Here is a 72,089-nt window from a genome sequence, read left to right on the forward strand (position 1 = left end):
ACTTGATACACTTGTTTATTTAGAACAAGATATCAATTATGACTTAGTATTTGAGTTTTATAACAATTTTCATCAAACTAGTGATGTAAGTTATAAAACAAAAGTTGCTAAGCAGACTCTTGATTTCAGTTTCTCAGCCTTCTTTGACTATCTAGGTTACCGGAGATGTTTCGGAAATGTCTTTTCGATATATCCTGACTTACCAGACCCCTTACCTTCACCTTTTGATGTCACATCTGACTCTATTTATGAGTACTTCTTCAGACATCCGAGACCATGTGGGCTAGATCAATTAGATGTTGATTTTCCTACTTTTGCAGCTTTGAGATTATCTGCCCAAGATTACATCCTCTTTAAGATTGTTACAAACTGCCTTCTACCTATCACATCTAAACTTTTGTCTGAAATCCGACCATATCATTGTCTGATGCTTTATGGACTGCGTCGGCGTCTCGACTTTGACATCATGTCTAGCATCTATTCTTCGATCATCTCCTATAGCGAGCCAAATAGCTTCACTGTTTATATGCCTTATGGGCATATAATTACAGATTGGCTCGAGACCCTTTAGATTGATGTCTCCAAGGGTAGAATAGTCAAGATGGTCAGGCAGGACTGCAGACTTGGGAAGCGGGCATTTTCCAAGTCTGGCATCATAGGACAAAATGGGGATGTTCGGTGGAAGGATGGGAGAGCTCTAGGTGAGTTACCACGGGGACCTCCATGACAGGTTGCGGCTGCTCCTGTTGCTGCTCCTCCTGCTGCTGCTGCTGACGATAGAGAGGCAGATCCTGATCTGCGCTGGCAGATCGCTGTTGAGCTCCACGGGCTGCGCGCCCGGATTGACCAGCGCTACGATGATTTACGCAGTCAGCAGCTGGCGACACATCAGGCGATAATGGATTGGATGGCCAGATACCCACCTCCGCAGTACTTCCCGGGCTATCCATCGAGCAGCGGCATGCCACCTCAGGGACCCACTCCTCCCGTTGACGATGCTGATGCTCCTCATGATGAGGAGGCTGATTGATACACATTGTTCTATGATGTCATTTTGATTACCTGTGTTTTGGATGTTGTTTGTTGGGTACTTATGTCTGATCTGGATACTTGCTGATATTTATGCTGCTCATTTTCTTATTTTTCTTTACGTTTCATTTCTTATTTTCTATTAATTTGCTGTTCATATGCCATGTCTTGTATGTCTCTTATTTCTTTATTACTGTCTTATAATACACTTAGAGGGCATTCTAGGAGATTGGGGAAAAGACAGTATGGGTTCAGGGGGAGTCCTTTAACATGTTCTTACCTAATTTGCACCTTTTCGGTGTTTGACAAAGGGGGAGAAGATAACTAAGTTTAGAGATAAATGAAAGTTTGAGATAAATGAAAGTTTGGCTTTAGGGGGAGGATCATGATTCCCCTATCCTTACATGGTGTTGTATCTGTCGTAGGGGGAGGATCTTGATTCCCCTAAAATTAGGAAAATATGAACATTTCTTATCTAAACTTAAATCGTGTTGTCAAACAACAAAAAGGGGGAGATTGTTAATACAGTCTGACCTGGCTATTGTTTTGATGTTGACACTGATTTAAGTTTGTATCAAATGTTAATTAAACTCAGACTGATTAATGATCAAGGTTGATCATGTGGAGAAGAAAAGTCCAAGTGCGGATACTTGGCACGCAAAGTCGGAGAGGTCTTGGTAGCTCGTTCTCTGGACCGGACGAAGTCGGAGAGGGCTCGACAGCTCGTTCTCCGGACTAGGTCAGAGAGGGCTTGGTAGCTCGTTCTCTGGACCGGACAAAGTCGGAGAGGGCTCGGCAGCTCGTTCTCCAGACTAGGTCAGAGAGGGCTTGGTAGCTCGGTCTCTGGACCGGACGTGGAAGTCGGAGAGGGCTCGGCAGCTCGTTCTCCGGACTAGGTCAGAGAGGGCTCGGTAGCTCGTTCTCTGGACCAGGAAGACGTTAGGGTTTAGGGTTGGGAAGGTCTAAATCTAACACAGAGACATTGGATCAGTCTATTGACCGATCCAGTGATACTTTGGTTGACTGGATCGGTCGACAGACCGATCCAGTGATACTCAAGTGATCTGATCGGTCTCGTGACCGATCAGTAACCACACAGAAGCATTCTGTGGGTTATCTAATCGGTCTACAGACCGATCAGAAGGAAGCGATGATTTCTGGAAAACTATAGGGGATCGGTCTGTGGACCGATCCACCTATAGGCTGATCGGTCCACAGACCGATCAGAATCATCCCAGACCGATCAGGATGTGTCCTGATCGGTCCGGAAGGCTATGGATCGGTCTGATGACCGATCCACAACGATGTCCTTTGTCTTCTGCTGTTTCTATGCGATTTCTGATTCACTGATCAAATCATCTGCTATGAGATTTTTTAAGTTACAGGTTGCAGGTGTCGTGCCAATGGTTAATTTCAAATTAAGCTTCATCAGAAGAATAAGACCAAGTGATCTTTCCACTGTGTTTCGCTGCAAATGGTGCATTTGGAGCATCAACGTTCACTGGTTGCGATCAGTGGCTACAGCTTGACTCTTGCTTATTGGTTCGAGCTCAGAGACACCAGAGAAGACCATGGATGGTATTGGTGTGAGTTCAGAGAACCAGATGAGGAGGAAGAGTGATTGGCGACGCCTGAGTTGGTCACAGTGATTCGATATAGGTGACAGTGATTCGGCTCTAGCTGAAGACAGTGAGAAAGAAGCAGAATAAGAAGAAGAAGGCAGAAGAGAGTTTGGAAGATTTTTGAAACTCTCTGTCGACCAAAGCAAGTGTGTTGTGTTACTAATCACTTGGCTGTGGAATCCTTCTGTCTTTGCATTTTGCTTCGTGGCTGTAAGTTTCATTTGTTCATTCTTTTAGCCACAAAACTCTGTAAGTCTTGTGCTTCGTTTCAAATCATTTCTGTGACTTTGTGGAGAGGTTACTCCACTGAGAAGGAGATATACTTAGTCGGATTTTGTCCGGGGTGTGATCTACCGAAAGATCAAGGGATCGTCCACCTTACGGACACGCCGAGGAGTAGGGGCAAGTTATCCCCGAACCTCGTACATCGTTTTGTTAGTGGTGGTTTGTTTCTTTTCCTTGCATCAGTTTTCATTTTACTTATTTCCGCTGTGCTAACAAACTCTTGCAAGAAAATTCTTTAAGTTTTAAAGAAGGCTATTCACACCCCCCTCTCTAGCCATCCGAAGGTCCTAACATGACTGTCGTATCTGTGCAGAGGACTCCTTGAGACGAGCAAGTCGATCCTCGATGGATAGTGAGGTCAAGGACTAAGTCGAAGTCGAAGGTTGTACTGGAGTGGGAGGATATCCAAGAAGCTCCTCGCTCATAAACTCTAGCCACTCCTCTCCCTCGGCTGGAACAAAAAACTCATCCTCAGCCTCGACTGGAGCAACAGGCTGCTGCCCACCTCTCCAAGCTAGGATCCCTGAGCGGTAATGTCTATATGTACTAACGCTAGGTGACGCTGACCGATCTCATCATATGCGCTAAGGGAAGAAGTGATCCTCCCCTGGGTCATGTCTATCTCTAAGGTCGAAAAAATATATGTCAAAATATGACAATAAGGCATGTGGACCTCAAGTCTAGTGATAAGACCGGATGCATGAATGACATTATGGAACATATATAATGCAATGTCTATATCTAGATGCTGACATAGGGCATACAAAAAGAAAGAGTGTGAAGGATGCATCGTCGCAACATTGCAAGATATGATCGACAAAATGCAAGTAGTCATGACTCGATACAAGATATAGTCCTGGACCCTAAGAGAGAATGACCTGAAGTCAGTCATTACAGTGTTCTCTCCTCTCCAAAAAAAATACATATAGATAATATCTAATGTAATGTGGGAGTAGGGCTTACCAAATGGTAGATCCTTACCAGGGTAACACAAAAATGGACATGCAGATGGCATGAGTCCTAGGGCAGTACGTAATAGGGTAGGAGAAAACTGAAAATCCTTTTCACCAACTCTAGTAGAGTAAGTCAGGTAATCTATTTTTTCTAAATTATTATAAAATTGAGCACAAAAATTATGATTTACTGCATGACTATAGTAAACTAGCTTGTTTAACTAGTAATGCTCAATCACTTGTATAATGGGGGGGGGGGGGTACAATACTGAGTATAGAAGGGTCTACTCAAATATCTACATTTTAATGGAACATATGAATGCCTAGTAAAATCTTTCCTATGTCGCTCAGTAAGAAATCTAGCATTAGTGGATGGGGCATTACTAGGAGTAGGGGCAACATGTCATCTTTTCTTAATTTTATACACGCATATAGGCATAAATATATTTAAAAAACATAGAAATTAAATATTGAAGCAATATAATGAGATAGGGTATATCGAGGCGGCATCTTGAGGTTTTAACGAGAATGAATATGAGAAATCCAGGCTGGAAGGCGCCTCAGTGCGGCTGGATTCGTGAACAAACGCGAACAAAGAAAGCCTCTGTTCGTTGGGTAAAAACGAGTCGAAGGCGCCTTCTATCTTGATAGAGAGCGCCTTCCATGGGTTATGGAGGGCGCCTTCTATCGGCTGAAGGCACCTTCCACGGTTTAGGCACGATTTTTCCCACTGCTCCTGAGGGCACCTTCTATCAATGTTGGAGGCGCCTTCTAAGGGCGCTTACTGGAGGCGCCCTCTAAGGGTGCCTTTAGCCGTTTTTTTTTTTTAGTTAGGTTAATTTTTAATTTTGAGATAAAGATTTTGTTAAGTTAAAAATTTTAAGTTAAGTTTTTAAATTAATTTTATTAATTTTTTAAGTTAATTTTTCTAAGTCAAGTTTTTAAGTTAATTTTTTTAAGTCAAGTTTTTAAGTTAATTTTCTTAATTCAAGTTTTAAAGTTAATTTTGTTAAGTCAAATTTTTAAGTTAATTTTTTAAGTCAAGTTTTTTTTTTAGTTAATTTTTTAAGTCAAATTTTCAAGTTAATTTTGTTAAATCAAAAAAAATTTAGTTCAATTTTTAATTTAATTTAAGTTTAATTTTTAGTTTGATTTAAATTTAAATTTTTAATTTAATTTTTAATTTTAAGTTTAATTAAATTTTAAGTTTTTAATTTAATTTTTAATTTTAAGTTAAATTAAATTTTAATTTTTGATTTAATTTTTTTTAAATAGTTTTTAAAATCTATTTTTTGAAAAATAATTTTTAAAATAGTTTTAAAAATAATTTTTAAAATAGTTTTCCAAAGTAATTTTAAAATAGTTTTTAAAATACTTTTTAAAATATTTTTAAAATAATTTTTAAAATATTTTTTAAAATAATTTTTAAAATAGTTTTAAAAATAATTTTTAAAATAGTTTTAAAAATAATTTTTAAAATATTTTAATTTTATTTAATTTTCTTTAATTTTAATTTAATTTAATTTAATTTAATTATATTTAATTATATTTAATTTAATTTAATTTAATTTAACTTATTTTTATTTTATTTTTATTTTTATTTTTAATTTAATTTTAATTTAATTTTAATTTAATTTAGTTTAATTTAATTTAATTTAATTTAACTTAATTTTAATTTATTTTATTTAAATTTAATTTTGATTTAGTTTTAGTTTTAATTTAATTTACTTTAATTTTAATTTTAATTTATTTTTAATTTTAATTCTAATTTAATTTTAATTTTTTAGTCATCTCACCCAATTTATGTTTTCAATTAGGGAATCCTATAATTTTTGTGAGATGAGTTAAGTTCAATTTCAGGGTTTGGTTTAACTTTGTGTTAGATTTAGATTTAGTTTTGAGTTTAACAAACAGACATTCTTTGGATAAACTTCTAGGCTATGGTGAGTCCCCTGGACATCATTAGAGTAACCACTACAACAAAAACCCTCATAAACATCGATTTTCCACCAGTGTCTATTACATTTTCGACCGATGTCTATGAAGGCAATGTAAAAGGTCTGTCATTTTAGACATCGGGTTAAAACCGGTGTAGTATCACTTAACGACACCGGTGTTCGAATCGGTTATTAACCGGTGTAGTATCACTTAACGACGTTGTTTCATCAACGGTGTAAAACCAATGTAATATTACATGTTAATAACACCAGTTTTAGCAGCGGTATACGACCGATGTAATATTAGTTAATGACACCGGTTTTGCAACGGTGGAAAACCGATGTAATATCAGTATTTTTTAACAACACAAATTTGATTTCTGAAATAGTGATAAACTGACAGTAACCAAAAAAATACACAAATATTTACAAATTACACAAATATTCTTCATTCAACAGTATCCATAAAATATATAAATATTCACAAATTACATAAATATTCTTCTTACAACAGTATCCATAAAATACACAAACATTCTTTTTACATCAAAAGCTAATAGATATCATAATCAAGGTAGAACATTCTTTTAACAACACATCAAGGTAGAACATCGTGAGTTAAAAATCAAGCTGAGGCTACATTAAATTATGAGAATCAAAATATGTTCAACTTGCTATACTGCTCCATTCTTCTTGCGCCTTTCATTTCCCTAATCTCACCACTTTTCACTTTCAAATGCCTAGTTTTCTGAGTTAAAACATCCACTGTTCTAATCTATCAAACAAAAGTATCATTTGGTCTACTTAACTACAGCAAAGAACAAAAACAGAAGAATTATACGTGCTGCAAAAGTCCTAGAATATCACCATCAGAAAGAAATTGACATGGGACAATATACGCAATTTACATTCCATGCAAATGCATGCATCATCCAAAGTTTTTAAAAATCAAATACCTTTCCTACTGAAATGTAATCTAGCATGCATTCAGCCCACTCGAACCGCACTTCATCAATTTTAACTCTGGAGTACTTGAGATTTGTAAACTGTAAAAACACATAAATAATATATTAGTAAACCAAGACAAAATATCATAGTTGAAAAAGTAGTAAGAGCACCAGGTAACAAGATGACTAATTTGAATGCTTAAAAAGAGACACATTCATCATTTATCTCAACCACATCATATAGTGATAGATCTATCATTCCTAGGAATTTTAAGAATGCAACAATAAAGCTCTATGTTTGTCATTGAAAGCAAAATAAAATTCTCCCTACACTAATAGGATACCTCAACAAACGTGAGCAACTACATAAATATAGAGTCAGATAAAACATAACAGCATTACCATATAAAGCTATTCATCAATTCACAAGATTTCTTTACATAAAGAACTATTGAATATCCAAATCTAAGAAGTGATCTGCCTCAAAATAGTTAACTAGATCGAAATGATATTACAAGTATTACACTAAATTTGTATATAATAAGAAAATCATAAAATCTTAATGCAGGTATATACACGGTTGCTCACTATGTAAAGAAAGAGAGAGAGAAATCTAAGAGAAGCATAGTGTAGTAATAATCATATTAAAATTTAAATCCAGAATCAATCCATTACAATCTTGGATGAAATTTTTATTCTGATTTCTTGAAGGTTGAGATGAGATCAAATAAACAAGGATGCATTTTGTTTAAATTGCATGCAAGCCTATATATAAGAGCTGATAAATAAAGCAGATAGCCAAACACTCAGACAACTTCAGGTTATAGTTGCACTCTTGTTCCAAAGGCATCTTTACTAGAACTTAGGCACCAATTGCTTGAAGAGAATACTGATGTCAAAAAAAGGGATGTTGAATGTCAAATCACATAATCAGTAAGTGACTAGAGGTTGCAGTTGCTTGCAAATGATTTTCCCATGGAGGGTTGCTCCCAGGTGTCACTAATTATTGTTATTATAGAATGATTGAATGGTTTTTTATGTTTTGATGATTTGGATGTCTTTTATTAAGTTTGAGTTGGACAAATATTTCTTATTATGTAGTTCAGCTTGGCTCAAATTTTGGGTTTTTTTATTAAATTTGATTGGATTTATATGTATTGTACTGATTGGATTTATATATATTGTACTAGATGGCGACAAGGAAAACAACATAATGATCCTCTATTGATGTATCATTCTAGAAGCATCAAATTTCAATCTAGAAAGAAGAGGACTATAAGAATGCTTAGAAAAAAAAGTAAAAAAAACTGTTACGTTGAAAACCAATGAGATCAAAAGACCACATTCAATATCAGTGAAAAAAGAATTTTAAGGGGATCTTGGCCAAATTACTTACTCAATCTTTCCATCTTCTCAATTTGCTCTCGAATAGTCTCAGGATCCTTTTTCAAGATGCCAACCTCACGGACCTTCTTCCTTTCTTTCTTATTCTATCATAGAAAATATAAAATATGTTAAGGTTAGAATAATAAATACAATCATAGGATTTAAAAGATGATTGTTTATCACAGTCCACACTATAAAGTCAAATGAAATAAAATGACAAAGTCGAGAGAGGACTCAACCATAGAAAAATTACATATATAGATATGTACATATAAATCTACATGCATACTAAGTAGGAATAACCATGTACGACAAGATATTAAACTCATTTGATAAATTTATAATATTAATTAATAGAAATTTGAGTCTTAGAACAAAACACGATGAGAAATAACCAACATGATTATTTGTGGTGGTTTAATGTCAAGGCAAAAAACTAGTACTTAAAATAATAAATAAAAACATATCATCAAATAATTTTTAGTTTTTCTTTCTAAAATCTTTTATGATATTTCTCTTATAATTAATATTTATCTCATGCACTTAAATGACTATGAAATTTCAAACAGCAGACCTCCATCACTTTTTCCTATTTTATCTATTAGTTAACATGCACGAATTGTAACGCCCCGACCCGGGCGGGCCCCACCCGGACTGAACCAGGAACACCACCAGAATTGCCCATCGGGTTGACGACTAGCTCCACAGACCACCGGAGGTCCTTTCAGCGTGCTTTGTCCTCACTCGCACGCACCCTGGAAAACTTCCCAGGAGGTCACCCATCCTCAGATTTCTCCAAGCCAAGCACGCTTAACTTTGGAGTTCTTAAGTTTGGGCTTCCGAAAAGGAAGGTGCACCTTGGTGATATGGATAGTACCATCTAACCTTTTAAGTCATACTTAACCAGAATCTCAAAACCGGGGTATTACAATCACCCCCACTTAAAGACACAACGTCCTCGTTGTGTAACAACAAATCACACCACAAACAAATCCCAGAATCTCCCTCGCTAGGTGGTGCCCTGGGTGCTCCTGCCACAGGCGCACTCACGGTCGCAAGGTCGCTCTGATACCACTAAATTGTCACGCCCCCAAAGGAGTCCCTGCCAGACAAAAATCCGACAATATCTCCCCTGTACCGGTGACAATATGAAGCATCACTACAAACAAAATATACATCAGCCACATGCGGCTGGAATATTTATATACACAACCACGCAGTTATAATAACAGCCCACTCGGCTGGAATGAAACAATCACAACCACGCAGTTATATATAAAACAGCCCACACGGCTGTACCAAAAACCAACACAGCGGAAAAACGATAACGGAAAGCCCACACAAGACAAATAGATACAATGCATGCCGGCACGGCTTAAATACAACACCAAAAGAATAAGATAGCCACATGGCTAAACACAAATACAATGCCACGAATAAGAAAAGAATATACAACAGAAAACGAACACAGTCTTCGGATGTGACGTAGGACCCGGCAGACAGGATACTCCGAGCGACACTCCAACCATCTACCTGAAAACATAAAGATATACATGCGGTGGTGAGTATAGGTAACTCAGCGGGTAATAGAAAGGATAGTGCATGGACTATACATAAACATGGAGATCACAAGTATACAGTCTCAATAGGGAATAAGAACATGATCATACCATCATAATCAATGCATCTGAACATACCTGACATAATAACCTGACATAAACTGTACAAACCACAACTAACATAATGACAGATACATACCCAATCTGGAATCGACACATGGTACAATGATCAGTAAACTCACCGGATCTGCAACAGATATACCCGTGACACCTGTGCAATATAAATACGACTGCAAATACATGTAAAATAAATGACATGTATGCAGCATGACAACCATATGCAACAATCATATCGCAAACAAATGCAACATACCACAAACACATGCAACTAGTATCTAGTAGGCATGTATGCAAATATAACCCCCAGATGCACCGTGCATCATATGCAAAAGTGCATGCATGCTCCATGGTCACCCCTGCCACCTCTCCGAACACCACGACCCCTGTATGGCCGAGAGGCTTGGGTCTGTGACGACTGTACTACCCTCCAGCCCACTATATAGTGGTCGAGGCGGACAGTCCGCTAGTAGCTATCTAACTACATAGCATCAGGGTCCCTGACTGCTCACAACGCCGGATCTCACTAAACCTCGTGACCGGGTGGCACGACAGGACTAGCAGCAACTGCTCCAACTACCACTACCCATGAGTGGCTGAGTGTGCGGTGCTAAACCAAACCAACTGATGACTCTCTCACCACAAGGGAGACAATGGTCATCAGATGCAATGAATGATGAACATGATATATATATATATAATCATCATCCATGCAATAACTCCAAACCTCATAAATACCTCCAACATGAGTATAATCGTCATGATAAATCCACACATTCCACCAAACACATGTACACAACTACACACATATAGTCAACCAAATATCTCCAATAACCCCACCAGACACACAAACACAACCCCATGTGTACAATCAACATGTATCCTCCAGTAAAAACACATCAGACACGTGTATAAACCACATACATACAATCAACACAACTCCTCCAAAAGTACAAAACAAACACGTGCGTACATACAACATGTAAATATAGGGTCAACATGATGACTCCTAAAACACATACCAAGCTACATACAATCCACATTATATGAATAAATCAGCATGATAAATCCAACCACTCGACAATCCCTACAATACATACTCTACACGCGTAATCACAGCAGAGTAGAAATCAAGAGTAGAGACTGTATATGATATAACTATGACATCTCAAAGATCAAGCATAAGTATCAAGCAGAAAGGCAACCAACAAATACGATATAAGGAAGAGCAACCTAATCCATCACATAAAAGCCATGCACTAAGATCAAGAAAAACTACGTAGAGTCAAGGAAGAAATACCCGCCTTTATCTGTCGATCGTGCCAAATAATCCCGCGTCGAGGCACTCATCCCGAATCCAAGTCCTGTGATCACATAATATATATTTAGCTAATTACATAGGTAGCAATTAGCTAAATAAACTCCCCAATCTAATTAGGGAAAACCCTAATCGAAGTAACTTATCTAATTCCCTAATTCAACTCCTTCTAGATCCAAACATAATCCACAATCTATTAACCAATCCAAAACTCACTAATTCAAACTCATCATAAATCCACAACAACCTAACATCATCATCTACAACTAACCAAACCACCACATCTGATAATCCAACCAACAACCAATCCAATGATCCTAAGAATGATCACATAACAATCTACATCAATCGATCATCATATCCACAATTTTCCCCCCAATACAAACCTCAATCAATCCAATACAAAAAATAAATCCATTCTTAATCCAACTCCTTCAAAACCAAACATGATCCACCACCATTAATTTCTACAATTCATCTCCACTAATCCAACCATTAAACCCTTACATAAATCTAACCTACAACAAATCCAACGATTCTAAGAGTAATCATGCAAGAACCCATTAAAACACCTAACCTAGCACATACTAATGAAAACAATGGAAATACATCACTGGAAATCACCTACCATGAGGTTTTAACAGAAATTCAGTAGCTCCCAATCCAACCTGTAGATCTACAATAGCTCGGTGAAGAGATCTGAATGCCCCAGCTGATGGTCTTTATTCATGATCTTAAGAACAAATCAAACAAGAACCGTTCAATAAACCATAGATCATTGCCACAATAGAATTTCAAATTGTTTCCAACTTGCAATTAACACATCTTACCTCAAAGCAATACCCCCAACAATTGATTTGCTGTGGAGAAAATTGCTGCAGGAAGCAACACTAGTGCTACTACTGGAACCAATACTGTCCTCCAAACAAAACCTCTTGTCGACAACTACCCAAAGAAACCTTACACCAATTCCTTCCAAAATCAATTCCAAGAAGAAATCGTACAACACTGTATATGCTGGAACCCCATAAACAAAACCACATTTACCTCAATTGAACCCTAATTTCTTCAGCCGAGACTCAATCAGCCGCAAGAAATGGAGAAGATCAAGATCTGCTCAGAGAAATCTGTCACTAGGTTGATCTGCGATCTTCCCCTAGCCCCAAAACAGAAGGATATCAAAATTTGGAATTCATAGAAACCGAAACCTTGAATCCATAAGATTTGTCCGACAAAACCTTACCTAAATCGATCGCCTCCAATGGTGTCGCGCGATCCTTTCCAACTGGTGATGATCCAGTTCACCCTCCAGTGAGTAGATCGAAGAGGAGAAGCGAAAAGGGACTCAATTGGGCGGGACCTCACCGTGCCCTAGCTCCGCCGAATCGCTACCGCGCGCGCAAGCACCGCCTAAGAGAGGATCGCTCCGTCGTAGATGGTCGGAGTCGTTGAGATCTGGCGCCGTTTCCCCTCGGTGACGCGACAAAGACAAGATCGCCGGAGAACAGCACTGCTCCGTCGGTGTCGAGTCCTCCGCGCGCGAGAGAGGCAGAGAGGGAGGAAGCATCGGGTCGGGTGAGCGCGAGAGAGGGAAAACAAATCGAGAGAAGGAAACGGGTTAACGGGTCCGAGTGAGGAGGAAAACTTTATAATTATAACCTTTCCTCACTTAAACGGGATATCCCAAATAGGCTTTATCCGAACCCGTCTATTCATCCCCTCAAAACTCGTCATACGAGCTCCGATAAATTCTCAGAAAATTTCTAAAAATTCCAGAAAAATCCAATATGATTTTTCGTCCAATAACATTTATTATTTAATTTTACGATATCTTACATTCTCCCTCACTAATAAAAATTTGGTCCCCAAATTTACTGGTCAACTCAGGGATCCTCATCCAAGGTAACCACCAATCAATATACTCATATACCACTCATCCAAGTAATATGAATAACTCTCCAACCGTAAAGAATGACTCTGTGGGTTATGAGCTCACCCTACTTTTGCTACACCCACTCTGCAATCTACCCAACTATGGAAAAATCAACTACCTCTGAAATCCAAAATCCACTCTCGTCAAATCCTCCAACATCTGTATAGGATACTCAAACTATCCATCAGTCTGAGATGAAAATCTATTCTAAAGTGAAACTCCTAATCCAAAGTCTGCTGTAACTACAATCAAAACCATGACATGAAATCACTGATCTCCATCCAAAACAATACTCAGAGATACATCAACAGTCTGGAAATCCCTCTAGAGTATAATCCTGCTACTCAATCCAAAAGAATCTGTCCTACAAATCGATAGCTAGGGAGCAAGTCATCGCCCAACAATGATTACCCAAACCATTATATCCTCTCCGAGTCTTGGGTAATCCCACAACAAACTCCGTCATAACATACTCCCAACTCCACTCCAAAATACAAGTCTACTGAAACAATCCTACTGATATCCGATGTTCAGCCTCCACTTGCTGACACACTAGACATCAAACTACAAAATCCGCGATATGTCTTTCTTCATGTCGTTCCACCAAAGAGAATGCTCCAAGTCTCCATACATCAGGTATCAACCGAATGTATCACAAATCTCGATCAATGTGTTTCCTGCAGTAACTCCTCCCGGATAAGAAGTGACTCGGAAACACACATAATCTCCGCTAATATCTAGACAGATCAAGGAACTGCGAGTCTCCTGTATAGACTACGACTACTTCCAACTGATAACAGCCTCTATCTCCTATGGATCCACCGATATCCTTCTACTAAAGACAACATGTCCTAGAAATCTCGCAGAAGACAATCACAATACGTACTACTAACTTCACATATAGATGTTCCCGTCGAAACATCTCTAGAACTATGCGAAGCTAGTGTACATGATCCACCTCGGATCGGGAGTAGATCACAACCTCGCCAATAAAGATAATGAAAACTGATCCAAACCCTAAAAATACCAAGTACACTGAGTCCATGTAAACATCTAGGCACGGTATGCCTAAATGGTAACACCAAGGACTCATAATGTACGTACCACGAGCTTACTCCACCATAAGATCATCGGCAACAAGTCTGTAATCTAATCACCAACTACAAATCACTAAATCCATAAATATCACACAAGTACTACTCCTCATGTCTCTATCAACCTCACACACCAAATAGTAGACCATCAAACCAAATATCCACCAATAGATCATCAAAAGGCAACCTATCACCACACCTAATCTCCCAATATCCACCAATCTCCAATCATCCTCAACATCAATCAATCATACCAGATAGTCTCCTAAGCAAAGATAGAGAAAAATGAAAGCATCCAACCCTCAACACCTACTGTCAACCAACTAACTGTATCCATAAAGTCTGTCAAATCTCATCATCTCATCCTTTCTGATAATCAAATATATACAGTAAAGGAATGTCAATCCAAAGTCAAAGGGTCACACAATCTCCTAACTAAAAGTCTACCCATCAAGAGAGTATCTCCACCACCCTCATAATCATCCTATATATGTCCCTTGACAAATGCTGATAAAAGGTCAACCCTCTAATATGAGATATAGACCACAAGATCTAGTAAAATGATCACGTGGTTGAGGTCTTGAACCACCTGATAAAGACAATGTTAGCTGAGTCGTCTAACCATTGTCTTGTACCCCCATCATACTGTGATTGCTCCACCTTGAGGTTCAGCAACCTCCAGTATCGAGTAATGAACACAAAGATAGAGGAATGCTATAACCAAATAGCTGATCAAAATATCCGTCAATCGACGCTCTACCCCTTAAAGATCATCATCTGAAATCATACCTAGTTATGATCGGAACTTCTAAGTATTACTCAACTAATACCACTACCTCCGTATCATTACAGGTCGTAGATCACTAGGTACATCAAAGATATCTAACTACATCCGAAGCTCTATGAGTCAGGATCTCCCATGGAGCAACGTTAGACGAGTCTACTAGTCATCGCCTTAAAATCCATCATGCTGACGAAAGAAGTAGAGAACTACTCTCTCTCCGAACATCTCAAGGAAATCACTAAGTGATGACCAGATCTCCAAGAAGCATTCCCTGCTTCTCCCTTCACGTGGTACCGGGTCACGTAAAGGTTAAGCAGCTAACTTCCGCTCTCTCATGTCAGTACAAATCATATATCTGAATGTACTCTCCAACTCATACAAACTAGTAACGATTGTATCTCATAAGTGTTAAGCATGTAGCCTTACACTTTTCCCACATCAGTGGAGGTATCCTATCCGAATGTACCTTCTAAGTCATCCTATCAGGTACATACAGTCCATGGTCAAAGTCCCCATGAAATAGGATACGACAATCCTCTACGGGCTGACCAAGCCGACAATGGTATACGGCCAACTCAGTCTTTTCCACGGTGGTACAAGTCATGTACTCAAATGTATCTCCCAAATATCTAACCAAGCACAAGTAACCCCAAAGATCAGAATCTCTAGAAATAGAGTAAGTCAGTCCCCTACTGGTCGGACCAACAAAATAAATCGATCAACACTATCTGATCCAACAAGAGTAAATCAATCATCCACTGATGAAACTAACTAAGGTAAATCGATACCCAATCACCAAAGTCAACCTGGGTAAATCAATCCTCTACAGACAGAACTGAAAGAATCCAAATAAGTACTCTACTGATCGAACTAACAGGCGTACAAAACCAACTAAGGTAAGTCAAACCACCACAGCACAAGTCGATCAGGTAAATCAATCCTAAATCGATCTAACCAACCAGAGTAATACAAACTGAGTCAACATATGTATACAGATATCATCCACTATCCAGCTAATAATAATAGACACTGATATGTGACTCTAAATCTCTACCAACTAATAGTATCAACAACTAACACAACTGGTAGTATGATATGAAGAATCCCTTGAGACTGTAAATCCTTAATCTCCATTAGGTCAATCGTGATCAGTGATTGACCCAACACATGCAATGCATGCTACAAACAAATAGGCATGGACTAACCAAAGAATACTAACACATGTCATAACTAACATGGACAACAATACACATACCAACAGAAATATATGATAACAATATGCAAACATACCTCCTATAGCCTGGAGATGTCCTGCTGCTGCCTGGTCCCAAAACCCGAAAAGTCACATCAAGAAAATCGAATCACGAAATCCAAAAACACGAATAACAGGCATCGTACCTGCTCTGATACCCAAAAATTGATATCAGATAAATCTCAAAAATCTAAAACAAAAACATAGCAGGCTTCGTACCCGCTCTGATACCATCTGTAACGCCCCGACCCGGGCGGGCCCCACCCGGACCGAACCAGGAACGCCACCAGAATTGCCCATCGGGTTGACAACTAGCTCCACAAACCACCGGAGGTCCTTTCAACGTGCTTTGTCCTCACTCGCACGCACCCTGGAAAACTTCCCAGGAGGTCACCCATCCTCAGATTTCTCCAAGCCAAGCACGCTTAACTTTGGAGTTCTTAAGTTTGGGCTTCCGAAAAGGAAGGTGCACCTTGGTGATATGGATAGTACCATCTAACCTTTTAAGTCATACTTAACCAGAATCTCAGAACCGGGGTATTACACGAATCATATTCGATATTACAGAGGTAAACAATATAACTAGCAAGTGGTGTTAGCCATTAATGACTGACAATGCAAGTGGTGTTAGCCATCAAGCACCTTCATCATGAATTATCTCATAACCAATCAGAACTAAGTAAGCAACTAAGACACTCTTCTAGATTCTAGACTAAGTGAATTACCAGTTCATCGCCTATTTGCTTCATGTAAATCCCGTCTATTGGTTTGTCTCTTTCATGTGAATTCTGATAACCTTGTTAATCCTCTCAAAGAATAACGCAATGCCTGCAAACCAAACCTAGACCACAAAGTACAAGCAATAATAATGATCTAAAGTTTAAATGCTTATAAGTGAGACTCTGGTCGACGAAGAGATGAGACTCGCATGAAGTGTAGGTGAATTGGTGAGACTGTTATCTAAATATTGTGGTTGAGATCCACAAGATAAAGTACCTTCTGATTTAGACTCTTGGTTTGATTTCAAAGGCATAGGAACATAGTCAAGGATGTCTGATGAATTTAGCAGCACAGTTGACGCGCAGGAGGTGCTGGCGATGGACGAGCTTTTACCCAACAGTTTATGGCGATCATTTTGTTTAGGAAATTGAACCACTGAAGATGAAGCATGGAAAGAACGTAGCTGCTTTAGGAGAATCATTTGCTTTCACCGCAACCAGACTGTGGCTACTCATGCTTCCGACCAATGCCTCTTACTCAAAAAGCTGTTGAATCGAGTCTTCCTTGAAGCTATGAATATGCAAAAACAACCATGTACTGTTTATGAGCCAACCAACACCGAAAGAGAGAAGAGAGCAAAAATAGCAAATACAGTTGCAGGATGATACACAATAGAAATAGGAGGCAATTTTCCTTTCAGTTTAAGAAAGTAATCTTAAATACAACAGTAGCTTAAGCATTAATATATACATCATCGACTATGGACATGATAGTCATCTAACTTGGCTAAGTTTCTTAAGCAAAATTACAAGGAAGTGGCCTTGTAGTCGTGTGTTTTAGTCTTATTCTCCCCATAGGACAAAAAAACTACCTTTTTGAGGTTCCATTAGGATCCCATCTTCCCATTATCAGTCTTCCTTTCCTACAGAATCCCTCTCAGTCTTCCTTTCCTACACGCAACATCAAAATAAGATTTTTTTGTCTCTCGGTAAACTTGCTGGTTCTTGAATAGAGCATCATGCTCATCTATCGGAGTCGTAGCCAAATTGCTATAGCTCATGGGTTTCAAATCAAGAAAGGTTCAGTGGGAAAAAAAACTTCCTAATCCTTTTAGTCACGTAACATCCAAGCAAGATTTTCACGAACAGTTGAAACGCAATCACCTTTCTACCTGTAAACTTGCTGGTTTATCATAGTCGTAGCAGAATTGCTATGACTCGTAGTTTCAGATCGAGAAGGGTTCATAGTGGCAATAAGCTTCGAGATCTCTCAGGAACCCAAAAAAATAAAAAAACAAAAAACAAAAAAAAATAGAGAGAAAGAATAAGAAAGTCTTACAGTTCTCAGAAGTTGGATCCAAAGTTGCACGTGCTGCAAGAACTTACAGATGGTCGAAATCTCGCAGAAATAAAGACAAAAAAAATGCATCTTTTTGTTTTACTCACCTTCTTCTTGTACGAAGCAGCCTCGTTTTGATGTCGTTTAAAGGATAAGCTAGATCCGATGGCACTAAAAGGAAGGGAGACCCTGAGGTCGAGAATGAACTAGCGAAAATGGAACCAAATCGTGTTTCTTACCCGTTTGATCTCCTTCCTTATCTCCTTCCGATAGGCATCAGTGGGGTTCATCACCTTTTCCCCTTTGGTTGTCTTCATCTTGCCTCCCTCCGCCGCTACTACTCTAAGATCCGACGACAACAAAACCCTAGAAATTAAGACCAACTCATCATCTCTCCTTTCTCGAAATGCGAAGAAGGACTCCTCTTCTCACCCAAAGGGAGGAGGTGGAGGAGATGCGGTGTGGTTGGACGGAGAAGCAAGGGCGTTGTGTCTTAATCCTGATCAGGAGAGGAAGGGGCGTCGATCTAGGAAGGGGAAGAGGGAGATGAGGTTGAGAGAGATGGTCGGAGGTTTAGGTTTAGGTTTAGGTTTAGGCTGAGAGAGATGATCGGAGGAAGGGGTGCGATATAGATTTAGGTTTGGAGGAAACTTCACAGTGTTGTAAATTTTGGCTGGTGGAAAAATTAAAATATTTTATTTTGGTTCATTAACACCGGGTTTTAAAAATCGTTGTTAAAATCGATGTCTATTAACGAAAAAAAGACGCTCATAGACATCGCCTAAAAAACCGATGTCTATGAGCGAAAATCTGCGCTCATAGACACCGATTTTTGGAAAAATCGGTGTAAAATACTCAAAGACATCGGTTTTTGCTTAAAACCGTTGTTATTCCACCGATGTCTATGAGAGTTTTTGTTGTAGTGAACCATGCCTTCGAGGTTTTCTAAATAGTCCTATCCACTGAACTTAGTACAAAACCTTGGTTTAACTAGTTAGAATTTATAAGGGGTAGTTTCAGTTTGTTCCACTCAGCCAATGTACTAGGTCGAAGTCATATCTTCTTAGACATGCATAGACTAAGCTTCCCTAACCTACTATCATCCAAAACTTCACCAGTACTGTAGGTCAAGTTAAACTTTTGTCTCTTTTTACTCTAATCCTAATTATACCCTGCCGAGTAGGTTACTTTCGGAGGCGTCAATTAGTTTGGAGCATCCCTCTGAATTATTGATCAGAATTTTTAAGTTTTGATTTTGGATTTATGTCGGTTACTTTTGTAATTATAGTAGACTTGATGATAATTTGGGTTTAAGTTGGTCTTGTAATTATTTCTATGGTTTGACTTTGGTTTAGTTGATTTAATTTTATGTTTTGAATTTTGATTTGGGTTATTTGATTTTACATAATATATTTTATCTTTGGGTATATAGTATTGGTTAATTCCTACTTGTGTGGGCAAACACGTTTTTAGAACTCAAGCTTTAGTTTGTGTTTTGTTTTGAGTTATAAGTGACATAAATGATTTATTTGTTGAGCTGGACTTGTATCCAAGTCCAGATTTATTGTATACCACTTTTTGATTATTTAATATTAGATCCAAATTTTTAGATCAAGTTGTGAAATTTTCTAACCATCCTTTAAGTTTATTAATTTCAATTTTTTGTGTTGAATTTTCCTTCTCAAGTTTTACAACTTAATTTGGATTAGATTTTTCAATTTATTTCTTGAGGTGTTGGTTTTTCACAAGAAGCATCTTATTTTGATTTTCTTGTTCAGTTAATTTTCTATTTAAGCATGAAATGTCTTTAAAAAACTTTTTGCTTAAATTAAAGCATACCTCATCAGAACCTTCAGAAATGAGTACGGACTCGTGGCTTAATTCGGGTTCGAACCCATCTTCAGATTCGTCCTCCGATTCTGATTTACGGGCCATCAGCACAAGGTAGCTTCGGTGCTTCTGATCTTCGGCTTCCGATTCCTTTGAAGACGATTCGTCCCACGTTGCTTTGAGTGCCTTCTTTTTGGTTGTCTTGGTTTTGTCGTTCTTCAGCTTTGGGCACTCATTCTTATAGTAACCCTTCTTGTTGCATCTGAAACAGGTCACATTCTTTGGTTCAATAATGGAGTTGATCTTCTGTAGGTCATTTTTACTGAAGTTCTTCTTTCTCCTGGTGAATATTTTTCTTACCAGGTTCACCAGGTGTTCTTCGTCTTCCGAGTCTTGGTCAAACTCACCTTCAGATTCAGGCTTGGTTCTTGACTTTTCCTTAGAGGAACCTGTAAAAAGAGCAACACCTTTCTTGATTCTAGCGTTAGTTTGTTCGTGTAGCTCATGTTCACAAAATAGTTCATTTAACTTTAATTTTGAAAGATTCTTCAAAATTTTGTAGGCATCCACGATAAATGCCCATAATGCATTCTAAGGAAATACGTTTAAAGCATACATTATTAGGTCACGGTTCTTCATTTTGTGGTCGATGGTGTGAAGCCCGTTGAGGATGTCTTTAATCCTCGCGTGGAGTTGACTCGCCGATTTTCCTTCCTATATTTTTATATTAAATAACTTGTTTAAATAAAGATCTCTTTTAGTTACCTTAGCATCGTTGTTTCCTTCGTGCAGTTCGATGAGCTTGTCCCACATTTTCGTGTGGGCCTACTCAGTTCAGCTCCTCCTTCGTTAGCCCACATTATAGTGTGTTGAGGGCTTTGAAGTCCGTCTGGGCTTTCTTCTTCATCTCCGGATTTCGCTGTTCAGGGTCCATTGGATTTTCGAAGTTGTCGACAGGAGTCTTGTAGCCTCTGGTGATGCTGAACAACTGGTCAAAGTCTGTCTTCAGATTGACCTCCATTCACTTTTTCTAGTATGGGAAGTCATCTCCGTTGAATAGGGGAGGATGGACGGTGCTATATCCTTCGTTCTAGGCCATGAATCCTGCACACAAGGAGAGAAGAGACAAATGGGTCCCAAGAATTGGTCTTGGATTAGTAGTGTGGGAGAGAAGTGAAAAATATTAAGACTGAATTAATATTACACCAATTTAGGTTAGTTTGCAAAAAAAAAATCCAAAGGGGTAATTGTACCAATTTGGATTCTTTTAAAAAAAACTCAAAATCGAAAGAAGAAAAAGAATAAAAAAACACCCCCTTTGCTTGATTGGAGATTGCACCAATTCAGAGTGGTACCTGCTCTGATACCACTTGTTGGATCATGACACACGTGAGAGGGGGTGAATCACGTGGTTTTCAAAACACTTCTTTCTTCGGTTTTAAAAACATGAGTACGCAGCGGAAAGTAAGAAGTTCGAAGATACGAAAATACAAGAAGAACACAAGCGATTTTTACTTGGTTCGGAGCCTTAGGCGACTCCTACTCCAAGGCCCAGGTCCCGCAGATCTATCAATGGGCAATCCACTAAAAACCTCTTCTGGTATCCTCGGAAGAGAGAATCGAGTACAAGAAAAGTTAGACCAAGTGCAACACCCTGCACTTGTCCTTTTATAGTAATTAAGTACAAAAAGATATTTTACCAACACTTCAATAATATAAATGACAACATTTTGTGTTGATGTCTATCTGTCGGGCGTGATTGAAACTCCTTGGAGTAGTCATCAAGCTCAGCAGCTTCGCAGTAGAGTCGCAGTAGGAACCGGGAGCAATCGGAGGCTCAAATGTGCGCGCTAGCTAATGTGTAAGTGTCTAATCGAGACTACCTTATAAAGGGTTTGGAGGGTGCCTCCCATAAGCATGGAAGGCACCTCTAATAAGGCAAATCCTATCCCGAGTGAACCGGCACTTATCTGCAATTGATTCTAAAAATCATCCTACGGAGGGCGCCTTCCATAACTATGGAAGGCGCCCTCGGGTACTGTTCACCCAAAGGCAACTTTACTTCTTTGCTTGCTTTCTTGCCCTGCAGCAAATGTGTTAGTCCAAATACCCTACAAGACAAGTATTAGCACAAATATAATAAATGGAGCAATTAGTTCCTGTCCTCCCAGATCAGGAACTAGTCAAGGTCTCAGCCTAGTAATCCCAAATAGACCTAAACTGGATCGATGCCTACTATCCCTCAATTGGGACGCACCCTCATAGAGTCACTCTCCTCCAATGACTTACCTTTACTTATCTTTTGCCAGACATCCAGTCAACCCATCGACCAGTCTGAACTTCATGTCAGCTATCCGGTCAACCCGCTGGCCTAGCTGGACTTCGTGTCTGCTATCGGGTCGGCCTGTCAACCTAGCTAGACTTCATATTAGCTATCCAGTGGGTCCATTGATCTAGCTGGACTTCGAGCCAGCAGCCCGGTTGGTCCGTCGATCTAGTTAGATTTCTTACCAACTATCCAATCGGCCCGTTGACCTAGCTAGATTTCTCTAGTACACTCAGTCAGATTGTAAACTACCATAACAAAATAATAATAGTATAATAAGGTTTAATAAATGAATAACTTAATAGAATTTTTATAAATTTTTATGAATTTTTTGAGAATTTTTTGGAGCTCGTATGATATATTTTGAGGGGATGAATTTATAGACTTGAGAAAAGCCTGTTTAGAATAACCATTTAGTGGGAGTTGATTGAGGAATGTACCTAGGGTTTGATTAAGCAAAACACTTATAAGTATATAAGTGGAGATAAGTTCGATTCTTCCCATCTTTTCTCCTCTCACCGCTGCACATCATCTCCTCCTCTCCTCATCTTCTCCGCGAACCTGCTCCATTCGATCCCTCTTCATCGCCGACACAGCTCTATCTCGCCCTTCACCAGAGCCACCACCAGTCAGTCGCCAACGGTAATAGGGTCAGCAGCGGATATATCTAGGGCTGGTCGACCATCTCTTCATCCCCGATTCACCGTCTGCGTGCCCTAGTTCTCCACCGTCATTGATCCCTCTCTCCCTCCTCCCTTCTTTATCGCCGGTGCACACTACCATTGGCTCCTCGGAAGGATTAAACGTTACCACAAAAGGAGCGGAGGGCAGCCCTCTCCTAATCTCCTTACGCTAAGCAACACCGACCCCGTGCCCTAGCTCTTGATCCATTATCGACCGATCGCTAGGTGCCACCAGTGCCGAAAAGGGGAAACAACGCAAAGAAAGGTTAGAGCTACCTTTCCTCTGGTTTAGGACCAAATCAGAGCAATGGATGGTGCCACCCGAGGGCTTGTCGGTGGTAGATCCCTAGCATTTTTGTCCACCATCACACCATCTTCCTTTGTTGAAGTTGAATCGCAGACATCGACACTAGATCGTAGCTGTAGCTGACATTCCAAGTGGCCATCAACCGTCACTGCACTCCCTCATCCTACTGAGCTCCCTCTCCACTGATCACAAGAGGGTGCTCTGCTGCCTTGCTGCTATCTTAGAGGTAACTAGTTAACCTTAGCATAAGATTTGGGTATTGGATCTTTACATGGGGCTTATTTAGGATATTTGTTTTGGAGGACAGCAGTTTTGCTTGGTTTTAGCCACAACTGTCGGCAGTGGAGTTTCTCTGGCAAGGGTCAACAGCTGTGTGATTGGAGTTAGGTGAGTATTGAGTTGTTTCATGTATAGATTTAAATACAAATTGATGGTGAAATTGTTAGTATTGTTTAATCTATTGGGTATGGATTTGTATCATATTATGCTAGAGATTTTGTAATTTGTTGTTGCTTGGATAATTATTGATTAATTGATTTAGAAGGATTTATAAGGGGTTTGATTAATGATGGATTTGTGAGAATTAAGGAAATGATCGGTGGTTTAAGAATGAACTTATTATCTAATTGGATTTGGATTGTTAGGTGGAATTAAATGAGATTACCTAATTGAATTAGGATTGGGTTTTGGGTTTAGCTAGTTGTCGTATATGTGATTAGCTAAACTGTACATCATATGATTTGCAGGATGTTGATTCAAAACGAGCGTTTCGACGTGGGATTGTTAGCACGATAGACAGATAAAGGCGGGTACCTCTGACTTATCTTCTTTGATATTGTCATTATGATATGCATAGTATGTTATAGCTTGTAGTAATTGTTATATTTATATCTACCTTGGTATGTCACTACTTGATACCTGAGGTATGCCTTTATTTTATCTGATATGAGTTTAGGCCTATATCATCTTGATTCTTGCCTTATATACTTATGTTCATAGAAGTAGTGACATACAACGTATTACTGGGTATAGGACTAGCTACTAGTTATACCTGGCATGTGTACCTAGACATTATGATACCTAGTTTATTGTTATGGATTCATTGTTCTTTTGGGTATATATTAGATGGAGGCGCATATTGTTGGATGTTACATGCTTTAGTGTTATGCACCATCTTGCATGATTGTATGTTAAGTGATTGTTGGCTCCTTTGTAGTTGATCACATCGCCAATTACATGATCTGCACACACATCATCATAGCCCTACCCACTCGACCTCATCATCGCGATGACGGTGGCTGACTGCGTCAGGGGTGACCATGTCATTTGCACCATATGCATGTATTACATTTATTTATGTGTGATTGTTGTATTTTGGATGCTGCATTTTGGATACTGCATATGGTTGACATGCATACAGGAGACATTATGTATTTGGCCTAACGATCCTGCATCTGTTTGTATGGTTCATACCCTTATGTCAGGATAGGAGGTTTTGGTAAGTACAGTTTTCTTCTGTTGTCCAATCTTGCATTACCTATAAATGTTCAGGAGACTGTACTGTATGACTATTACTGATGGTTATATTTTACTATGCATGTCTGCTCGACACCCGCTGAGTTCATTAAACTCACTCCATTGATTTATTCCTATTTCAGGTTGAAGCCGTCAGGAGGTTCTAGCTGTCAGTCCCCTCTCCATGTCACGACGATTTCTATGTTTGATCTTTTGTTTCCTTGCCATGTGATCTACATACTCGTAATGTGTAGTTCTTGCGTTCATGGATTTTATTATCGAGTTTTGGGTATGCTACCCTCATTTTTCGTTGCAAAGGTTTTCTAAGTGGGTTGGTTTTTCCTCGTTGTAGTAGAGTAGGTATTATGTATATTTGCGATGTTTTAAAAATCATTGTGTTCCTTTTGTTTTATGTTGTCAGCCAGAGGCTATCTTTATAAAATTACGTGGTTGTGATTTGATGTATAGTCAACTAGAGGTTGTACTATTATAAACTGCGTGGTTGTGATTTGATGTATAGTGAACCAGAGGTTGTACTACTATAAACTACTTGGAATGTGTATTTTCTTTATTGTATTGTTCCGGCTATATTAGCTGAGGATTGAGAGGCCTTGAGGGCTATGTATTCGAGATTTCATATTATCATCGGTACAGGGGAGATGTTACCAGATTTTCGTCGGCATGGACTCCTCTGGAGGCGTGACAATTTATTTGGTATCAGAGCAAGGTTTTGCGAGTTCATCTGGGTATTTTTTGGATTCGTATGGATTTTCGTCGGTTTTCATGTTTCAGAATTTTAAGGTATTCTTTGACGAGGTCATATTTGGGGACTTGGCGGCGACGGAACATTTCTATATAGCAAATAGGTAAAATGATAAAGTTTTATAATTTTGGTACCCGTATTAATACTTGGGTAATAATTTAACAGATATGAAGTGATATACACGTGTTCCCGTGCCGAGACGTGGTGTAGGACGGCCACGCAAGAGAGCATTGGAATCTCTGACGACGAAGTCGCCAGAAAGGTCTGCTAGGATCGAGTCTATCGGTCAGGGACAGACTCCTCATGGTACTGCAGGCGCGTTGGCCTCTCAGATTTCGACTAGTCCTTCTCCAAAGGTACCCACCTCGATCGTACCTATCGGACCCACCCCTACAGTATTCACTATACCACCTGCGACACACTCGGCCCCTCCACCAGCAGTGCCTGTTGCTGCGTACCCGGCACCTCCTCCAGCCACGCCTACGGAGTACACAGCATCACCGCCGCCGGTACCTACTACTACATACTTGACACCCGCACCAGTAGTACCAGTTACTCCTTATCCGGTACCATCACCTACCGTACCACTAGTCACTCCTACCTATATTGACCCTACACAGCCACTAGCGGTATCTGCCCCCGACTTATGCAGCACCAAGGGTACCTTCCCCCACCTATCTAGCAATACCATCCATAGTATCAGCTCTGGTGGTTTTGCCAGTTCCTACGGCGAACCTTTCTCACCCTAGTGATATGATTGCGGCACAAGCTCGGATCCCAGCTTTGGTAGAGTCGGTTAAAAGCTGATTCATGCTATTCCACGAGGAGACTGACCCAAGTGTGGCTCAGTCTTGGATAGAGATGATGGAGCAGACTTTCTTCTATGGCTTGCTCCGAGTGGGAGAATGCAGAGCTGGCTGCTTTCCATTTATAAGACGAGGTTGATATCTGGTGGGACACACAGCGATCAATCATAGGCGAGTAGCACATCACCTGGGTAAGATTTAGGGAGGCCTTTGAGAGTCAGTATTTTCCACGGTCTTATCAGATGATGCGCCGTCAGGATTTTCTGAGTTTTCGGTGGAACAACCGTATAGTGATGGAATACAATGCTGAATTTAATTGGTTAGCCAGGTTTTGTCCAGAGTTTGTTGCTGAGGATAGGTCCCGTATGCTCCAGTTTGTCCAGGGACTGGATGGACATCTCCAAGTAAAGATTGTAGGTTTTGATAATTCATCTTACATAGAGGCATTGGATAGAGCCCTTATGATTGAGTCAGCTCAGCAGAGATCTAATGCGAACAAGAAAAGGAAGTAAACAGATCGAACTTCAGGATAGACCCAGCAGCCACAGGCTATCGAACAACAGCAGAGTGGTCGCAGTCAGCCTGGTCAGGATACTTCTAGGGCATTTGGTCGGCCTCAGAAATCAGGGCGGACTTCATCTGGATGTTTCCAATCTTCTCAGGAAAATCGGAAACAGTCTGCCAGTGACATGCACTACACCCGATGTGGGTCCAGAGATCACATCACATCAGCCTACTCCCTGGGATAGTCAGTTTGCTATTATTGCAAATTGCCTGGGCACATGAGCCGAGATTGTTCGCTGAAGGCTCAACATGTGGCTTCCGAGGTTTCTATTAAGGGAGGATAGTTCAGTCAGACAAGGACTCAGCGAGGGGGGCAGAAAGCCCAATCTTCACATCGCTAGTAGAGGATAACCCGCCCTACAGTAGCTGCATATGGCATGCGCGGACAGGAGCACTCTAGTGCTCATATGGCATCACAGAGTTCTATTTCGAGACCTCAATATCTGACGCAGGGGCAGTATCAGTCACAGCCTCAGCCACTAGTGTAGTATCAACTGCTGCCCTAACCACTGGTTCAGTACCAGTCGTAGCCTCAGCGATTAGTGCAGGCCTCAGTCACTAGTTCAGTACCAGTCGCAACTCCAGCCACCGGTTCAGTATCAGTCGCAGCCCTCAAATCCATCTCTAGCTCAGTATCCGACACTGCCTCAGTGGCAGGCTCAGGCTTAGATGCAGTAGTTTCTAGCAGTGCTACCACCTCCACCCCCGCTAGAGACTGGACGAATTCACGTGGTTACTAGAGAGGATGCGTAGCGAGCTTACGGATCCGTCTTTTGCAGTGTGATTTTACTTTATGCATGTCAGCTGATATGCTAATTGATACTGCTAGTTCGCATTCCTTTATTTCTCGTGTATTTATGAGGAAGATTGGTAGACTACCTACTCTTAGATCACAGTGACTGACTGTCTCCCTACCGTCCGATGATACATTGGGTGTCACTCAGGAGGTCAGAGGATGCCCATTAGACTTCGACAACATTATACTCACTGTAGATTTATTAGTACTGGAAATGGTCGAGTTCAACATTATCCTCAGCATAAATTGGCTGTCAGCATATCATGTCACGGTCGATTGCCAGATGAGGGTGGTCACATTCCGACCTCTGAACCAACCCTCGTGGGATTTCACTAGCATCAAGGACGATAGTATATCGACCATTTCTACGATTCAGGCTCAGAAGCTGCTATCACATGGTTGTCAAGGATTTCTATTGTCGTTGATTAATGCTGACGATAGCAGTAGTTCTCAGCTCTCAGACATTCCAGTGGTCTCAGAGTATCCGGATGTATTTCCAGATGAGCTACCAGGCTTGCCTCCTCGAAGGTAAATGGAGTTTGCTATTGAACTAATTTCGGGGACCATGCCGGCATCAAAAACTCCTTACCGTATGACACTGAAAGAGTTGGACGAGCTAAAGGTCCAACTCCATGAGTTATTGGATAGAGGATTTATTCTCCCTAGTGTATCTCCGTGGGGTTCTCCGGTATTGTTCGTCAAGAAAAGAGATGGTACTCTGTGGTTGTGCATCGATTACAGGCAGTTGAATGCAGTGTCCGTCAGAAATAAGTGCCCCTTGTCACAGATCGAGAATTTGTTTGATCAGCTCAGAGGTACATCAATGTATTCTAAGATCGATCTGCAGTTCAGATATCATCAGCTAAGAGTCAAAGATTCTAATGTTCAGAAGACAACATTCCGCACCAGATACGGACATTATGAGTTTTAGGTAATGTCATTTGGGCTTACCAATGCTCCAGCGGTATTTATGGATTTGATGAACCACATCTTCTTGGAGTATCTAGATCAGTTCGTTATCATCTTTATTGATGACATTTTGATCTGCTCACGTTCCGAGGAGGAACATGCACAACATCTTCGCATAGTCTTAAAGACTCTTTGACGACATCATCTATATGCAAAGTTCAGCAAGTGTGCTTTTTGGCTATCCTCAGTCGATTTTCTGGGACACGTGGTTTCTAGCTGAGGTATTTTGGTAGATCCTTAGAAGATCGAGGCTATCACCAGCTGGGAGCAGCCGAAATCAGTTCAGAAGATTCGTAGTTTCTTGGGATTGGTCGGATATTACAGATGGTTCATTGAGGGTTTCTCCCGCATTGCTATGCCGCTGACACACCTGACCAGGAAAGGCATGAAGTTCACGTGGTCAGAAGCCTACGATACCAGCTTCTAGGAGCTAAAGCGGAGATTAGTGTCAGCACTAGTTTTGATTTTGCCCTCTAGAGAGGATGGATTCGTACTCTACATGGACGCTTCTCTATAGGGTTTGAGCGTTGTTTTGATGTAGCATGGCAGGGTAGTCTCCTATGCTTCTCGTCAGTTGAAGGAGTATGAGAAGAACTACCCAATACATGATCTAGAGTTGGTCGCCATTATCTTTCCTTTGAAGATTTGGCGGCATCATCTGTATGGTATTACATTTGAGATTCTCACTGATCATAAGTGTCTCAAATATCTTTTCACCTAGAAGGAACTCAATCTCTGATAGAGGAGATGGATAGAGTTCCTGAAGGATTATGAATGTACCATTAGCTACCACCCGGGGAAAGCTAACGTGGTTGTCGATGCACTTAGCCGAAATTCCAGAGGGACATTAGCTTGCCATTGAGTTTTAGTCACGGACTTGATTCAAGGTTTCTCCAATTGGGCCTTGAGGAGCAGATATAGACAAAGCAGGGTATCCTTGTTACCATGGTTGCTCAGTCATCGATCAGGACGAGGATCCGAGAGGCCCAGGCCGGTGATCAGCGCTTACAGTCCATTGGCAGCCAGATAGCTTCCGGGCAACAGATGGAGTTCACCCGAGATGACGAGGGTATTATTTATTTTTGAGGCAGATTATGCATACCTCAATCTCACCCGGTTATAGAGGAATTACTTCAGGAGGCTCGTCGCTCCCGATTTGCTATCCACCCAGGCGAAAACCGTATGTATCTAGATTTAAGGTGTTCCTATTAGTGGAACAACATGAAGAAAGACATCACGGAGTTTGTAGCTAGATGTCTAGTATGTCACCAGGTGAAGGCTGAGCACTAGAGACCTGCCGAATTACTTCAGAGGATTCCTGTTCCAAAGTGGAAATGGGAGCACATCACTATGGATTTTGTGGTGGGATTGCCTAGGACACGACGAAGCCATGACGCAATTTGGATAATCGTTGATCGATTAACCAAATCCACACACTTCTTAGCGATTCGGAAGATAGATTCTCTGGATTGATTGGCAGAACTGTATTGTCGGGAGATCATCAGATTGCATGGTGTTTCTTTAAGCATTATATCGGATAGAGACCCACGGTTCACGTCCTGGTTTTGGCAGAGTCTGTAGTAGGCCTTGGGAACACATCTCCGTTTCAGTACAGCATTTCATCCACAGACAGATGGAAAGTCAGAGCAGACCATCCAGACTTTAGAGGACTTGTTGAGGTCTTGCGTTATAGATTTTGGAGGTAGCTGGGAGGACCACCTGTCATTGGTAGAGTTCACCTACAACAATAGCTATCATTTGACTATCCAAATGACACTATTTAAAGTGTTGTATGGTAAGCCTTATCAGACAATCACCCTCTGGGAGGAGGTTGGGAAGCCCCAGCTGCTAGAACCTCATAGAGCCCAGTAGGAGACAGAGTTGGTCCAGACTATCAGACGGAGGATGGTCGAGGCACAGGACCGTCAGAAGAGTTATGCTGATCAAATACGGAGACCCCTGGAGTTCTCTACTGGCAACCATGTATTTCTAAGAGTTTCACCCATGAAAGGGGTGAAGAGATTTGGTCTCCGAGGTAAGTTAGTTCCACGATACATTGGGCCTTTCCAGATTTTAGAGAGGGTTGGAGCGGTAGCTTACCGTCTAGCACTACCACAGTCTTTGGCAGGCATTCACAATGTATTCCATGTGTCCATGCTGAGGAGATATATACCCAACCCAGCACATATTCTGTCAGATATATCAGTTTCCATTCAGCCTGATGTTACCTACGAGGAAGTTCCGGTATGAATTCTGGACCACCGAGAGCGTCAGCTGCTGAACAAGACTATCCAGTTGGTTAAAGTTGGATGACAGTATCATTCTGATGAGAAGGCTAATTGGGAGCTCGAGGATATGATCCGAGCTCAATACCCCCATCTTTTTAATTGAGGTATGTGGGTTAGATTTCTGTTCAGCATTTATACTGTTTATCTATTGCTAGTACTTGTAGAAGGTAAATAACAAAAATTTGGAGACCAAATTTTATTAGTGGGGGAGAATGTAAAATACCATAACAAAATAATAATAGTATAATAAGGTTTAATAGACGAATAACCTTAATGAAATTTTTAGAAATTTTTAAGAATTTTTTGAAAAGTTTTCGGAGCTCGTATGACGTATTTTGAAGGGATGAATTTATAAACTTGGGAAAAGCCTGTTTGGAATAACTATTTAGTGGGAGTTGATTGAGGAGTGTACCTAGGGTTTGATTAAGCAAAGCCTAAGTATATATAAGTATATAAGTGGAGATAAGTTCGATTCTTCCCATCTTTTCTCCTCTCACCGCTGCACATCATCTCCTCCTCTCCTCATCTTCTCCGCGAACCTGCTCCACCCGATCCCTCTTCGTCGCTGGCACAGATCCATCCCGCCCTTCACTGGAGCCACCACCAGTCAGTCTCCAACAGTAATAGGGTCAGCAGCGGATATATCTAGGGCTAGTCGACCATCTCTTCATCCCTCTCTCCCTCCCTTCTTCATCACCGGTGCACACTACCATTGGCTCCTCGCAAGGATTAAACGCGGCCACGAAGGGAGCGGAGGACATCCCTCCCCTAATCTCCTTACGCTAAGCAACACCAACACTGTGCCCTAGCTCTTGATCCATTATCGGCCAATCGCTAGGCGCTACTGGTGCCGGAAAGGGGAAACGACGCAAAGAAAGGTTAGAGCTACCTTTCCTCTGGCTTAGGACCAAATCAGAGCAGTGGATGGTGCCAGCTGCCAGTCCTCTCTCCATGTTATGACGATTTCTATGTATGATCTTTTGTTTCCTTGCCATGTGATCTACAGACTCGTGATGTGTAGTTCTTGCATTCGTTGATTTTATTAACGAGTTTTGGGTATGCTACCCTCGTTTTTTGCTACAAAGGTTTTCTAAGTGGGTTGGTTTTTCCTCGTTGTAGTGGAGTAGGTATTATGTATATTTGCAATGTTTTAAAAATCGTTACGTTCCTTTCGTTTTATGTCGTCAGCTAGAGGCTATCTTTATAAAATAGCGTGGTTGTGGTTTGATGTATAGTCAACCGGAGGCTATACTACTATGAACTGCGTGGTTGTGATTTGATGTATAGTCAACCGGAGGTTGTACTACTATAAACTACGTGGAACGGGTATTTTCTTTATTGTATTGTTTTGACCGTATTGGCTGAGGATTAAGAGGCCCTGAGCGCTATGTATTCATGATTTCATATTGTCACTAGTACAAGGGAGATGTTGCCAGATTTTTATCGGCAGGGACTCCTCTAGGGGTGTGACAGGGCGCCTTCCATAGATATGGAAGGCACCCTCGGATACTGTTCACCCGAAAGTAGCTTTGCTTCTTTGCTTGCTTTCTTGCCCTGCAGTAAATGTGTTAGTCCAAATATCCTGCAAGACAAGTGTTAGCACAAATATAATAAATAGAGCAATGAGTTCCTGTCCTCCCAGATTAGGAACTAGTCAAGGTCTTAGTCTAGAGATCCCAAATGGACCTAAACTGGACCGATGCCTACTGTTCCTCAACTGGGACACACCCTCACAAAGTCACTCTCCTCAAGTGACTTACCTTTACTTACCTTTTGCCAGACATCCAGTCAGCCAGTCTGGACTTTATGTCGGCTATTCGGTTAGCCCATCGACCTAGCTGGACTTCGTGCCAGCTATCTGGTCGACTCGTCGACCTAGTTGGACTTACTGCCAGCTATCCGGTCAGTCCGTCGACCTAGTTGGACTTTGTGCCAGCTATCTGGTTGGCTCATCGACCTAGTTGGACTTCGTACCAGCTATCCGGTCAGCCCATTGACCTAGCTAGATTTCTCCAGCACACTCAATGAGATTGTTAGATCACAATGAACCTAATTTAACTTACTTTGTCATTCATCAAAACCTAAGTTAGACCGTTAGTGCTAACCGCACTAACATGGACTTCCTCCCTGATGGATCGAAAGCGCTAGAGGGGGGGGGGGGTGAATAGCGCTCGTGGCTATTTTAACGATTTAAACACAGAGTAGAAACGCAGCGGAAAGTAAATGCAAACACAAAAGACGCAGGTGTTTTACTTCGTTCGGAGCCTATCTCGACTCCTACTCGAAGGCCCGCGGTCCTTGACCGCTTTCGGTGGGCAACAACTATAAATCCGGAATTATTACAAACTAGAATCAATTACAGTTAAGTGCAAATAAGAAAGTTATACCAACGAACAAGAAAGTAGACGAGCTTTGGAGTTTTAGTTCGTTGTAGCAGCAGAGCGTTGTTGAAGCGTATAGAGCACACAAGAGCACAACACTTCTGTTCGGAATTCGATGATCTGAGCTGCACCCCGAGGCCTCTTTTTATAGCTCTGCAAGGTCTGATCCAGATCCCCAAGTCTCGGGATCAGATTTGACCCGAAGCGAATCGGTCAACCGATCCTCATGTTCGGTCGACCGATCAGATGATCTCCACCGCATCTGATCCGTCGCTCTGTTTCGATCTGGTCAAACTTTATCCCTGCGTTCGGTCGACCGATCCCAAGGTCCGGTCGACCGATCAGTCTCCTCTGATCCGCACACTTCGGCTTGATCCAGTCGATACCTATCCCAGGTTCGGTCGACCGATCCCGAGGTCCGGTCGACCGATCCCTGGTCGAGCCCAGTCCAACTTCTGGAGATCTGATCTGGTAGTTTGGAGGTTCGGTCGACCGATCCCAAGGTTCGGTCGACCGATCCTGGTCAGTCCTAACCCTGCACAAAAAGATTAGTTTCTTGCAAAACAGAGTTAGAACACAAAAGATAGTATATAAACAAATTTGACAGTTATCGGACTGTCCGGGTCTGACTTCGGGTTTCTGACCAGAAACCCTAGGTCGACCCGATGCCTACTGTTCCCTCTACGGGGAACGCGTCTTCACCTACTCCACTCAGGAGATTTTACCTTTTGCTAGTGTGATCCTCCAGATCGACTGGACTTTTGCTCGGTGCTCGATGCCTCCGGACTTTCTGCTGAACGCCCGCTTCCCGACCCGTCCAGTCTTTCACCTAGTTCGCGACACCAGGATTTTCCACCTAGGGTTACCACCCCTAGGACTTTTGCCTGAAGCACGCTCTTCACGCCCATCGAAGTACTCTTCCGCAGCTCTTTCGTCCTTCGGACGCACCGAGCCCGTCGGCTCCCTTCCCGTGCCGTCCTTCTCCTAAGCTCCTGCACACTCAGACACAGGGATCAAATACAACGCAGGACCTAACCAACTTGGTTGATCACATCAAAACTATCACGGGGTCCAACAGTTGGTTCATAGTTATACTAAATTGGTTCATGACTAAACCAAATAGAGTCCAACTCTTTTATAAGAGATGTGGCACATCCGCGCTTCCGTTCCGACAAATATTTCCATATTTATTTTGTGTATAGTTCAACCAAACATTTATCTCTTGATCTGAGAATCCTATTCTCTAACTTATTTTATATCTTTTAGAGACTCATAGTGTTTGTGACCTAATAGGTTTTCAGTTTATCTTGGTCATCCATAATTAACTATTTAATTATGGAATGATCATAAGTGGTGCCTAGTAGTACATCATGATCCCCAATTAATGGAAAAATTACAGTTGATCTCAAAATTAATTATAAACTCTTCAGTAGCTACAGTGAGTCATTACTTGTTCCTTTCACTCATCTTATACCCACTTGGTTCAGGACATGGTCTATGTGTTTGCCCCTACTAGGCTAACTACGTTATACCTAGCCTAAGTAATACTTGTTGGAGTAATCCCAATGGTCCGTGTGATCATGTGTTTTGGTGTTTAGGCAAAGGGTTTAAGTTAGATTTACCCTTATTATTTGATATGTGTATGTGCAGGATACACATATGACTCAGCTTGATGGCTTCGGGTCCGGTGAAGGATGGAGCATCCGAGGGACCGTGGACAAGACAACAATGACAAGGGCCGAGGGAAGCAACTTTGAGGCATACATGAAGGATGACATTGGGGATGACCAGCGGGCTTCGATGCATCCGAGGGACGAGAGCCAAAGGAAGTAGGCTTGAAGGCAAGAGGTCAAGACTACAACGAATAGTCAAGTGAGTCGTGAGGGTAAGAGTGCATGAGAGATTGTATTCAGGGAAAAATCCCAAGGACACTGTAGTAGTCAACGGGAGGTACTGTAGTAGTCAAAGGCACTGTAGCAGTCGACTAGTGCATTGTAGCAGTCGACTGGTGTACTGTAGCAGTCGACTGGTAGAGAGCTGTTGAGAGAGCCGTTGGACTGACACCAGTCGACTGGTGTAAGGACCAGTCAACTGGTAATGGTAAAATAGCATGGGTGTTTTCTTCCAAGCTCTATAAGAAGGAGTTTGGGATGGCCGACCAAGGTGACGAAATTAGACTTAATTAAAGCCTAATTAGTAGTCACTGAGCGCTCAACGTTTCCCTTGTGTCCAAGTATTTTTGGTGAGTGTTGTGGTGAGGTTTCTCCACCCACAAGGAGGTTTGAGCTAGTTGGAGTTTCCGAGAACTAATCCACAAACGGATTGAGGGATCGCCCACCTTACGGATAGCCATGGAGTAGAAGCAAGTTTTCTCTGAACTTACATCGACGTGTTAGCGGTTTGCATTTCCTTTCTCATTATCTTTAGCTTTTGTATTCGTATTTGTATTTGTTTGTATTCCGCTGTGCTAACGAATACGTAGGAAGTGAGTATTTGGGGGGCACATTTATTCAACCCCCCCTTTTAGCCGGCCGCAACACCCCCTACAATACTTCCTTGTTATATGGATTCAAATTACTCGTATATGTGTAACACCCACGAATTTCTTAAGCTAAGTATGTGGAGATTTTCTCTTAGAATAAAAGAAGATAAGATAGAACCAAAAATATATAAAAGAAAAGGAATTGGTCAAGGATTGAACCTTGAACCTTCTTAAGCTAAGGATTATGGAATTACCACTAGACCATCATAAGTTATTGTTGAATAGAGAATGAAAATTATAGATAAAGATAAAAAGTATGATTAAGAGAAGGAAGCAAGAAAACATCAAGTAGCTTTCTCCCTCATTCTCTTGATTAAGAAGCAAGACAAGTTGTCTTTTCCTTCCTCACTCTTTTTCCATTTTCGTGGAGATACAAGAGGGAATGAGAGGAGAGGAACTAAGGGGATGAATGAAGACATTTTCTTCATCATTAAGAGAATAAAGGATGAATTAAGAAGAAGGGAAAGCAAAGTTTCTTTTGCTTCTTACTCCCACCTAGCATAAGAGGAAAAACAAAGAAGAGATTTCATTTTTCTTCCCTTTCCTCACCATTGCCGTGACCTAGAGCATCCCCTCTCCCCTTTCCGAAAATCCAACTAAGGTTTTCTCCCTAAGAAAACCAAACCACAAGAAGGGATCCTCAAGATCTATCTCTCACAAGCAAGAAAAGCAAAAGGGAGCACTAGAAGGAGAAGCTTTCTTCTTCCTCTTCACAAAGGGTATCTTCTCTTAGGGAAAAGGCCAAGCAAGAGGATGTGAGTATCCCCTCACCTGTGGTACAAGTTGTTATATGATTTTGTTCGAGTTTAGATGGATAACAACCTAGGGTTTCTTTTGAACTTTCGGCCATGACACTTGTAAGGCTTATGGAAGCTAAAAACCAAAACTCACATGCTTAAGTTTTCTTTCCTCATGATATGCTGTGAATATGACCTTTATATTTCATGCTTGTATGTGACTTGGAGTTAAGTAATACCCCACCTTAGGGTTCGGCCATGAAGAGACTTAAAACCCTAGGGAAACTCAATTTAAAGACTAACATGCTTATGATCTCTTCTATGATGTGATATGAATGTTCTCTTGATGTTTTATACTTATATGTTGCTTAGAACTAGTAGGACCTTACCTTAGGGTTTCGGCCATGAAGGGATTAAATACCTTAGGAAGGCTCAATCTCAAATCTAGCTTGCTTATGTTTTACCTTATGAAAGGATATGAAGATAACATAATGCACTTGAGATTTCATGTTGCTTAGGGTTAGGTTTTCACATGGTGAACTTTCGGCCAAAATAAAATGTAGGGCTTAGGCAAGCTTAAATTCAACCCTAACATGTTTATGTTCTTCTTTATGATATGCTATGAAATTTATAGGGTACTCACATGCTTATATTTGGTTGAAAAATCCTAGAAGAAGTATCAAGTATGAAGTTTCCCATAATATGTTATGTATGTTCTCTTGATGTTTTATACTTGTATGTTGCTTAGAACTAGTAGGACCTTACTTTAGGGTTTCGGCCATGAAGGGATTAAATACCTTAAGGAGGCTCAACTTCAAATCTAGCTTGCTTATGTTTTACCTTATGAAAGGATATGAAGATAACATAATGCACTTGAGATTTCATGTTGCTTAGGGTTAGGTTTTCACATGGTGAACTTTCGGCCAAAATGAAATGTAGGGATTAGGCAAGCCTAAATTCAACCCTAACATGTTTATGTTCTTCTCTATGATATGCTATGAAATTTATAGGGTACTCACATGCTTAGAACCTATGTTTTGTGGCATTCGGCCACCTATGTTTGAGGACTTAGGAAGCTTGAAACTTTAACCTAATATGCTCATGTGGTTGCCTATGATAAATGCATGGAAATTGTTTAGGGTTCACATGTTTACATGCTATTTGTAACCAAGTTTTGGACTTTGTATGTTTCGGCCAATGTGGGTTTCTAAACCTAGGAAGCATAGAACCTAAATCAAATATGCTCATGATGTTCTTTATGATAAATGTTATAGAAATGAATTTGGGTTCATATGCTTGTATGATTTCATGCTACCTAAGTGAGCCTATGCATGTTTCGGCCACCCTTAGTTGGTTTAGGATTTAGACCAAATTATGACTGATTATGTACTTTCCTTTGCCATGATATGAATTAGGAGAAGTTAACTCGTGATCCATGCATGATTATGTTTTCTTTTCCTTCCATGATATATTATATATGCTCGTTTAAGTATGCTTATGAACCATGCATGAGAATGATACCTATATTGGCTATGTGCCCAAATGTGATGGCTACGTGCCCAAATATGATGGCTATGTGCCCAAGTATGCATGACTATGTGCTCATTTATGCATATCTTATGAATGACATGAATGACATGAACATGATATGCTATGAATGCCATGAACTTGATATGCTATGAATGACATGAACATGATATGCTATGAATGACATGGACATGATATGCTATGAATGACATGAATATGATATGCTATGAATGACACGAATAGGTTATGAAATGATAAAGATATGATATGACATGTATTTTACTTTGAATGGCTTGTACCAAAAGGGTGGGCTCCTTATGCGCCCCTAGGTCGAATTACGGGCCTAGTAAAGGGTGGGCTCCTTACGTGCCCCTAGGCCGAGCTACGGGTCTAGTTCCTAGTAGGTTCAAGACTAGCTACCTTGGGTCTACTTAGAATGCGCGCATTATGTATGTATGTGGTACTAAGCCGGGCCCCTTTCATGTTGAGATTATTTTCAAGTACTATATGATATTGTTTTAAGACATCTCACACATGACATAAATCATGTTTTGAAAGGCATATTGCACATGACATTACCCATGTTTTAAAGGACATCTTGCATCCATGCTTACGATATGATGTGAAATAATGCTTACAATTATGATATGATATGATGCCTTGATGCTATGAAAAGAAATGTCATGATGCTTTCACTTATGCTACGATGTACACTTATGCTATGATATGATTTATACCATGATATGATGATTTCTTATGCTATGATATGATCTATACCATGATATGATTTATGCTATGATATGATGTTACTTATATCATGATAAGATTTATGCCATAATATGTTGTTTACTTTATGTTACGATATTATTGAAATTTATGCCATGATACGATATGTTTTTAATTATATGATGATATGAGCGTCATTTATTCTATGATGTATGATATGATGATTTTACATGATATGTTGGTTTTGTGAGTAGGAAAGGATCTCACTAAGCCTTGAGTGCTTACAGATACTTTTCCTTGTACCACAGATAAAGGTAAAGGATGGATAAACTAGAGGAGCAGCAGGAAGGGACAAGAGATGTGTGATGGTGACTTGGCTAAAGAAATAAAATGACCTGCTTAAGTGAACTTATCAATAATATGTTATGTTATGTGATGTCTTTCATGATTCCCTATGCATGTGTTAGAAATGAATAATATGACTATTTAAGTTGGACCATGCTATTTCATGCTCATATGCTTAGTATGATTCTAGAAAAAAAAATATATGCTTCCGCTGTATGTATGTTTATGTATGCTGAGTCAAAGAAAGTAACCCCGCCCTCACTAGGCAGGAGTGGGATAAGGGGCGGGCGTTACAATATGTGTACAAGAGTCTCATACTCTTAACATGTGATGCTTTGGCCAAAGACTTTGAGTAATAATCCTAATGAGTGGCCATAGGATATACGCCTCTTCGTAAGGAGCGGTGAATCTTATGTGGGCTATCTAAACACCTTCGGGTACTTTGACTTATACCCAATCATCATCTTGGGTCTACACTGTTGGTGCAGTTAGCACTAACGGTCTAACTCAGATTTTGATGAATGACAAAGTAGGTAAGTGGATGACAACAGGGAAGTTCAAAGAACGTCGGTAGTGCTCGTGGCTGGAGAAAATGAGAGATGACTATGGCTGCTCAGTTGATTGATGACTATTCGCAGCAACCGATGGTTGCTTGATGCGGTTGAGATGCGAGATCTAGAAGGTAAGCAGTTGGTGTGAACTAGCGAGCAAAATGGGCGATGGCGACTAGCTGATGGCTAGAACAAAGCAACAGTAGCGACAACTGGTTTAGGGGAAGGCCTGATGGCAATAATCCATGCAACTGAGGGCGGATCGACGAGGGTAGGGCGTTAGATATGGGACTCATGGAATCTGGCATCTGACCACGGTGGTCGACTACGCTTGTGCTCGCAGCGATCCGAAAATGGGGCGGCTTCAAGCTAAGGCATGGGCTAGAAGGGAAGTTGTCCGTTGAGGCCCGCGAGCAGAACAACTAGTGGTGTCTTTGGGTCGACCTCACTCAGCAAGTGCGGCGACGATAGGTGGAGCAGCTAGGTCGCGAGAGGGAGGGGGATAGATGGCGGTGTTGGTGATGGGTTTGGGGAAAAGGAAATTGGGAATGAGGTGGATAAGAGATTAGGTTTTGATTGATTCAACTATAGGTTAATCAAATTAATCAGCTCCTAATTAAGTGATAATCCAAATAAATTTTTCCTAAGCCTAATATATCTATTCCATTAAAATGTGCTATCTTAACTTAGATTAAATTATAAAAAATTTATAAAAATCTTTAAGAATTCTTACAAGTATTTTCTTAATTAATGTGATTATTTTATTTAATTATTGAATCTAACACGTCCAGTTTTTCGCCTGGTGTCCATAACCTCTAGGACTTTCACCTACTGTCTTTGACTAGTAGGATTTTCTACCCGATATCCTCGACCTGCTAAGACTTTTGCCCAGTCTCTTGGATCAAGACTTCCTTGCCTAGCAACAACTAGGGCTTTCCACTTGTATAGTATTTACTAGGACTTTTACCTTGCCTAACTCACATAGGATTTCCCTGCACGCTCAATCAGATTCATTAGAACTACAATAACCCTTAACTTTGAATTCTTTGTCATTATTAAAACTTAGGTTTGATCATTTGATGTTTCCCGCACCAACAAATACTCCTTGAACAAGTAAGTGTGACTGGAGTTCTTGAAGGTGAAGTTATTCATGAGGACAAACTCATGTTTCACCATTGTTAAAGGAGTAGAGGCGAAATCATGGCCGAAATTCGAAATCAGATGGAAGTAGAGACAGATCTAATCGAGGCCTCTTGTTGGATGTCAAAATTGTAGGATGTCGGATGGGTGAAGACATGAAGAGATTGTAAATTAGGGAAGGAAGTGAGAACGAGAGGAGGAAGAGATGGAGAAAACACCATCGGTAGAGGTTCTTAAAGTGAAGGAGGATTCTTGTGAATCAGGAAGAAAATCCTGGCCTGAGAATGGTACATTCTGAGAAGATCCACAAGCAAGGAGATAGTTGTCAACTGGAGTGAAGGCATTGAAGGAAGCATCAAGTATAAGGTAGAGATTGCAAGGTATGGAAAGAACAAACAAGCATGGTTGCCCATGGGGCTCCCCTGCTACTCAAGACGAGTGCAAGGTGACAACCACCCATGCTACCTTATGTCGGATTGAGGCACGCGAGAGAGGGGGTGAATCACGTATATTAAAAACTTATCTTTTAAAAATTAAAAACAAAGTACAATGAAATTAAAAGTAAGAAGAAAAACCTAACACAATGTGTTACTTGGTTCGGAGCCTTTGACAACTCCTACTCCGAGACACACGATCCCTCAGACCATATCAACAGAAAATCCACTATCAACCTCTTCTAGGACTGCCGGAAGAAAGAATCGAATACAAGATATCGAAAAAGGAAAATGTAACAACCTACACTCCCTTTTTACAAATAATAAAGAGATGCAGTAATTAACTTTGTTACCAACTCATACAAAGAGGATTCAGAAGCGACCAGGAGTTGGTGTCAATTTGTCGGCAACAGTTGAAAGTTGCGGAGTAGTAGCACAGCAGTAGTCAAATGTGTTCGCAATAACAGAAAGGTCTTTGCAACTCATAGAGAAGATGTGTCTTGATAGCTGCTCGAATAGGGCTTATATGGACTATTAAAGGTGCCTCCAGTTTCGTCTGAGGCACCTCCAACAACAACTTTTATCCCCTTGTCTTTAGAATCGATAAAACTCGCAACTTACGGATTTTATCCTCTAGAGGGAGCTTTCAAAGCTTTCTGAGGCGCCTCCATCACCAAGTTTCAAGGCGCTTCCAACCGCATGGGAGGCACTTCCGCACCCTTCCATGCATGGACTTCGACAAAGCATCCAAGACGCCTCCACTCGAATAGGAGGCGCCTTAGGTGAATAGTGATATGAGGCTAGGATCATTGTTCATCCAAGGCTTGAGGTGTTTTTCATTCTTGCAAGATGCGTTAGTCCAAATAACAAATTATACCATGCAAAACAGAGTTAGCATAATAATAAAATAACATTATTAATTAGATCATATCTTTCCGAGACTAGGATCTAGTTATGGTCTCAGTTTAGATATCCAAAATGGACTTAAATTGGATCAACTCCTAAAGTCTCTAATTGAGACTCGCCTTACTAGAATACTCTCCTCTAGTGACTTACTTTACTTACCATACAGAATTGTTTGACTTGCCTTTGACCTACCAAGTATTCTCGTCAGTTGTCATGTCCGCAAATCCAACTGGATTTCGGCCAGCTATCAAGTCCCGCAGATCTAGTTGGATTTTCCGCTGGATATCAGGTTATTTCTTGATCTATCTGGACTTCTACACCAGCTATCAGGTCCAACAGACCTTATTAGATTTCAGTCTAATGTTAGGTCCTCCAGACCTGTTAAGCCTTACATACTTAATAATAAAATTATATCACATCACACCTAACTTTAATCTATTTGTCATTCATTGAAATTTAGATTTGACCGTTCATACTAATTACGCTAATATATTCCTTTCTTATATTTCATTCATCCTGTCTTCGTCTCTAAGATTCTTTTCCCATCCTCTTTTCCTTTATCCATTTTTTTCCACGTCTTAAAAATTTATTTCAATCCTTACTTTCTATCCTTCCATCATCTACACTTCCGAGTAAATAGAACATTAAAATGCATTTATGTATATTTTTAACATTTAATTTTTTTTTTAAAAAATGACTATGTAACAATGTCAACCAAAATTTTTATATTATATTTTTGAGTATTAGTCACTTTAAAATTATCCTTTCTTTTCCCTGTCTTAAAGATTTAGTAGCACAGTTAAATTCCAATGACCTTCTAGAGTTTATTTATGTATTATTCAAATTCGACGTAAATATTGATTACTAGTCATCCATGATTTATCTCTATTGATCTTGACATAAATTGATAGAGACGATAGGAACAAGTATAATCATATTTTACCATCATATATTCCAATTCAAATTTTGAACAACACTACATAATCATTTTAAAATTATTTCTATCACATGGAAAGTATAGTTAGAGTTTAATGGTCTTAGATTCAAATTTGGAGAGAAATTGACCGTGCATTAGTTTTAATAAAATTAATATACGACTAATTTTGATCATTTTTTAAATTTATATTTAATAATTTAAATTTATAATTCATACAATAGTTTTGACCAAAATTATTATATAAAATAAATTTAAATAAGCTTAATCAATAATAAATGAGTTTCAACACAACTAAGTTTAAAATGGCTCATGCTACATGTGGTGTGGCTAATAAATAACTGATTTTGTTTTTTAAAAATAAATTAAGTTAATTCTCAATCAGGCCGTTCGGGCTGATGTTACAAACCAAAGGCCGAAGGACAATAATGGGCCGACCTAGCATGACTCCGAAAGCCCAACTAGCATTCGGAATGCCGGCTCGGCACTATATGAGATCTCTCGTTCCCAAGCCCTAACTCGTTTGCTTCGACGCGCGAGATCGGAACGAGCTCGGCGGCAGGGTAGCGAGGAGTGAGCAGAATTGTTTTCCTCTTTCTTTGGCTTACGATCACTTCGCTGAAGCTATTTCAACTCTGATAACTCGTGTTAGGTTGTTAGTCCGTTTGGGATCGATGGCGGCAACGTACGGAGCAGTGAAACCGGCTAAGATTGGGCTGGAAGAGTCTCAGGAGGAGTTGCACCGCATTCGGATCACCCTCTCCTCCAAGAACGTCAAGAATCTAGAGAAGGGTGAGGTTTTGTGGTTCCGTTCGCGTTGATTCGCACAGTTCTTGGCTTTTTGACTCCGGTTTTTTTATCGCGTTTTGGTTGGTCAGTGTGTGCGGATCTGGTTAGAGGAGCGAGAGACAAGCAGCTGAATGTGAAGGGGCCTGTGAGAATGCCCACCAAGGTCCTCAACATTACTACACGTAAATCTCCGTGTGGTGAAGGTATTCCAATCTCTCTCTTTCAAAGTTTTTAGATATTTACCACGTTTTCTAAGTCATTTCTAGTTTATTTGTCATCACCCTGATGCTTCCATCATAGTTTCTGCATATAGAATAACAATGTGGAGCACCAAATTATAATTAGGTCTAGTTACTTATCCATCATTATAACATCAATATCATGCTAACATCTATAAGTATTAGTAGTAGTAAAGCATTCAGAGGCAAAATAAGAGGACTAGAGTTTAAATCCCAGTGGGGATGATTTTGGAGGGCGGTCTTTGAGTGTGCATAAGTTGTGCTAGGGGGAAGGTTGTATACCTCTAAGATTTATTGAGTGAAGCTTGGACACCTATATTATCAAAAATAAAATAAAATAACTGTAGTATCAGAAACATTCTAAAATCTGTCAGGGCCACAACCACCAGCCAATAAATTGTTAAGGTTGAAAGTTATCCTTTTAAGTCTATTGGAAAAGTTCATGAAGATTATATGCAGAAACACATTTATGGAATGTATTTTTGTAATTTTGCTACTCAATATCAAGCTATCTTTCTGTTGATTATACATTAGAAATAACAAAAGTGAGTCATACATTACATTAGTAAATGCCAACTAGTTACATATTAATCATTGTAAGCATATTTATGAAGTTATGTTTTGGTTGATTATGTTAGGATCCATAGATGAGATAGCTTATGTTCAATTAGAGGGGGAGATGATGGATAGATGATACCCCTAAATGTAAATTTTTGCACAATACAAACAAATCAAATGTTAGTGGTTCATGTGCCCGTGTGTTGTTTGAGTTAAGATTATGTCACAACAAAAATACTATATATAGATACACAACATGCTAACACTGGTATTTAATTTTGTTCTGAGATCCTTGTCATAACTCACCTAATTTCAAGCCTAAGAGATGATCTTGATCTCTCCTTTGGCCTACTAGTCTTGACTTATGGTTTTTCTTCTTAGATCCTTTCTTAAAAGACCATTCTAGATAACTTCCTAGAATCTTGTTTTAATCTAGATATTGTAGAAACCATCTAGGCTAATAGTGTACACTATTGGATCAAATTGGTCTCCAACGCCTATTTTAGGAGCGGATGCCTATGAATACTTCCCTCCCCATTCACTTGTAATTCATCCTCAAGAATAATAAGTTCTATTTACTCTTTAATTTCTCAAGTCCTTTCAATTTTTCTCTTAACTTCTCTGTGTGGTTCTCCCCTGAGTTAGGCTTACTTGACAACTTTGTGGGATAAGTTGTCCAAGTGTTGCATGGGCAAGTGGTGCTAGAATCAAACCAGAGAAAGGCAAGTTCTCACCATTTTGCATCTAAATATTGTGCTTAGAAAAGCAATGGCATTGGACTGTTGCTTCCAGCACCACTTACTCATGTGACACTTGGATAATTTATCCCCACAAAGTTTCTCTAACTCGCTAAGAAACTTGCACTAGAAAACTAAGATAAAAACTTGGAGGGCTTGAGAGATTAATAAGTAAAGAGAACTTATTATTTTGTGGATGAATTAGAAGGGGAGGGAGGTAATTATAGGCATTCTCCTTTTAAATAGACGGTTGACATCAATTTGATCCTATGGTGAACATTATTAGTTTAGAAACTTTCTACACTATCTAGATCATAGTTATTTAAGATGTGAGGTGTCCAAAAATGCATAGGTGCTGTGGGACATGAAGCACACGATTTAAGGTGAGACGCATGCCTTATTAAAAGTTGATTGGTAGAAGATCTTCTATTAGTTCCTTTTGATGTAGTTGCCCTTCTTTTGAAAAAGATGAAGTTCAAGATTTGAAATTGTAGGCATCTTCACCAACTCCAGAAGTTCGTTTGACTTCATTCCAAGTCAAATTGTCATCATTAATTACTACATCATTTGCACCTATACATCTCACTTCAATGAGGCAAGAAAAATTGGCCTCAAGCGCACTTGTCACTTCTCACAAGGCGTGTGCTTCTTTTCAAGCAATGCACCTGGGTAGCATAAGAGGTTCGCCTGGCTCGGTGCGTCCAGGTGAGAGCCTTTAATAACTATGATCTAGATGATGATAAGATTCTAGATAGTTATCTAGAATGATATTTAGATGAAAAATCATGGGCCAAGACCATGAGCTAAGAGAGTGGGCCAAAGGGTGGATCAAGAACCTCTCTTGGGCTTGAAATTGAGTGAGTTGTGACATTTTCTCCTGTCTAAGCTCGCAACGTCCTTGGTGTGTTATCTTCCTTTTAGCGGTCGATGTGCTTGGTAATTCGTGCTTGATGTGCTCGGTGAATTGCGACGATGTTTTCTCTCATTCTCAACTTGCCTCAATGTTTGGTAGATTCTTCCATTTTTACTAAGAATTCGGTGTAGTTTGGAACTCCTTTTGAATGATCTTGTTTGGAACTATGTACTCCACATCTTTATCAAAGGAGGTGACAATGGCTGTTGGTTTATGATTTCACCTGTTCATACTTGGGTCATACTTGTCTTTGTGAAGATGCTTGACAATGCGTGATTTTGAATCTTGGCTATTTAGTTATGTTAAATTTATTCAATTTCATGCATTTTACTTTTGTTTTTTGTTTTTGTTTTTTTCTGGTAGTACAAGTTCCAGATAATGATTTTCTATTCTTATATTTAACAATGTTCATCTTTAGTTTTGGTTTTACACAAAAGCAGGTACACCATAGGTTGTATTGTTTGGCCGTCCTTATGTTTGCTGTTGTTTTGTTACATGAATTTGACTGTGCGGATGACTACAGGAAAATTTATTTGAAACTTTAATTTCTTTATGAAATTTTCATAAAGAGAGCATTTTAAAACTGATGCACAGTCCAGTATTGTTCGTAACTTAGTATTTAGATGTACAAATCTAGTTATTCTTGGATTATTCTTGCTAATTCCTCTTACTGAGATGTGGTTAGACCGTCCATGCCTGGGAGTGACTGATCTTACCTTGATACATGCAATCCTTTTACAAATGAAATGGTTTTCTGGTTTGCTTACACATTTACTCAATTTAGCTGAAAATGTGTTCTGAAGATAATCGAACTCTGAATTTATTTTTGCAGGAACCAACACATGGGATCGATTTGAGCTGCGGGTACACAAGAGGGTGATCGATCTTCGTAGCTCTCCAGAGGTGGTGAAACAGATCACTTCGATTACCATAGAGCCGGGTGTGGAGGTTGAAGTTACTATTTCAGAATGATAAGCTTGGTAAGTCGTGGTAATCCAATTCTGCCACCCCTAGGCTAGTCTTCACCGACCTGGTAAAAGGTCATTATCTAAGAGGCTGATTCGATTATCACATCTATGTTTCTATTACTCAGTTTCTTCTTTCATTCCAAATGTTGTCAAAGTAGTTGCTGCCTGATTCACTATCAATGTTCTACTCGATTAAAAAGCGTTTGAAACTTATTTTTTGCAAGCATAATTTTCCAGTTCTTTGTCAACCGTGACTCTAAACTTATTGCAATGATTGGTTATATAATTATAGTTTGGTAAATATTTATTGTGATGTCGTCCACAAGTACAAAACTTAAATCTTCATTGCACAGTTTGATCAGGAAAGGAACCAAATCCTAACAGAAAAATGTAATGTTCGGCTTTCGTTTTCGTTATCTTGCATGGAAAATAGAAGGATAGGCAAACTGTACATTGATCATGAGGTTGGTTGGTACCTTCTATTTGATGCGAGTAACCTTGATGCGAGGTAGCGGGACGAAAACTAATGAATTTAGTCACTTCATCTGCCCCATAGTTCCATACCACATAACAGACCAAATCTGGTCAACCAAATCTCCTACAGTAGATTGTACAACTTGATTGACCCCAAATGGTGGTGTATCGGAAGTGTATCAAATTAGTAAATTGCTTCTCGCACCTCCTCTGACACACTCTCCTCCCCGGTCTCACCATACAATCTAATTGTATTTACACTTATACCCTTTCACGCTTTTAATTATTTTTTTAATCGTTTTGTTTTTACCTCTCGCGAAAAGCACCTCTCCTGGCAAGAAGGGCGAGGGTCCGGCGATCAAGATTGATCCGGGAACCACTTGCTCGTGCTTAGGAGTGTGGCACCACTCCATCTTGCGTCGCTTTCACCGACCTTGAGTGGCTCATCGGCGATGCCGCCAAAAACCAGGTTGCCATGAACCCTACCAACACGGTTTTTGGTAAGTGGAAGATTTCCCTCGATCTTGTTCCGACGATTTTTTTGGCTCTCAATTTTGGATGAACGTAGTGTTTTAATCCTCGAATTTGAACAGTTTGCAAGATATAAATTTCTTCCGTTTTGATTTTCCCAGATTGCTACTTGCCGAATCAGAACAAAATTTTATTCAAATATTAGCTTTCGGAATCGGATGCATTTTGTTCTTCAGATACACTTCTGATCTCTCTATCTTCAGAATTGTTGTTCTCTTCAATGTGTTTAGTTTGGTACGAAATTTTATTCTGCAGTCCTTGGGCTTGTTTTATCGATCTGTTTTGGCTTGTAAGTGATAATATTCTGATTCAATTTTGTATCCTCAGATGCTAAACGCTTGATCGGGAGGCTTTACAGTGATCCCTTTGTTTAAAGTGACATCAAGCTATGGCCATTCAAAGTGACAAACCCATGATCGTCGTCCAGTACAAGGGTGAGGAGAAGCAGTTTGTCACCGAGGAGATCTCCTCCTTGGTGCTCACCAAGATGAAGGAGATTGCGGAAGCCTATTTCGGAACCATAGTGAAGAATGTTGTCGTCATCGTCCCTGCCTATTTCAACGGTAGCAGGCAATCAAGGGCGCCGGATTTATTGCCGACCTCAACGTGATGCAAATCATTAACGAGCCCACGGCTGCGGCCATCGCCTATGGTCTCCACAAGAAGGGGAGCAGCTCCGACGAGTAGAACGTGCTGATCTTTGATCTAGAGGCGGAACCTTTGATGTCTCTCTTCTCACCATCGAGGAGGACATCTTTAAGGTGAAGGCGACCGCCGGTAACACGCACCTCGACGGTGAGGACTTAGACAACAGGAGGATGGTGAATCACTTCGTTCAAGAGAAAGCATACGAAAGAAGGAAAATGTAAAGGGTATAAACGTAAACTTCGGGGTGGGGCCGGGGAGGGGGTGTGTCAGAGGGGGTGCGAAAAGTACCTCTCATCAAATTATCACCTAGGCATCTAATTTGATCCCTAATTATGGTGCTTTTGTGGGAGTTTTTTTTTTTTTTTTTCAAATGGGGCGTATAATTACTGGATGATGGGTTTTTGGATTGTCGTTTTGGATTGTCCCGCGTGGACGTTTTTTAATTTATCTTGATTTATGGCAAACATTAATTGGCTGGGTGGGCCGTCTTAGGTTTGATATTATTCATTAATTTTTTTTATTTTAATCGCTAGACTTGTGAACTCGAAACCTATATTATTATTTTTATTATATTATGAGTAACTTAATATTTTTAAAATTTATTAATTACTATATTTTTATATATTTGATTAAAATATTAAAAAAATAAACATATAGTTAAAATGTTTATAAGTTAATAAATAAGTATTGATAACCATGAATGAATTAAGCTTACGGGTGTTTAAATTTATTTATTTAATATATATTTTTATGACAATAGTAAAAGGTGATATTGCCGGCCCAAGCGGTTGGTTTAGTATTGTCTCTTCTACTGTAAGATATATATAAGTAAATTATAGGAATATTTTGTTCTAGCATGGAAAATTAGTTATCCAATGAAGCATTTTATCATCTTTGGGAATTGATTTCAGGAGGTATTAGAGTGATCACTCGTGCATGTATCAATTGTATCAATCTTCTTCTTCTTCTTCTTCTTCTTCTTCTTCTTCTTCTTATTATTATTATTATTAAAGATGAAGAAGTCATCTTAGCGTCCCTTTCCCGGTAGTCTCACACATTTTAGAGGGGAAAAACATGTGGGATATTTCTATCGTAGCGTCCTTTTACCTGAGAAGGTAATGTATCCAGTGAGACATTTTATATCTATTGGAAGTTTATTTCGAGATTTATTAAAATAATCACTCATGTAACTATCAATTATACCAATCTATGGAGGTATTTTTAAAAATTATTATTATTATTATTTTTAGTTGGTATCAGGTATTCAAGTCTTTGACTCGATTAATTCTGGGGTGGCTGCGCAGGAACCATAGAAGTTTTCCATTGACTACCTTATAAATCAAGGAAATTTTGACGGTTAATATTTTTAAATTCAATATTCGTTACCCATTAAAAAGAAAATCTTCTATAATATATCATATTTGAGTTTTAAATTTTTAGATGACTAATCTGTCTTTTCTAGAGCACACATCTTTAAAAAAGAAAAAAAATTATTTAATTATGGGATAAATGTAGGGGTGAAAATTAAAAAGAGATCTTTGCTTATTATTAGAAGTTTAAAATAAAATATTTATTAACTATTTAAAAATATTATAATTTAATTTACATCTCCTTAACAAAATTAAATTTATCAAAATATTATGCAATCATTTAATGGGTGTTACCATGTCGTAGCAACCATTAATTAGTTGTTATAATATTTTAACAATAATATTATGATTATTTTGAGACCATTTTAATTAAATTTAAATAATTTTAATTAATTTTATAAAAGGATTTTGTCCTGCAACCTGATACATAGTCACACATACGGTGTAAATAAGCCGAGCTAGAAAATTAAAGAGGCTCGAGTTTGAGTGAGTTTGTGAATTTAAACTCGAGCTTGACTCGGCCATCTAATCATGATCTAAGTAGCTGAGCTCGTGAAACATTGAATTAAAAATGAAAAAACAAGGTTTTGCCTCCTAGTATTCAAATCTTCAATTACCATCAAACCTAATAAAACTCTCTCGCCACAAACATCTCATTAACTTATTATTTAATTTGAAAATAGTAATTATTTTAATTATTAGAATATTGAATTAGCTTAGCTTGAACAGGCTCGATGAGCTATTGAGCTAGTATTAAATGGGATCGAGATCGAATCGAATATTAAACAAATCGGCTCGAGCTCGGCTCGAGTTTGGTCAATTCTGAGCTCGAGTCGAGCGTTGACAAAACCATTCATGAGCGGCTTGACTCATTTGCACCCCTAGTTACATGACTGCACAAGTATAATAATTACAATCTGCATGGTTGAAAACATATATAACTACGCAGGATAATAAGTAACTCACACGACTGAAACAAAAACATAACGGAAGTTATAAGATAAGCCATGTAAATAAAAACAACCGACTGCTAGTGACTAGACTTTACACAACAACCACCAACAATCACAAAAGGAGCAATAAGGCTAAACACCAAGTACAAGTCAAATTATTATAACACCAAGTCTATAAAATCTAAAAATGCGAGTAAAGCATAAAACAGACTAAAAGATGTCCACAGATATGATGTGGGATAGGCAGACATGCTCCTCCAAGTGACTCTACAATATCTATATGTTACATGAGAAATATAAAACATACATAGGAGTGGTGAGTTTGAGTGATTTAATGGGTAATAGACAAGATAATATATAGTCAATATAAAATATAAAGATCAAAGCATACCGTCTCAATAGGGAAATAAGAACATGATCATATATAACATAATGAATATACATACTAGTACCGACCTAACACTCACGATATAATGATCTGTAAATCATTAGGGATCAACAACAATAACAGATCTGCTCGTAACACCTGAGTAATATATATGACAACATATACATGTATGATAAACATATTCATTTATTGTCACCATAAATGAATATGTATGAATCATGACAACTATATGTAACAATCATAGCTCAATTAAATACAACATGTCATAAGCATATATAGATATATCTCCAAAGATGCACTGCACATTGTATGCATATGAACATATATGCGTCACTTTTGCACTCCACTCCAACTACCATGACATCTGTGTAGCCGAGCGGGTAGAATTATAACGACTGCTCATGTCTCCAGCTACCACTACATTAATGTGGCCAAGACGAATATGATGTAGAGTAGCTATCTAACTACATAACAAAGAGGGTCACTACGTGCAAGACTCCAGCTACGACTACTCAGAGTGGTCGAGCGGGCACAACTAGGACAAGCTGAACCAAATTTCAACTACCACTCCTCCTGAGTGGCCAAATGGGCAACAAATATGACTGACAATTTGCTCAACCACAAGGGAGACATTACACGTGTACACATTACATGTATATAATCAGTTAATCTGATATCTTCTATAGTACATACTCTACAGAGTATAAATATCCAAAGCTTAGAATGCATAAGCAATAAATAGATTATCTCTAAGGTTAAGCACGTAAGTATCAAGCATAGATAAATACTTATAGATAAATATTATAAGTAGATTTAAGATAAAGTAACGTAATCCATCAATTAAAAATCATGCACTAAGTTTAATGAACTATAGAGGCCAAGAAAGAAGTTGAAGGATCAAAAATAAGCGATAGAAGGGGGGGGGGGGGGGGGGAATATTACTCGTTAAAATTTTTTTCTTTTATCAAAATAAATAGATCGAAGTAAAGCAGCGGAAAATAAAAGAAGACTTAGGTGGTTGCTTGGTTTAGAGCCTATGTCGACTCCTACTCCAAGATTTGTGATCCTTGATCGTACCCTTAGGCAATTCATTATAATTATTCTTCTCAAAATCTTCGGAAAGAAGCAATTCGTACCGATGAAAAAATAGTAACACACTATTATCTTTTAGAAAGTAACAATGCAAGCGTAACTAAAATATACCGGTAATAGAAATAGATGTTGAAGTTTGTCGGCACTTCTCGGCATAGTAGCTTACACGTGAAAAAACTCAAATTAATTTAAACTTAAATAAAATAACTTAATTTAAACTAAACTTAATTAAATTAAATTAAATTAAATTAAACTTTACTTAATATAAAAACTTAATTTAATTAAACTAAACTGAATTTAAACTAAACTAAAATTAACTTAAATATAAAAACAAACTAAATTAATCTTAAATTTAAACTAAATTAATCATTAATTTTACAATTTAACTTAATTAATTCTTAATAAATTTTAATTTGAAATCTTAACTTTAATCAATAAATAAATATTTTAACCTTAAATAAAATTAAAATTTTAAAATTAAATAAAACTAATTCTTAAATCTTTACCTAATTAATTCCTAAGAAACTAATTAAATTAATCCTTAATTAATAATAATTCATAATTAATTAATCCATAACTATTAATTATGAAAGTTATATCAACAATTAAAATAATAATCAACATAAATTGAAATAAGCAATAATGATTCTAATTATTATAAATTAAAATTTTAATTCTTAATTAATTAAAAATAAATTAAAATATAAAATAATCTTACTAAATTAAACTCAAAATATTAATTAATCTATTGAAACTAACTTTTAAATTGAATTTAAATCAATCATTAATCTAAAAATCAACCTATAACCATTACTATTAAAATCAATTCTTGACCCCATCAACTTAATTAATCCTTAATTAGCTAATTAGCTTTAACAATTAACCTTAAAATTTATAAACTAAACAAAAAATTTTAAATTCGATTAATTCACAAAATAATAATAATGTTACCATTAATATCAACTAAATCAAATTTAATCCAAAATTAACTTAAAGTAATCCGAGCTCAACTAAAATACAAACTTAATTCTAACTCAATTACAACAAACTCAAAATCAATAATGTCATTTCACACAATTATAAGATTATCATATTTGAGAATTTTGAATGGATGAGATGCTAAGAAAATTAAAATTTAAAATATATTTTTTTAAATATTTTGAAAACTTATAAATATATTTTCTCAAAAATATTTTTAAAATTTTGATTGATAATTGATTGAGTATATTATAAATTATTATTGTTCATCATCTAAGTCTTTAGATTTTTTCAACTATGCCCCTTAGACATATATAGGAATGTCTTCCGCGTGGGTAACAAGGATATCTAAAAACGTATCTGGTTAAGGGAGAGAGACTATATTGAAAAACATTTTTTTTTAAAAAAAAAAGAGATTCAAAATGAAATATTTTTGAAAAATCATTTTAAAAAGAGTTTTGAAAACTTTTGACTTCAAAATATTCTCTTTTAAGCGTAATTTAAATATTATCTTTTCAAAATCGCATTCTTCAAACTCATACTTTTTGTTAGAAAACATTTTAAAATGCATATTTTGAAAATTCCTTCAAAAGTTGTTCATACTTTGAAAAACTTTTTACAAATCTTTTTAAAAATATTTTTATAAAATTCTTATTCCTTGAAAAATATTTTTGAAAATATTCTTGAAAATTTTAAAAGCATTCATTTTTTTATATCTTGGTGTTCTAAAAATATTTTAAGCCTTGGAATATCTTGAAAAAAATTATATTTGAAAGATTTTATTTATTTCCTGGAAAATATTTTTGAAATTAGCTTGAAATTATTTTTAAAAGAGTGTCTTTCTTTTGAAAATGATATTCCGAACTCCTTCAAAAGAAAATTTGACACTAAGAACCGATATCTTTCAAGATATTTTTCATGCATGTTCAGTTTGAAAACCCAAAGGGTGAGAGAATACCTTAGGGAATGTCTTGTAAATGTTTAAGGTTTTACGTCATTGTTGGTGCAAAACTTGTAAGGAACTAGGACGCTAAACATGCGAAAAGCAGTGGAAAACATCTAGTTCCTCCAGAAGATCCATGTGAAAGAAAACCATATACTAAGATTTACATGAGAGAGAGTTATACCTTTGTTGCGTGCCCTTCGCAATTCTGACAGCAATGTTTCTCTAGATGCAGATCTTAGCGCGATCAAGTGGTCGTGCCTCTATGGTATCCACACGAAAAAATCTCGTTTGTCTCACAAACTCACAAAGTGGAGAATGAAGCAACTAAAGGTTGTGCTAGCAACCCTTCTTGGAAGTTTCGGCCAAGTGGAAGAGAGGAGGAAGAAGAGCAGGAACACCAAAAATTCATCATGAAAATGAATCCAAAAACCCCTTTTATAGATTCATGAAATTTACTTATATCTTAATGTCAATTGCCTTAATTGATATTAATATTTGTCTTCATCCAATGAATCCAATGCATGAGCAATTTCAATTGTTCACTCTTCATCCAATGTATTCAATGCATGAGTAATTCATATTGTACACTCCTCTTTCTTCATGAATTCAAATTTATGAAATCGCTTAATGAGTCTAACTCATTAATCATCAATCCAATTGACTCAATGAGTCTAATTCGAATTGGACTCAATCCAATAGTTGGATCAAATTGAGTCTAACTCAATGAGTCTAATTTGAATTAGACTTAATCCAATGATCCATTATATGAATCCATCTCCATTGATTTGTTCTTTGTGTGTGACCCAATAGGTTCTCGTAATGTTGGTAATATCTTTAAAATTATTTTAGATACATAAACAATGAGTGACATCTAATAAGACATTATTGCTACCCAAGTAACGAGAATGTCGATATCTGACTTAATTTTTCCGTGTCTATTATCTTGCATGACTCAATACTTCTATTCTTGATATCTAGATTGATCAATGAGACATAGAGTGTGTCATCCTCTTATCAATCTTTGTGTTTCTTGATCTCAAAGTAGACACACTCAGTCAAATAAGCTCAATATCGCATATTGTCTCATTTAAGTATGACAATGCATTCTTGTGTCCTAGTAATTAAGGGGCCCACAGATATCACTTCCATTATATGGAAGGGATAGATCTCATCTACATCACTTACATCCCTCTGCATAACTTATTATATACCCAATGATCGACTTTATGATCCATCATATTACGGGTGACGTTTGTCAATATCAAAGTATATAACTCCTTATGTAGGGAACCGTAGTGACTTCAGGTCTAATGACTATTCATACAAATTGTCATATGAGAATGTTTATGACACTTATATAACGATCCATAAAATATTCTCATAAATATACCCAATGATTGAGTCGTATGTTCACGCACAGAACCTTCTTGAATCGATCATTCAATCTATTCAATCTATCTCAATCGATCGGACGATTGATTGGGAAATTCCCTTCGTTAATAGGATGACCTAGAGTTGATTCACTTATTTAAATCCCGTTAAATATCGATTCATTTCTCAAACGTCTCTAAGTCCTGTGCCCTAGGTTTCGAGCGATTCTCTCGGCGATTCTCTCGGTGCTCCTCTTCGACGTCCAACTGTCTTTTCCAGCGAAGACAATTAGGGTTTACTATTCTCCCTCTTCTGTGCTCTCTTCCTCACGAAGAAGAAGACGGTTAGGGTTTCCTATTCTCCTCAAGCTTCGCTCAACTATCCCTTCTCACTTCCTAAATGAGGATTTCGAACCCTAACTAAACCCTAAACACTCTATTTTTTTTTCATATTCTATGCTATTAGTAGTGTTTTAGGTTTCTAATCTTTTGTGTTCTTGGATGGCTTTTCACTCATGCATCATTTATGCATGACATTCATTCTCATTGCATTGGTGGTGTTTGCTGCATTTTCTTTCATCATGTGTAGGAAACAATAAAAGGTTAGTGAATCCAATGAGGGGTCTTCTTAACTTCTACCTCGACCCCAACCTCTCACTGACTAGTATTTTCCCAATGTTGTTCTTCAGCGGGTATTCAACAAGAACACCTTCAATCTTATCCCTCCTCAGTCCATCGATCGATAATTTTATCATGATTCTTGCTTTGAAGTCTTTTCCTTAATCGAACATTACAAGCATTCATCCATTATCTATTGTGAAAGGAGTGTCAATGTAGGGCTTATATCCGAGTTCTATAATAACTTGCATATATTAGATAAAGTTATTTACCATACTCGTGTCGCCAAACGCAGTTTGAACTTTTCTTATCAGATCCTTCAAAACTTTTTAGTGTCGTCCGTCGATGAATGAGTTTGTATTTTACCCTACATTACCTGATTTCTTGCCTCCACCATTTGAGCATATCACCTTTGATTCCATGCATCAGAATCTCTTTGGTCGTCCCCGTCCGGATGACCCAAATATGCATATTACTACCTTCTCCTCACTTGAATTATCCATTGGGGACAATGCATTATTCAAAATGGTTATTAACTGTCTTTTACCTTTGTCTCCCGTGCCTTATCCCTCATCAGACTCTCTCACATGTTTTTTTTGTACGCCATGTGGCATTCCCTTGATGTCAACATTGTTTTGAACATCTTTCATTGATCATTCATTTCACTCAACCAGTGTATTAGACAATCCATATGCCTTTTGGCAACATCATTATAGACTAGCTGGAATCTATGCACATTGATGTCTCCCCAGGGAAGCTAGAGCCTATGACCGTCGCATATTCCCAAATATTTGCATGGTCCTTCACAAAGACTAGTATTGAGGCTGGGTCGGATGGCGTACGATAGATTGACCAGCGTGCCCTTGGTGAGGGGCTAAGGGATCGACCTCGGAGGGCAGGACAGGCGTCGGCTCTAGGAGCAACTGATCCTGAGGAGGATGTTGAGGCACCTGCTTCTCCTAGTCCCTTTGGAGTTGCTCAGCTTCAGACACTTGAGGAGACCATGGACACTCACTTTGAGGAGCTATGCATGGATATTGCTGAGGTGCATGCAGAGGTTGCCACCATTGGGTGTCGACAGATGGGCATGCAGATGAGCATTGACTCTTTGACTGAGCTTGTGTGATCTTGGATGTAGGGTCACTCTCCTCAGCCTCCCCCTCCAGCGGGTGATGTGCCACCTATTATCGATGTTGCCAGGAGTCCCGCAGATCCTGCTCATACTACTGATCCTCCTAAGGGTGATATGATTGAATTTACTGATCCATTATGACATGTAGTTTCCCCTTCTTGTATAGATAGTTTTGTTTGACTTGTAGTATATGATGTGTACCTCATACACTATTTTGTGAGCTATATATATAATATGTCACCTTGTTGGACTTATGTTTTATGGCGGTTGTATTTTTCATCCTGTTATTATAGTGTTTTGTTTGCATGATAAGTAGGGGTGTACCCTATAGTTCTTTGGTTTAGAGGAATTGCTTATATCTTATTCTATATTTACCTCTCTATTTTACTTGTATGGGCTAAGGGGGAGTGCCCTTATTTTATTGTGTATCATGATTGATTAATATAGTTATTGAGGGGAGCTCTTGTCATTTTTTTTTTAATATTTGACAAAGGGGGAGATATAAGCCTAAGTTTATGTTTATTTGAGATGAAGTTCATGTTGGTTGCTACTCGAAATATTGTACTGGTTCCCCTGTACAAAAATTTTGTACAAGTCCTGAACATTTCCTAACAACCTATTATGTTCTTTAGAAATTAAATTTGGAATCGCAAACAAAACTTAACATTATTGATTCCAAATTCAACTTATCTGTTCTTAGAGGTTTAGATTTGGATTGCAAACGATGCTTAACATTATTAATCCAAATCCATTCATGTTACAAATTTGATTAAATATTAATTTCAGAGATCGACTTCCAGGTTAAACATGGCGAGACACTAGGCCTTCTTGGGTATGGGATTATCCACCACTTCCTAGACAAAGCCTTTCAACGAAATTCAATATTTAATCTCCTTATAGTAACCTTAGGTTTAACCATTAAGAACAATCGAATCACAAGATCGAAAAACAAAAGAAACACAAAACCGAATCATAAACCCCAAATCTAGAATCGTTAGCCTTGTAATGACCCGACCCTTTGGCCTCTTGGGCGGCCCTTGTGGCGGCCCGACTGGCGGTCCTTATGTCGTCGACCCATTTGGCGACCTCTCATGTCGTCGACCGACGGTCCTTATGTTACTCACTAGGACTTTCCACCCCTGGCCAGTGAATTTTTGCCTCCCCCAGGATTCGAACTCTAGACCTCCAGACTTAAGTACTAGAGCTTATGAATCCTGGTAGCCAAGTGAGCGCCATTGTAACGACCCGACCCTTTGGCCTCTTGGGCGGCCCTTGCGGCGACCCACTGACGACCCCTTATGTCGTCGGCCCATTTGGAGACCTCTGATGTCGTCGACCGACGACCCTCGGTCGTGTCGTTACTCACTAGGACTTTCCACCCCTGGCCAGTGGATTTTTGCCTCCCCCAGGATTCGAATTCTAGACCTCTAGGCTTAAATACTAGAGTTTATGAATCCTGGTAGCCAAGTGAGAGCTGCTCACTTGACTACCAGGATTCATAAATGTTGGTGCAATATCCCTCAGGTCAAGGTTGACCTGGGTAACCAAGCTGAGTCTTGGTTTGGGTTTAGATGTTTGACAATAAGATATTGATTGAAGAAGAGTCAAGTAGGTCAAGGTTGACTGGATACTTGACTGGGAAGTCCTAACTGGGATGTTAGGCAAAATGAAAGTCCTGGTGAGTGAAGCCAGGCAGAAGGAAGTCCTAGTGAGTGAAGCTAGGCAGATGGAAATCCTGGTGAGTGAAGCCAGGTGAAAGTCCTAGTGAGTGAAGCTAGGCAGATGGAAATCCTGGTGAGTAAAGCCAGGTGAAAGTCCTAGTGAGTGAAGCTAGGCAGAGTGAAAACCCTAGTGAGTGAAGCTAGGTGAAAGTCCTAGTGAGTGAAGCTAGGCAGATGGAAAACCCTAGTGAGTGAAGCTAGGTGAAAGCCCTGGTGAGTGAAGCCAGGCAAGGGAAAATCCAGATGGATCAAGGATGATCGGACATCTGGTGCTGGGAAGTCCAAGTAGGTCAAAGGATTGACTGGATACTTGGCATGAAAGAAAAGTCCAAGTAGGTCAAAGGGAGTGGCCGGATACTTGGCACAGAGAAAAGTCTAAGTGGGTCAAAGGGATTGACCGGACACTTGGTAAGGGAGTCCTAGCAGGTCAAGGGAGTGACTAGATGCTAGGCATGACATACCAACAGGTCAAGGTTGACCGGATGTTGGTTTGGGAGGTTTAGGACTTGGTTTTGGACAAAAACCAAGTCGGATCGATCGATGGATCGATCCAGCCTGGATCGATCGATGGATCGATCCGGCCAGTCCATGAAATGCTCGGATCGATCCGTGGATCGATCAGAGGTCCCAATCGATCGATGGATCGATTGGGGGGTCCCGCGATAAGCGCTGGATCGATCCGTGGATCGATCCAGCGCTTATCGCTGAAATGGTCGGATCGATCCGTGGATCGATCCAAAGCCTCCCCGATCGATTGGGAACATTCGAATCGATCGGGATCCGACCGTTGACATCGTTTATAGCTGCAGGCGTTCGATGGCTGCGGTAGAATTTTACCGATTCATTCCAGATTCATCGCCTACTCCTCCACAGCGCTCTCAAAGATCAGGTCGCCAGTTCTTGAAGGATCTTGGAAGCTTTCCAAGTCAAGAGGCGGATCAAAGGCAAGAAGAGAAGCTAGGGTTAGGGTTTTCTGTACTCATTGTAAGCTTTGCGCTTGTATTTTGTTTCCCTTTCCTTTCTTCTTGTACTGAGAGTCTTGTAGGGCTTCTCCGCCCTCGGTAGTTACCGAAAAGGAGTGTTTTCATAGTGGAGGGTGCGTGCGTGGTGTGGATCCTTGGACTAGTCACCTCTTGTGAGGTGGATACCAAGTAAACCAACCGTGTTAGCGTTGTTGCATTTGTTTCTGTATTTTCCGCTGCATATTCTTGAAGAAACAAGCAACGCCAAGCAACGCCGAGCACCGAGAGAACGCGACGAGCTATTCACCCCCCCTCTAGCTACTTTTGGTCCTAACAAGTGGTATCAGAGCGAGGCCGCTCTTCACCGGAATCATCGCCGGAAGGGTCAAGCATATCAAGAAAAGCTAGAGGGTGAAGAAGTTGGAGCAAATTCTTCAAGTTCAAGACTTTATCAAGCTCAACTTCAAGATGCAATTCCAAGATGGACTTGGATTTGACACAAGGGTGGCTCCACCATACACATCGGCAAGCTTCGATTCTTGGAGATCAAGAATTGAAAATTTTCTTATGATGGAGATAGAGCAATGGTTTGCTCTCATGGAAGGTTTTGAAGCTCCCACAAATTCCAAGGGCAAAGTACTCAAAAGGAGCAAGTGGAGCAAAGACCAAATTCAAAGATGTGAGGCCAATGACAAAGTGACCAAGCTTTTGGTCAATTTATTGCCAAGCAACATCTTGGAACAAATTGGAGAGTTTGAAGATGCCAAGGAGCTTTGGAGCAAATTGGCAAGAATTCATGAGATCCCCTCCACTGTATCAAATCAAGAAGAATCCAAAGAGGGCGACTCATTGGATCAAGACCAAGAGGAGGACTCCGAGGTTGAGAGATACTCAACCTCCGAAGAAGAGGAAATCCAAGAAGCTTCATCCTCAAGGGAATGCACCGAAGGGAACAAGGAGGGAGCATACTCCTTGTTTCACATTCAAGATGATGAAGCCTCCACCTCTAGGATTGAGGGGGAGCAATCCTTGGTGACACCGGAGCAAGAAGAAGAAGAAGCTTCTACATCCGGGTCAAGAGAAGAAGAGGAGGAAGAAGCGTCTACCTCCACAAGTCAAGAAAAACCAAATGGAGGAGAATCAAGGTCCGATCAAGAGGAAGCTTCTACCTCCGGATCCAAAGAAAAAGATGCCACCCCTACAAGCAAAGGTATAAATATTTCAATTAATAATAAAAATCATATTATATGCTTTGAGTGTAGGGAACATGGGCACTACAAGAGCAAGTGCCTTAAATTGGCCAAGAAGAAGGGCCAAGTGGCACAAAAGGGCAAGGCGAAGCCCAAGGAGATCATTCCCAACACAAAGAAGAGCAAGGAGCATATTATATGCTTCTCTTGCAATCAAAAGGGGCATTACCGAAGTCAATGCCCCAAGGGGAAGAAGGTGGTCAAGGCTCAAGGAGGCACTAGGCAAGGGGGAGCCTCCAAGGTAAAGAAGAAGGTAACATTTATTGAGCCTAACCCTTTACATTATGGTAAAAAGCATGATAGTTCTAACTTTTATCATTTTAATGCGATTTACCATAAGAATAGGAAGCATGAGGGCTTTAAGGAAAAGCATGTGGCCCTACATGCCAAAACTACTATCCCTAAGGCTAGGAATGTAGGAAAAAACCTAGGCGATAACTCTAAGGATGTAAGATACAAGCCTAGAAACAAAAATGCTCATGGATCAAATGAAAAACCAAAAACTAAGGACTTAGTGATAGAAAATCAAGTCTTGAGATCAAGGCTTGATAAAATGGAAAAGACCCTAAAAAGGATGGAAAATATCCTATTAGGGCAAGATGAGCATAACCTAGGTTTAGGGGTACAAAAGCCATCCAATGGCCATAGAGGTTTGGGATACAAACCAAAGGCTAAGAAGGATGTGCCCTCTTACCATAGAGTTCCATATAGTTATGGAACAAACCCTAGGTCTAGTGGTCAAGCCAAGAATACTAGGGAAGTCATCCCTAAGAGTATTTTTGCAATAAATGTGACTAAGATTTCTAAGAAGTCTAAGAAAGTCACAAACAAGGTCACAAGGGAGGTTATCCCTAGAGTTGACCTAGAAAATGTGACCAAGGTTTCTAAGAAGCCCAACAAGGTCACTAGGAAGGTATCTAGGGAAGTTATCCCTAGTGAGTACCTAGAGCATCCAAGGAGCACCAATAGGTGTTGGGTTCCTAGGAGCATCTTCTCTACCCCATAGATGGGTTAGAGAGTGTCAACTCCGATTAGAAGGGTAGTTAACCCAACTTTGAGGAAATTGACACTCAAGAAGCATTTTCAAGGTTTTAGTTAACCTTTGAAAATGAAATGGAATTATTGATTACTCCTTGAAAGAGTAAATGTACCAAATTGGAGAAGTATTGATTTTATCTTGAATGACACATATTGGAAAATTAATAAGAACTATCAAGTTGGGTTTGTGGTATGTTCTTAGGCAATTTAAGGCAATCCGGGCCTTAAATTTAAAAGTGCTACTCTTGAGGAAAAATGGAATATGCCAACATTTGAGGACATGTTTATTTTAATTGGCATAAATTAATCAAGGGAATAAGAAATGCAAACTCAGGCTTTGGCATTTTCTTGAAGCACTTTAGGGCAATCTAGGGTTTAAGTTTTAGGATTAGCTAAGATTAATGATACTTAGATAGGTAATCTAGGTATATTTTATTTATGTTAAACCATGCCATGATTGTTTGCTCATAATATGCCATGACATCATATTTTATCTTATTTGGATTTTGCATTCATGACTTATCATGAAAAATACAAAAATATCATGTCATGCCATACATACATCATGTAGTTATAGAAATCTTTCTTTTGAAAGCTATTTTATTTTGATGTATGCCATAACATAATCATGCATTAAGTTTAATTCCTTGTAATTAAGGACGAATGGCATTTAACGACACTTATTGACAAGTGACATCCTAGGTGGATGTCTAACATTTCTAAAATGCCTAGATAGATATGCATGATCCCTAGAATAGGGCAAAACCAAATTTTACATCTCACAAAGACCTCTAAGGTGACTTGTATGTGTTTTAGTGCATATTATATACAAGTGAGATGTTAGGATGATGAACAAAGCTCAAGATGTTGATTTAGTGCATTCCTTTGAGTTTTAAATTCATCAAAACACATAGTTATGTGTTTTCCCATCATTGGGAAAGCTAATGTACAAGTCATGTGCATTATGCCCAAGGAACATGATGGGATATTGGTTTTGAAAATGTTTTAAAATGTTTTTGGAAAACCTTGGTGAAGGCTATCTTTTGATAGTAATCACCATTGAATAGTTAGACACAAACTTGAAGAAAAACACTAAAGTTTTTGCAAGTTTTCAAGTTTGTGTCAATCTTTGAAAATATGATGTATTTTCATAGAAAGCTATTTTTCCATGATTAAGTATGCCCTAAATAATGTCTACACGAAATTTCATAATTTTTGGATTTTTGTAGAATTTTCTGAAGTTGACTGAAATGGAATTTCAGCAACTATCAGAGCTCCGATCGATCCATGGATCGATTGGAGTTCCATGAATCGATCCATGGATCGATTCAAACGGCAATTCCCGCGAGCAGAAGCTCGCTGGATCGATCAGCCGATCGATCCAGGGAGTCTGAATCGATCCGTGGATCGATTCAGAAAGGTTCAATCGATTGGAACCCAACTCCAATCGATCCAAGTTGCTGATTTTGGCTGGAAAGGCCTGATTTCAGCATCTTTGAACCTCTTTGAGTCTAGGTAACCATTTCAAACCCCTTAAATACATTTGTATACATACAAAGGGTGTTTTCATGTTGAAAACAAGGATGGATTGGTTAACGAAGACTAAGTAGAAGTTTAGGTTGAGGTTGTTTCAAATTTTGAATATTTGACCCTCAAAACTTCCAAATTTGGGTTTCCTAATGTTTTAGGGATACCAAGTCATTGTTGGTGCAATGACAGAAGTTATCACCATGTCTTTAGGGGGAGGGACTCTTTAAAGACATGAAAATTATTTTTCATGAACCTTGGAAGGTGGTTAACTTTCTATTGTGGACTTGCTCAAGGTTGAGCATTTAAACTTGAAATGGGAAAAATGGGGAGTGGATATCCTCATTATTTCAAGTGGACACTCGAGTGGTAGATAATGCTCAAGGTTGGGTAGTTGTCTACATTGAGGGAGAAGTTAAGGATAAATGAAGGGTATGAGACCTTCATTATCGTGTTGATCACAACGAGTGATGTTGTGAACAACGATGAGCAACTCTTCAGGGGGAGAGTCTTCAACAAATGGATTTGTTGAAGTGTGCCCAGAATTGGAGCATAGGTTGATGTGTGTCCAACGATGGGTTGATGTGTGCCAATAGGGGGAGAATGTATGGTTAAGCTTAGTCCTTCATTACCTATGGGAAGCTCATAGGGGGAGAATGAAAGGACTCATGAAAGGGAGTAAGTTAGGCTTTCATTACCTAGAGGGAGTTTGCTCTTAGGGGAGAATGAAGAGCTTAATTTATGCTTTCATTACCTAGTGGCATGAAGAAGGAGGCTATGGGATTAGCCTAACTTACATATGGGATTGTAAGTGTTATTGTGGTATTGTCAAACATCAAAAAGGGGGAGATTGTTGGTGCAATATCCCTCAGGTCAAGGTTGACCTGGGTAACCAAGCTGAGTCTTGGTTTGGGTTTAGATGTTTGACAATAAGATATTGATTGAAGAAGAGTCAAGTAGGTCAAGGTTGACTGGATACTTGACTGGGAAGTCCTAACTGGGATGTTAGGCAAAATGAAAGTCCTGGTGAGTGAAGCCAGGCAGAAGGAAGTCCTAGTGAGTGAAGCTAGGCAGATGGAAATCCTGGTGAGTGAAGCCAGGTGAAAGTCCTAGTGAGTGAAGCTAGGCAGATGGAAATCCTGGTGAGTGAAGCCAGGTGAAAGTCCTAGTGAGTGAAGCTAGGCAGAGTGAAAACCCTAGTGAGTGAAGCTAGGTGAAAGTCCTAGTGAGTGAAGCTAGGCAGATGGAAAACCCTAGTGAGTGAAGCTAGGTGAAAGCCCTGGTGAGTGAAGCCAGCAAGGGAAAATCCAGATGGATCAAGGATGATCGGACATCTGGTGTTGAGAAGTCCAAGTAGGTCAAAGGATTGACTGGATACTTGGCATGAAAGAAAAGTCCAAGTAGGTCAAAGGGATTGACCGGATACTTGGCACAGAGAAAAGTCCAAGTGGGTCAAAGGGATTGACCGGACACTTGGTAAGGGAGTCCTAGCAGGTCAAGGGAGTGACTAGATGCTAGGCATGACATACCAACAGGTCAAGGTTGACCGGATGTTGGTTTGGGAGGTTTAGGACTTGGTTTTGGACAAAAACCAAGTGCTGGATCGATCAGTGGATCGATCCAGGCTCTGGATCGATCAGTGGATCGATCCAGACCTGTCCCAGCGAACAGAGAGCTTCTGGATCGATCCGTGGATCGATCCAGAGGTCCCAATCGATCAGTGGATCGATTGGGACGCGGCTGCTTCGCGCGATAAGCGCTGGATCGATCCGTGGATCGATCCAGGCGCGTTTCCAGAGCACAGAGGCGCTCTGGATCGATCCGTGGATCGATCCAAAGCCTCCCCGATCGATTGGGAACATTCGAATCGATCGGGATCCGACCGTTGACATCGTTTATAGCTGCAGGCGTTCGATGGCTGCGGTAGAATTTTACCGATTCATTCCAGATTCATCGCCTACTCCTCCACAGCGCTCTCAAAGATCAGGTCGCCAGTTCTTGAAGGATCTTGGAAGCTTTCCAAGTCAAGAGGCGGATCAAAGGCAAGAAGAGAAGCTAGGGTTAGGGTTTTCTGTACTCATTGTAAGCTTTGTGCTTGTATTTTGTTTCCCTTTCCTTTCTTCTTGTACTGAGAGTCTTGTAGGGCTTCTCCGCCCTCGGTAGTTACCGAAAAGGAGTGTTTTCATAGTGGAGGGTGCGTGCGTGGTGTGGATCCTTGGACTAGTCACCTCTTGTGAGGTGGATACCAAGTAAACCAACCGTATTAGCGTTGTTGCATTTGTTTCTATATTTTCCGCTGCATATTCTTGAAGAAACAAGCAACGCCAAGCAACGCCGAGCACCGAGAGAACGCGACGAGCTATTCACCCCCCCCTCTAACTACTTTTGGTCCTAACAATAAACTCTAGTACTTAAGCCTAGAGGTCTAGAATTCGAATCCTTGGGGAGGCAAAAATCCATTGGCCAGGGGTGGAAAGTCCTAGTGAGTAACGGCACGACCGAGGGTCGTCGGTCGACGACATCAGAGGTCTCCAAATGGGCCGACGACATAAGGGGCCACCAGTGGGCCGCCGCAAGGGCCGCCCAAGAGGCCAAAGGGCCGGGTCGTTACAATAAAAAGGCATTTTTTTATTGTAACGACCCGGCCCTTTGGCCTCTTGGGCGACCCTGGTTGCACTGAGATATAGTTTCACATGTTTCTCCTGACGCTCACTTGGCTACTAGGATTCATAAACTCTAGTACTTAAGCCTGGAGGTCTAGAGTTCGAATCCCGGGGGAGGCAAAAATCCACTGGCCAGGGGTGGAAAGTCCTAGTGAGTAACGGCACGGTCGAGGGTCGTCGATCGACGACATTAGAGGTCGCCAAATGGGCCGACGACATAAGGGGCCGCTAGTGGGCCGCCGCAAGGGCCGCCCAAGAGGCCAAAGGGTCGGGTCGTTACAATAAAAATGCGCTGTCGTCGACCGACGGACTTTCCACCCTTGGCCAGTGGATTTTTTCCTTCCCCAGGATTCGAACTCTAGACCTCCAGGCTTAAGTACTAGAGTTTATGAATCCTGGTAACGCTCACTTGGTTACCAGGATTCATAAACTCTAGTACTTAAGCCTGGAGGTCTAGAGTTCGAATCCTGGGAAAGGCAAAAATCCACTGGCCAGGGGTGGAAAGTCCTAGTGAGTAACGGCACGGCCAAGGGTCGTCGGTCAACGACATCAGAGGTAGCCAAATGGACCGACGACATAAGGGGCCGCCAGTGGGCCGCCCAAGAGGTCAAAGGGTCAGGTCGTTATAATAAAAAACGTTCACTTGGCTACCAGGATTCATAAATTCTAGTACTTAGCCTGGAGGTTTAGAGTTCGAATCCTCGAGAAGGCAAAAATCCACTGCAGGGGTGGAAAGTCCTAGTGAGTAACGGCACGGCCAAAGGGTCGTCGGTCGACGACATGAGAGGTCGCCAAATGGGCCGACGACATAAGGGCCGCTAGTCGGGCCGCCACAAGGGTCGTCCAAGAGGCCAAAGGGCCGGGTCGTTACAAGCCTCTTGTGTTTGGTATTTCAAAATCCATACAAAAGATGAACTAGTTATGATGCGGAAACTACTAACTAGTTATACCTTTTGTAGCCTATAGACCTCACAATCTTCTGTCGTATTCCTCTTCTTATCTCGGACGTCGTGTGGGCAACGATCTACCGAGATGAGAATCCACCCATGCTTCCTTCTTCTCCTTGCAAGTTTCGGCCACCAACAACTTCCTTGAGATGAAGAACTTCGTCCACCAACTAAGCTCCAAGGGACACTAAGAAACGAAGCCTCCTATCTCTCCTTCTTCTTCTAGTAAGATCCGGCCACCAACAACTCCTAGAGATGAAGAACCGCCGACCACCAAAGAAGAAGAATAGGGGAAGAAGAAGGATGAGGGCCGACCACCACCAAGGAAGAGAAGAGAGGAATAATAGATGTGTTGTTGTGAGGTGAGGCACCTTTACCCTCTCTTTTATATTCCTTGGTCTTAACAAATATGGAAAGTTTTAAACATAATTAAAACTTCTTTATTTTCCCTTGCCAATGAACAAAAGGAAAATTTAATTAAAATTTCCTTTTATTCTTTTAATGGCCGACCCCTACAAGTCCTCTAAACAAGGAAAGTTCTAAACATAAAATTAAAACTTCATAATTTGTTTCCAGAAATTTTTAAAATAAAAATTTCTCTTTTAAGAATTTCCTTCATGGTTGGTTATAAAAGGAAACTTTTATAAATTAAAATCTCTCTATTAAAACATATGGATGTTTACAAAAAGGAAAGTTTTCTCTAAAATTAAAATCTTCCTTTTAATTACAAATAAGGAAAGATATCAAACCTTTCTCTTAATCCTTTTGTAGAAACTATAAAAGGAAAGATTTAATTTTAAAACTCTTTTTTAAAAGCATGTCTTCTACATTAGGAAAGATTTTAAAATAAAATCTTTTTTATTTTTATTGTGGTCGGCCACCTACTTGGGCTCCAAGCTAGGGTCGACCACCACTTGATCCATCCAAGGCTTATCTTGGCCGGCCCTTGCTTCGGCTCCAAGCTTGGCTTGGCCGACCACCTATGGATGGGTAAGAAGGTGAGTTTAGGTGGATATAAGACTTTATAAATAAGAGACTACGACAAGGACCGCGAGGAGGAATTGGTTTTGGTCTCCCGATGAACTTGAGCTTCCCGTGTTCGCCCCGAACACCCAACTTGAGTTCATCAATAATATCTCATTTCACTAAAGAATTATTATTGCACTACCGCACCAATCCCATATTACTATATGAGCTCCTTATTATCATGAGTGTGTTAGTCTCTCTGTGTTTAAGATATTGAATGTCCACTAATTAAATGAGTTACTAACAACTCACTTTAATTAGTATCTAGCTCCAAGAGTAGTACCACTCAACCTTATCGTCATGTCGTACTAAGTCCACCTGCAAGGTTTACATGACAATCCTTATGAGCTCCTCAAGGGGACATCATCAACCTAGATTACTAGGACACAGTTTCATTCTATAATCAATAACATACCATATAAATAATATCATTTCCCAACTTATCGGGCCTATTGATTTAACGAGCTAAATCGCATCCTTTGATAAATTAAAGAAATAAATATTAAGTATATGTGCTTGTTATTATATCATGATTAAGAGTACACACTTCCATAATAACAGAGGTTTTGTTCTTTTATATAGTCAATATAAAAAGAAACTACCTCAAATGGTCCTGCTCAATACACTTATAGTGTACTAGTGTAATTTATTAGTTAAGATAAACTAATACCTAATTACACTACAACTACTCCAATGGTTTGTTCTATTCCATCTTGATTGTGAGCAACTGTTTATATTTTATAAGGAACTGATAATATGATCTTCTGTGTGTAACACCACACACCATGTTATCTACAATATAAATTAATTGAATAACTACACTTAGCATAAATGTAGACATTTGACCAATGTGACTCTTATTTATAAATAAATATTTATACAAAAAACTAGACTTTTAGTATACATTCCAGCAGTTTATGCTCACTATGCTCACTTGATAATGTGATAATAACATATCTATCATTTTTGCTTTTATGATATGTTGTAAATTAACCTAAATTTAAATAAATTGTCAAATATTAAATAGGGAGAGATTGTTGGTGCAATCATGCCTTGAAAGTTTCAATGTGTTGATAATTATTTAAGTTTATGTTAATATGTTGGATCTAACATGAGTTGCGAGTTTTCAGGAGAAGTCCTTGCAGGTCGGAAGACCGGATGCGAGGTAAGGGAAGTCCAAGGAGATCAATGACCGGATTCTTGGCAAGCGAAGTCCTTGTAGGTCGAAAGACTATATGTAAGGCAAAAAAAGTTCAAGGAGGTCGAGAATCGGATTCTTAGCATGAAGACCCAAAGATGAGGAAGCTCCAGGCATAAAGTTCAGGGAGCAGGAGGTTCATCTGGTATGAGGTACTTGAAATGATTTAGAATTGTGTAAAAAATTGAATTGTTGGCTAAAATGTGTATCAATCAATTAACTGATCGATTGGGAAGCAACCAATCGATTGGTTAATCGATTGAGAAGCATTTGCCGAGAACAAAATGCTCCTAGATTGATCAAGCGATCGATTGGTGGTAACCAATTGATCAAGCGATCGATTGTGGTAACCAATCGATTAACCGATTGATTGAAGAGGATTTTATACAAATGAATAGAATGCTCCTGTATCGATCTGGTGATAGATTAGTGGTAACCAATCGATCAGTCAATCGATTGAAGATGCTTTTTGCACGAAAGAACAAAATGCTCCTAGATCGATCAGGCGATCGATTAGTGGTAACTAATCGACCAGCTGATCGATTAAAGAGGCTTTTAAGCGAAAGCATAGTGCTCCTGGATCGATCAACCAATCAATTGAGGTAACCAATTGATCAGTTGATCGATTAAGATTCAAATAAAATAATCTATACCGTTGATCTGGAGTTGGTAGCGTCCAAAGGATATCTCAGAATCGATTGGAGATTTACCCAAATCAATTCACGGTGGATTTTTTTGTGAGAAACAACTATATTTTCGAAGACATAAAAAGCCGCTTACCGAGGAAAAATGGTAGACCTCTTGCAAACACTATTCTATTACTTGTTAGTATTAGCCCTAGTACCAATTATGAGATGATTGTAAAGAACTCATTTTGTATCATATTTCATTATTAATAAAAGAAAAAGTTGGTTATTATATTTATTTCAGTTCAGTGCCGATTGAATAAGTATAATAATGTTCTTGGGTAGTAGGTTTTTATCTACAACATCTCAATTGATTGAATTGATAGTGAGATATTGTAGATATACATGGAACACTACTCTTAACTATTCCTAGTCAAACATTAATATACAAGGACAATATTAATGCGTTGAGACTATCATGTAGGTCAATGGATGACTTGATCTCATAAGTCATGGATATGAGATATTAGGTTGACACATGGGTATATATTAGAGAATATATACCGAATGACCCGCCATGAGAATGTTTCATGGATCATTATATGAGTGTCATAAATATTTTCATGTGACTATTGGTATGAATAGTCCTTAGACCTGAAGTCACTACGGTTCCCTACATAAGGAGTTGTGTACTTTGGTATCAACAAACGTCACCTATAACAAGGTGGACAATAAAGTCGATCACTGGGTATGCAATGAATTATGCGGAGGGATGTGAGTGATGTAGATGTGATTTATCCCTTCCATATGACGGAAGCGATATCTGTGGGCCCCTTGATTAGTAGGACACAAGAAAGTATGGCCATGCCAAATGAGTCAATATGAGATATTGAGCTTATTTGATTAAGTGTGTCTACTTACCAATCAAGAAACACAAAAGGTTGATAAGAGGATGACACGGTGTATGCCTCATTGATCAATAAAGATATTAACGATAGAAGGACCAAGTCATACAAGATAATAGCCATGAATCGGTTAGATCAGATCTCGACTTTCTCATCACTTGGGTAGCAATGATGCATT

The 72,089-nt window shown here is 39.5% G+C and overlaps 1 protein-coding gene, 1 long non-coding RNA gene and 1 pseudogene across 3 annotated transcripts; all 3 read left to right on the top strand.

Moving 5' to 3' along the window:
• The first annotated feature begins 22,914 nt into the window (after positions 1 to 22,914).
• On the top strand, positions 22,915 to 24,230 carry LOC122025238. Its single transcript, XR_006123633.1, has 3 exons — positions 22,915 to 23,646; positions 23,728 to 23,807; positions 24,167 to 24,230. It is a non-coding gene; the product is annotated as an uncharacterized LOC122025238 (long non-coding RNA).
• A 19,636-nt stretch (positions 24,231 to 43,866) lies between these two features.
• Positions 43,867 to 47,796, top strand: LOC122025245 (40S ribosomal protein S20-1-like). 2 transcript variants are annotated; one of them, XM_042584016.1, is made up of 4 exons: positions 43,867 to 43,917; positions 43,997 to 44,136; positions 44,223 to 44,336; positions 47,413 to 47,796. In XM_042584016.1, exons 2-4 carry the CDS (start codon positions 44,019 to 44,021, stop codon positions 47,550 to 47,552), a joined length of 372 nt encoding a protein of 123 aa, XP_042439950.1. In that variant the 5' UTR covers positions 43,867 to 43,917; positions 43,997 to 44,018; the 3' UTR covers positions 47,553 to 47,796. The 2 variants fall into 2 exon arrangements, with proteins under 2 accessions (XP_042439950.1, XP_042439957.1); XM_042584023.1 differs by having other exon boundaries at positions 43,889 to 43,907.
• Positions 47,797 to 48,310: 514 nt separating this feature from the next.
• Positions 48,311 to 49,620, top strand: LOC122025252 (annotated as a pseudogene).
• Positions 49,621 to 72,089: the final 22,469 nt, after the last annotated feature.

This window comes from Zingiber officinale, chromosome 1A, assembly GCF_018446385.1.
Source record: "Zingiber officinale cultivar Zhangliang chromosome 1A, Zo_v1.1, whole genome shotgun sequence".
NCBI classification, from domain to species: Eukaryota; Viridiplantae; Streptophyta; class Magnoliopsida; order Zingiberales; family Zingiberaceae; genus Zingiber; species Zingiber officinale.

Excerpts from the sequence above, each read along its gene's own strand:
- LOC122025245 (XM_042584016.1), top strand. The coding sequence starts at position 44,019 with ATGGCGGCAACGTACGGAGCAGTGAAACCGGCTAAGATTGGGCTGGAA. Across the intron at positions 44,137-44,222 it reads CGTCAAGAATCTAGAGAAGG|TGTGTGCGGATCTGGTTAGA; the intron begins GTGAGGTTTTGT and ends TTGGTTGGTCAG. Across the intron at positions 44,337-47,412 it reads TAAATCTCCGTGTGGTGAAG|GAACCAACACATGGGATCGA; the intron begins GTATTCCAATCT and ends TTATTTTTGCAG.